The following is a 72,089-nucleotide window of genomic DNA, read 5'->3' on the forward strand; positions in this document are numbered from 1 at the left end:
GCTCGTTTTTGTTTTGAACCTCAGTGAGTAATTGACACTTGAAGGTCACGCATTGTTGATTGTGATATCCTGTGGAAAAAATGTCATCTCAACGCCGTAAAGCATTTCAGATAAAGGAGAAAGGTGCAATTATATGCAGATTAGAAAATGGAGAATCAAACTCCTCTCTCGCAAAGGAATTTGGTGTGGGTCATTCGACAATCTCAATGATTTTCAAAAACAAGAACCGGATTAAGCAATCGTTCAATTCAAACGTTTTGAAACCAAAGAGGCTTCGAAAATCGCGACAAGAAAATGTTAATCAAGCCATTAATTCAGTGGTTTAAAATCACGAGAAACAAGGAAATACCTTTCAGTGGCCCTATGCTACAGGAAAGGAAAATATTTTTGCCACGCGTTTTGGTACTCTCGACTTCAATTGTTCTGCAAGCTGGATCAGTCGTTTTAAAGTTTGACATAACATTGTGGCGGGAAAAATTGTCGGTGAATCTTCGTCTGTTGATCAAAATTCACCAACAAACTGGTTGGCGTCTGTGTGGCCGAATCTACGAAGAAAATTTTCTGATGATGAGATTTTTAATGCTGATGAAACTGGACTGTTTAACAAATTAATGCCGGACAAAACTTTGAAATTTAAAGTTGAGAATTGTAGTGGAGGCAAGTTGTCGAAAGACAGAATAGCTGTCATGGTAGCAGCAAATATGAGTGGCACAGAGAAAAAGAAATTGCTCGTTATTGGAAAGTCACAAAAACCAAGATGTTTTATTAGTGTCAAATCGTTACCTGTCGATTATCTAACAATCGTAGAGCTTGGATGACGTCAGAGCTTTTTGAAAAATGGCTTCGAAATTGGGATCGTGATTTGGTGAAGAAGAAGGAAAAGATGTTATTGCTGGTTGATAATTGCCCGGCGCATCTAAAAGATACTGATTTAGAGTCTATAACACTTGCTTTTCTTCCGCCGAATACATCAGTACTACAGCCAATGGATCAGGGAATAATACGATCACTCAAACCTAATTTTAGAAAAAACCTTGTGCACAAAATGATAAATTGTCTTGATGTTAATGAAAACAACTCTTCTACGAAAATAAGGGTGCTAGAAGCAATTCTGATGATTAATGATGCCTGCAATAAAATGTCATAAAGTACCATTCACAACTGTTTCAAACATGCTGGATTCATTGGAGAACACGATGCTTTACCTGTTCAAACAGCAAAATATGGATTTGATGAAGAAGATGACGTCCCTTTATCTTTGTGGTCACGAAACTTAAATTCAGCTTCTTTAGCAGCACCGTAAATGTGGGAAGATTATGTTGACATCGATAGTGCTCTTCTCACTTCCGAAGAACCCACCGATGAAAATATCGTACAGAACAGAAAAGGAAGAGGAAGACGAGGAAGCACTATTACCTACCGCAGAAGAGGCATTAAAGGCTGCAGAATTATTATTATTATTATCACGATCTGTTCATAGCAATATTGAAAATGATAGTAATTTGACCATGGCGATGTCTTCTATCCACAATAGTTTTAGAGACTGTTATTAAAATAAAATGAAAAAAACAAAAGCAGACAAAAATTACAGATTTCTTTAATTTAAAAATGAAAAATATGTACATATGTATATTTTTTGTAAACGTGTTTATATGCTAAGTTTTCCTATTAAAATACATATGTAAGTATTCACCTAAAAAGGTTTTTTTTCCCCACAAAACGCTTTGTATGACGTCCGCTTATTATGACGTGTTTGACAATTCCCGTCGATGTCATTATAAACGGATTCCACTGCATGTTAAATTTATTTCATTTTGTCCAAGATGAAGTCTGTGGAGACGGTGAATTGGACGGCGCGTGAGATCTGAGCGCTCACGTGTGTTCACCTGTAGCCGGACGCGGTGCCGGTTGTCTTCAAGACAACCCGTGAGGCTTCCACACCGCGCCGCTGCGGGACCTCGAGGAATACCGCGCGATCGTGGGCCACTGGAGGCGACCTTGGCTCGCACACCCTGGATGCTGGTGAGATGGTCGGCGCGTGAGATCTGAGCGCTCACGTGTGTTCACCTGTAGCCGGACACGGTGCCGGTTGTCTTCAAGACAACCCGTGAGGCTTCCACACCGCGCCGCTGCGGGACCTCGAGGAATACCGCGCGATCGTGGGCCACTGGAGGCGACCTTGGCTCGCACACCCTGGATGCTGGTGAGATGGTCGGCGCGTGAGATCTGAGCGCTCACGTGTGTTCACCTGTAGCCGGACGCGGTGCCGGTTGTCTTCAAGACAACCCGTGAGGCTTCCACACCGCGCCGCTGCGGGACCTCGAGGAATACCGCGCGATCGTGGGCCACTGGAGGCGACCTTGGCTCGCACACCCTGGATGCTGGTGAGATGGCCGGCGCGTGAGATCTGAGCGCTCACGTGTGTTCACCTGTAGCCGGACGCGGTGCCGGTTGTCTTCAAGACAACCCGTGAGGCTTCCACACCGCGCCGCTGCGGGACCTCGAGGAATACCGCGCGATCGTGGGCCACTGGAGGCGACCTTGGCTCGCACACCCTGGATGCTGGTGAGATGGTCGGCGCGTGAGATCTGAGCGCTCACGTGTGTTCACCTGTAGCCGGACGCGGTGCCGGTTGTCTTCAAGACAACCCGTGAGGCTTCCACACCGCGCCGCTGCGGGACCTCGAGGAATACCGCGCGATCGTGGGCCACTGGAGGCGACCTTGGCTCGCACACCCTGGATGCTGGTGAGATGGTCGGCGCGTGAGATCTGAGCGCTCACGTGTGTTCACCTGTAGCCGGACGCGGTGCCGGTTGTCTTCAAGACAACCCGTGAGGCTTCCACACCGCGCCGCTGCGGGACCTCGAGGAATACCGCGCGATCGTGGGCCACTGGAGGCGACCTTGGCTCGCACACCCTGGATGCTGGTGAGATGGTCGGCGCGTGAGATCTGAGCGCTCACGTGTGTTCACCTGTAGCCGGACGCGGTGCCGGCTGTCTTCGAGACAACCCGTGAGGCTTCCACACCGCGCCGCTGCGGGACCTCGAGGAATACCGCGCGATCGTGGGCCTCTGGAGGCGACCTTGGCTCGCACACCCTGGATGCTGGTGAGATGGTCGGCGCGTGAGATCTGAGCGCTCACGTGTGTTCACCTGTAGCCCGACGCGGTGCCGGTTGTCTTCAAGACAACCCGTGAGGCTTCCACACCGCGCCGCTGCGGGACCTCGAGGAATACCGCGCGATCGTGGGCCACTGTAGGCGACCTTGGCTCGCACACCCTGGATGCTGGTGAGATGGTCGGCGCGTGAGATCTGAGCGCTCACGTGTGTTCACCTGTAGCCGGACGCGGTGCCGGTTGTCTTCAAGACAACCCGTGAGGCTTCCACACCGCGCCGCTGCGGGACCTCGAGGAATACCGCGCGATCGTGGGCCACTGGAGGCGACCTTGGCTCGCACACCCTGGATGCTGGTGAGATGGTCGGCGCGTGAGATCTGAGCGCTCACGTGTGTTCACCTGTAGCCGGACGCGGTGCCGGCTGTCTTCGAGACAACCCGTGAGGCTTCCACACCGCGCCGCTGCGGGACCTCGAGGAATACCGCGCGATCGTGGGCCACTGGAGGCGACCTTGGCTCGCACACCCTGGATGCTGGTGAGATGGTCGGTGCGTGAGATCTGAGCGCTCACGTGTGTTCACCTGTAGCCGGACGCGGTGCCGGTTGTCTTCAAGACAACCCGTGAGGCTTCCACACCGCGCCGCTGCGGGACCTCGAGGAATACCGCGCGATCGTGGGCCACTGGAGGCGACCTTGGCTCGCACACCCTGGATGCTGGTGAGATGGTCGGCGCGTGAGATCTGAGCGCTCACGTGTGTTCACCTGTAGCCGGACGCGGTGCCGGTTGTCTTCAAGACAACCCGTGAGGCTTCCACACCGCGCCGCTGCGGGACCTCGAGGAATACCGCGCGATCGTGGGCCACTGGAGGCGACCTTGGCTCGCACACCCTGGATGCTGGTGAGATGGTCGGCGCGTGAGATCTGAGCGCTCACGTGTGTTCACCTGTAGCCGGACGCGGTGCCGGTTGTCTTCAAGACAACCCGTGAGGCTTCCACACCGCGCCGCTGCGGGACCTCGAGGAATACCGCGCGATCGTGGGCCACTGGAGGCGACCTTGGCTCGCACACCCTGGATGCTGGTGAGATGGTCGGCGCGTGAGATCTGAGCGCTCACGTGTGTTCACCTGTAGCCGGACGCGGTGCCGGCTGTCTTCGAGACAACCCGTGAGGCTTCCACACCGCGCCGCTGCGGGACCTCGAGGAATACCGCGCGATCGTGGGCCACTGGAGGCGACCTTGGCTCGCACACCCTGGATGCTGGTGAGATGGTCGGCGCGTGAGATCTGAGCGCTCACGTGTGTTCACCTGTAGCCGGACGCGGTGCCGGTTGTCTTCAAGACAACCCGTGAGGCTTCCACACCGCGCCGCTGCGGGACCTCGAGGAATACCGCGCGATCGTGGGCCACTGGAGGCGACCTTGGCTCGCACACCCTGGATGCTGGTGAGATGGTCGGCGCGTGAGATCTGAGCGCTCACGTGTGTTCACCTGTAGCCGGACGCGGTGCCGGTTGTCTTCAAGACAACCCGTGAGGCTTCCACACCGTGCCGCTGCGGGACCTCGAGGAATACCGCGCGATCGTGGGCCACTGGAGGCGACCTTGGCTCGCACACCCTGGATGCTGGTGAGATGGTCGGCGCGTGAGATCTGAGCGCTCACGTGTGTTCACCTGTAGCCGGACGCGGTGCCGGCTGTCTTCGAGACAACCCGTGAGGCTTCCACACCGCGCCGCTGCGGGACCTCGAGGAATACCGCGCGATCGTGGGCCACTGGAGGCGACCTTGGCTCGCACACCCTGGATGCTGGTGAGATGGTCGGCGCGTGAGATCTGAGCGCTCACGTGTGTTCACCTGTAGCCGGACGCGGTGCCGGCTGTCTTCGAGACAACCCGTGAGGCTTCCACACCGCGCCGCTGCGGGACCTCGAGGAATACCGCGCGATCGTGGGCCACTGGAGGCGACCTTGGCTCGCACACCCTGGATGCTGGTGAGATGGTCGGCGCGTGAGATCTGAGCGCTCACGTGTGTTCACCTGTAGCCGGACGCGGTGCCGGTTGTCTTCAAGACAACCCGTGAGGCTTCCACACCGCGCCGCTGCGGGAACTCGAGGAATACCGCGCGATCGTGGGCCACTGGAGGCGACCTTGGCTCGCACACCCTGGATGCTGGTGAGATGGTCGGCGCGTGAGATCTGAGCGCTCACGTGTGTTCACCTGTAGCCGGACGCGGTGCCGGTTGTCTTCAAGACAACCCGTGAGGCTTCCACACCGCGCCGCTGCGGGACCTCGAGGAATACCGCGCGATCGTGGGCCACTGGAGGCGACCTTGGCTCGCACACCCTGGATGCTGGTGAGATGGTCGGCGCGTGAGATCTGAGCGCTCACGTGTGTTCACCTGTAGCCGGACGCGGTGCCGGTTGTCTTCAAGACAACCCGTGAGGCTTCCACACCGCGCCGCTGCGGGACCTCGAGGAATACCGCGCGATCGTGGGCCACTGGAGGCGACCTTGGCTCGCACACCCTGGATGCTGGTGAGATGGTCGGCGCGTGAGATCTGAGCGCTCACGTGTGTTCACCTGTAGCCGGACGCGGTGCCGGTTGTCTTCAAGACAACCCGTGAGGCTTCCACACCGCGCCGCTGCGGAACCTCGACAAATACCGCGCGATCGTGGGCCACTGGAGGCGACCTTGGCTCGCACACCCTGGATGCTGCAGCTACATGCACCTGCTTGCAGCATTCCTAAAGGTTGTACGTGCTCCAAACACCAAAGAGGTACACAGTACAAAAAATGTATGTGGCAGCGAGTCTCCGCCCATGTTAGAGTAAATTTTACTTACACCGTAATAATGTGTGTAAATTTGCACATTTAGTGTAAGTGTATTTTCACAATTAGGTCATGTAATTTAAAAAAAACACTTCGTGTTTTTGCAATTTTACACAGTTATTTTGCAAAATTACTATAATATTGAGTAATTTTCCACCATATGTAAATTTCTCTTTTAAATTTTCAAAATTTGTGTAAAAAGACATCGTTCACTTGTAAACAAAAGATTAATTTGTTAGATTTATACCCACAATGTCCTTGTTAAAGTACACTAAAATTAAATAACATAACATATTGTGTTGTGATAATATTACTTCCACATGGTTTGTGTGATTTTACTCGGCGACTAGGAGAACACTCGGTGACTATATGAAGGCACGACGACTAGGGGAAGGCTCGGTGACTAGGGAAGGCTCGGTGACTAGGGAAAGGTTCGGTGACTATGTGAGGCTCGAGGAATAGTGAAGGCTCAGTGACTAGACACTAGAGGAAGGCTCACTGACTAGGGGAAGGCTTGGCGACTAGGGGAGGCTCGGCGACTAGGGGAATGCTCGGCGACTAGGGGAAGGCTTGGCGTAATAGGGAAGACTCGGTGACTAGGGGAGGCTTGTTGACTAGGAGAGGTTCAAGGACTAGGAGAAGGCTCAGCGACCAGGGGAAGGCTCGGCGACTAGCAGTGCAGTCGTGTGAGGCCGATAACTTGGGATTAGAATAAAACAGTCTAAATTTGAATACTTTCTCTGTTTTTTTTTCTAAATTAATAAAGTTTTCTTCCCTCCTTAACAGTTTGTTTCATAAGATGGTTTTTAAAGATTTAATGTAATATATTTTTATTTCTGCCGTGTAATTGGTGGACCCAAGAAGCGTGGCAGTGGCGTAACCGCGAAGAGGAACAAAGCTGAACTCAAGTAGTTTCAAAGTCACTCACTGTCTGATCACTTTACCTATATTGAAATATAAATGGTTTTAATATTTAACATAAATAATTAGTGTCACTGTAACAGCACTATGCATATTTCGCCCCACACTTGCATTACGTGTGGCACGAGAATGCTCTATCTGCAGCATTCTGTAACGAAGCACGGGCACACCAGCTGGTTGTGAATAAGAATTAATATTGAAATCAAATATTTTATACACTCTAAGTTTAAAATAACCTTAACTAAAAGTACCTACATCAATTCCAATTATGTAGTCTTCCAAAAAATCTGATGTATAACATGTAAATGTGAATGTATTGTAAAATTATTTTGTGAATATTATAAAGGTTTATATGTACACATAAAACGAAGTTCAATTAAAATTGGAAAATTTTTTAAATGCTTAAGTTTAGAAAATTATCTTGAGTTCCTATTACTACTCATTGTGAGCCGACCTCAGTAGTGGAGTTGGTTGCACGCTGGCTTAAGGTCGAGGGTTTGTGTGTCATAGTCTCCGGTAAGGTGAGGGTGTAAACTTGTTTGGCCTAAATTAGTCACAACACGTGTCACGCAGTCAGGAATTTTTATAGTTACGTGTAAATAATAAGCTATTAAAGAAAAAGAAATAAATAAATAGTGAAATTAATAGCATATTTTTCTTCGAAACTAACTTATCAAGGACCGGATCCAATACGCTACAGTGACAAACCTAATATTTCGATGGCTTAAAGCACAGTCATTGTATATCCATTTTCAGAAACTTGTGAGAAACTGAAAAAGAAGATTTCATATTGTTATCCCAACTACCGGTTACAAATTATACTATAACTATTATTTTTATTGAATGAGTAAATGTATATTGTACATGATGAACAAGTGTCAATGCTAACAAGTTACAACTTTAAATTTAATAAATTTTTATTGTGTGAATTCTGTAGACATACAATGTCTGTGCTTCAGAATAAATTGAAATATCGGACATACAACAGATGTGCACTTATTATCTCTTGTTAAGTTAATGACAGTAATAATACCATGCTAGTTTAATAAATTTTAAATATTCTATTAAAGAATTTTTAATTTCAATTGAAAGGAATCAAAAAAATGATCATCCACATTTTACCAAAAAACAATTTCTCATTAAACTTTGTGTAATTTTTAAGTTCAAAAAGTCACACAAAAACACCACATTTTCTTCATAAAAATTTAAAACAATAATATTGTATAATATGTATATATATTATATCAAGTTCTTTGAGTAGGTATTTAATTATAATATTCATTTAAGCAATCAACATCGTCATTCGCTTATTTTTAATCAAATGTTTTAATAAACTTTGTTCAAACATTCACCCTAAACACTATTACTATTTTCTTTAACATAGAATAGTATAAAGTGGTTTATTTTTGTAGTTCTTATTCATTTGAAGAAATCAACAACAAAACCATGAACTTATTATCAACACACATTTCTTTTTAAACATATAGGCCTGCACAATTATTTGTAAGTATACGAAGACAAAATTGCTACATATTTTCTGCGACATAGCATCACAGACAATTGTTAAGTTCTTTGGGTCTTCAACTACTCTTCTTCACTATCCTCCTGGTGTGGAACCAAGTCACGGACACCTTTTTTGCTGGGGATGCCTTCTATAAATGCTGCATAGTCACCAGGTATGGTATGACACCAGTTCTCAGCATATGAATGAGATCTTTTTTCTTTGCAAATGAAACTGCTATCTTTTCTTGGTATTTTTGAGTAAGTTCAATAGTATTCCAAACAATAGGCTTCCATTTCTTGTTTGTCCTAGAAGTGTTAAGTGCCAAGAAATTGGGATCACTTAACTCATACTTGAAATAGATTATTGACGGCTGCTCTTTGACAAATCTTAACCATTTTATTTTCAGCCACCGAACTGGGCTACCATCAGTACTTATTTTGGTGTTCACCATCTACAGCTACAATTAACTATGGGCTGAAAAACCTTCTCGTCTATTATTTTTCCTGTTCTACTTGTGTATGTCTTGCCACTCCTGCATTGTTTTTTTTTTTTTATATTTCTTTGCCATGAATCTGGATCAGCTTTACTTTTAATTACGATTTTGCTGCGCCTCCTGCTTATCTGTCTCTTCCTCCAAACCTTTGGCCAAATCTTTATTGTTGAGTATATTAGGTAGTTCATTGGATTCATTGAAGCATCTTGTGTAGTGTTAATTAGATTTTCCATATCGAAGGCTTCTGTATGTATTGAACTCTCTTGAGAAATATTTATGTTTCCATTGACATTGTCATTTGTTACTGGGACTAAATACTGAATGTACAAATTTGTTTCTAAACTGGGAATACTTGTGTACTCATTATCTAACAAATTTTGAAGTACCTGTTGTGAGAAATTATTGTCATCTTGAGTAACATGTATTCTTCAATTACCTCACATTGCGAGACGTTAATGGCATTCAAGGTTAGTATAGAGACAGGACTTTTGACGACACAGATATTGTTTGTCTGGATATAAAATATCTGTGCTCTTAAGGTCAGAAAAGACTGCTTTTTAAACTGGAGTATTACCAGCACAAGTATTGCATGTCCATGCTATGGTGGACATACAATGTTTATGCCTATTGGAAAATGGCTCAGTGTTAAAATATAGCTGAAAATGTTGACATACAACATGTGTGCATATAAATAATGATCAAGAATGGACATACAGTTTTTTTTCCAGTTCATTTTTTAATACTTTATTATTGTTTTCGACTTACAATATTTGTGCAGGAAGTAGCTATGAACTTGAACTTTCATATAAAAGCATAACCTCAATTTCCAAAAAAAGTGGACATACAATGACTGTGCTTTAAGCCATCGATTTATAAACTCAGTTTTTGCGTAATGCAGAGGCGAAAAGGCCTAGAGCCGTAACACTCAGAACATAGATTTTAATTTGCATTTCGAAACAATTTTTCCAAAATACAATGTTTTAAATTTAGTTTTCTTTTTTAAGTAGGCCTAATTTATATTTGATTCTCAATATTTCATGTGAATCTTTAAGTAGAGAAACACCTTTCAGGATATTTGCTGATTCATCGTCACCATGTTTGTTCCAATTGTAAATAAGTAATTACAATTTATTAACTTATGGAGTTTATACATATTTATATTTTGTCTGTTTTTCATTACATATCAGGATGTTTTCCTCTGCGTTAAACATGTTATTTTATTTCACGTGCCAGGTATTTTTTTTCTTTATATGGACATTAAAACCCCTTATAATTTTGAATTTTGAGGTAATTTTCTCAGACGTGTAAGGGAATTTTATCTCCAAAAATTTTTAACCAGATGTTATAAAGTTCCATATTCACCTAAAATAGTAAAACCTAACGTTAGATTATACTGTTTAACTATTATGATCTCTTGGGGTTTTTTCTGCCCACTGCTCAGGTCCGATTCTTGAGGGAAAAAAAGGCATGGCAATTGGAAATGGTTTTTAAGAACCAAAATCTAAAGAAATAAAGCTGACTAGAATTTATATCACCCACTGTATGTAGTAAAATTGTAGTTAACTTATTTGGTACCGGATAAAGACAGTTTTTTATGAATAAAAAAAAGTTTTCATAATAGAGAAACCCTAAAGCAAACATTAGTAACTTATATATTACGATTAAAAATAGGTTTATTTTAGGAGACAAGCTAACATTATATATTTTTAGGCTATCTCCCCCTTTCTTCTCCCCTTCCCAATCAATCCTTTTCCATTTATCTAAATCTCCCACCACTTTTAAAATTGGCACTGTATGGATGTAGATGTATCCAGGGCTCCCTTACATTTATTTCATAAGATCGGATAATTATGCACCTAAATATGTGATACTAAACTTAAATTGATAATACTTACTATTAAAATTTTACTTTACTGTGTTCTGCAGAATAGGAATAAATACATACTTGCGTTTGTATTCCCCTAAAGATGACACATACTTATGATGAATTTGAAGTATTTAAATTTTTTTTTGTTCTCGTTTGGTCGAATGTGAAAAGATTGTAAATTATTTGCACGTTAACTATTTTACCTTAACTATCATTATTGACGTACTTTTCGTCTTCCTTGTTTGTGATTTTTACGTATAAATGTGAATTTGTCTTATATTATGTAAAATTGTGTTAATCTCTGAAATTTGTTGGTTCTTTTCAAACTTGAAAATCATATTACTTTTTTAGTAGACTCATAGTATTAACTCTTCTATCACGATATTTTTCAAGATAAACATTATTTACTTTTACAAATAAACAAGCTACCCGAATCCCAAAGTTACCCGTTTTCTTACCCAGAACTCCTAAAACCGAAGTTACGCTCTACGTAACTGCACCACCAAGGTCGCCTCTAGCAGTTTATTGACATATCGTTACAAACTTTAACCAGTTAATAAATACCAATATTAGGAACGTAAAACGTTTAGGGATATTATATCATTTATTCCTCTTCGTGACAAAGGTTTAGCTAAATGATTCCAGTAAAAAAAAGGCTAAAATAGAATGATGCAAGATGAAGGTTGAGGGACGAGATGCCTTTCATCCAGTGTGTGGAATCTGTTAGCGCTGCCTGGCGGTGGACGATCCATCACTATCTCCCCACCACGGGCCCGATGCCCGAGACAAAGTGCGCTCGGAGAATAAAGCCGGGAGTACAAAAGGAAGTCGACTAGGAGTGGGCGTCAGGGTGATCTGACGGAGAAGGAGGCGAAGCAACGCGCGACTAGAGGTGTTAGGACAGGGGGAGGAGGCGGGAGTCAATTTTCGGCATGGCTTGTTAGCGAAAATGAGCGGAGAATAAGCGCCGAAGGCTTCAGCTTGGCTCATGTAAGAAAAAAAGAAGACGAAATACGTGTCTGTGTCGGCGACACGCATGATATTGACTTCGACAAAATATTTAACTGCTGTCGCTCAACGCTCCTATTCCAACATAAAAAAAAACAAACATTTTTTTCTGAATAAATTTCAACCCAATATTTTTTTGTGTAATAAAAAACAAATACTTTTTCTTTTCAATTTACCAGACTTTATACGTACCATGAACCAGGGCTCCGAATTGTGGTAATCCTACTTAATATTTACATGCACATAAAAAATACTTTTTAACAGTCACTCATTCACAGCACAAAAATTCAACGTGTTTTATCTGCCTTGTGCAAAAGGAAATTAATAAAAACGAGTGATATAAAAATATTATGACGTAAAAAATATTGAATCCATATTAAGTATTCGGACGTGTTTATGAACTTCGCAAGGAACGCAAGAGCGCAGGGACGTATAATGCAAATAATGCAAGAAAATATGCTCGTTCGTAAAAAGCTCGCAAGTCACAAGCCTTTATTAAACCAGCAGCTTGATATCGTTAAACTGTAGGAAAAAAATTCTTATTCTGGCTTTTTTGATAGGTGATAATGAAACGAAAATTTAATTTAGAAGTGTTATTTATTTTCACTGTGCGAAATTTTAACAAATAAAAATATTATGACATAGATAAGATAAATAAAATAATAAGAAGATAAGTAAAATCGTAGCTTTCTGTACACATAACGTCAGCATATTATGTTAAAATTTTCAATACATCCCGTTTAAGAATAGAAGACAGAAACACAAGCCTAAACACCAAAAGTTGAAAGGTTAGCAATGTTTGCGTTACGTGTTCTGCATTTGCGTAATCCACAAATGGGCATATTAAAATGTGGTTACTTTAACTCATTACCATGGCCATGTATTTTTCGCGAAAGTTTTTTTTTTCCAGACAAGAAAGAGTGTTAAAACTTCGTGGCTCTGTTTTGCGTTTCGTGGTTGGCTTGGTTCATTTCAGGTACTACGCGTCTACCGCCAGCTCACCAATCACGGCCATCCAGTGCGGAAACAAGCCCCAAAGTAGGGCGAACTCTCTTCTTGCAGATGGTCGCCGATTACGAGGGAGAAATCGCTAGTGCGGGGCATACCTCACCGCAGTCCAACGAGCGGTCAGATTATTTCGCGTAGATCCGATCCCCCTAGCAGTTGGCACACCTGGTGCAGCCCCGCTGGGCTGAGCACCCGGACCCGGGGGATGTTGTTGCGTCAAGGTCTCTGCGCGCAGCCAGTAACCGCCGGCCGCAACGCCTCTCGTCGCCTTCAGGCGCTGAGAACGACTGTTCAAGGGATTGCTTCCCTTTTTATTTGTTAACCCAGCCCTCTTAGCCGTTAGGCCCTAAAGGTCTGGGGCCTCCACGGGCGTGGACACGGAATACGCCGTATACGCGAAACAGGAGAGGTGTTATAGTTCCGGCTATGTCCAGAGGCTGAGGGTACCCATCCCAGCTTAGACACCGCCTTCACCCCATGCCTCACTCAGCTAACCAGACATTCGGCTACGTCCTAAGCTCTTAGACGTGATCAGCACTGCTGGTGCCTGCGCAGTTCTCGCACGTCTCACTGGGACCCAACAATCACCCAGTGAACCCGTGGTCCGGTGGAGGTACTATCCAAACCTCTCCTAGCTTTCCAGGCTGGTAACCGGAGCTGTGTCTTCGCTCGCCACGTCGACTCCGCAAGAGGAATTCTTACCTCCGAGGAACAATGGAGGTTCTCCTGGTGCGAGACCCCGCCAGCCGATAGCAATCCGCGGTATGCCCCTCCGCCCCGCCGGGCGCGCGCTCCTGCGGCGACTGCAGGCAACACTCGGCGAGAAGTATCGCCACCTCCATCACTCCCATCGGCCCGGCGCGCCAAAACCGCGATCAGCCGTTTAGATACTCGGTGCGGCATGGCCGCGGAGCCAGTACCTTTAGATCTCAGGACCCGGCTGAAGATTTCCGCACGTCCAAAAGAAAAAACAAAAAAAAAATTAAATTAAAACTGTTTTCAAAGATCTGCTCGCGGCTGGTTACAGATTAATAACTTGACTGAACGTAGTATTTTTAGCACTGGTTAGTTAAGTGCTTTTAAAATATTATTATAACTGAAACGAAAAATATATCATGTACAAGTGGTAATCTTACTTTTAAAATTATAAAAATATTTTGTCTTTCATTTTATGATAGGATATTGCAAAGCCACTATTATGATATGTTTTAGTGTTAATTCACTTTAATAGTATTTTCGCGAAAAAAATGGTTACACATAAATTATTTCTTAATAGAAAAATGAGTCAATAGTTAAATGCCAGATATCTGTAAGTTCACTGAGATAAAGAGAGTGAAAGTGCTACACAGAAATTACGGAATACAGTTAGTGTACATTTGGTTGAGATGAGAATGCTTGTGTGGCTTCAAAGGCACAACAACAATGACGAATTTTTTTTTTTAGCCTGTATAAAAATGATTCCAGTTTAAAAAAAATCATTAAGTTGAATTTTGGCACATGATTAATATCGTTCGTGTAGAAAAACTAAATAAATATACTTGGACACTTTACAATGTTTACGTCATTGAATTTACTCCCGTAAAACATTTAAGGCTACAAATATTTAGGTTTTAATATTTCTCGTTCTGTAATGCTATAGGAGTCCAGCTGTCCACCACCAATTTGACCAAAAAATATATTATTTCCACCCTTATGAAGTCATAGTGGTCATCTTGGATCTGCCATTTTGTTTTCGTCTGCTAGAGTATGACTAATCATCTTCGTTTTTCCACCCATAAGAATACAGTAGTAGGCTATATATGTATAACCTGATCATCAGCTGTCGTAGTATTCGTCATCTTGTCGGCCATAATGGCTGCCATCTTGAAAATCTGTAATCTAAAATCAAAAAATTAAAAACAAATTCTAAACAACATAAAAAACACCTATTTGTGTTTAGATTGATTCGATAAATTTACTTTCTTGATTAAATACTATCTAAATTATTTAAATACACGCCCCCGGTTTAGATACAATAACTAGACCACACATTTTCACAAATACTATTCTATTATGTAAGTTGTATTCTAGTACATGCATACATACTGAACATCAAAAGAACAAAATATAATTTACACTAGCTGCAATACCCGGCGTTGCCCGGGCTGAACACAGGGTGAAGGGGACCCTTTTATCAATCAGATGTAGTTCGTAAGTGTCTTTATAATTCAAATATCAAGTGTGCAAAATAATTTATATCACTTTCAGATCCTGACAGACGTTGTTCTGCCAGTGTATAGTTATTTACCTGTATATATCTAAAAACTGGTTGTTTGTATGTAATCTAGACTCTATAAAGCACTTTAGACATAAGCTGAAAAATAAGAGATTACTTATATGGAAAGATTCCATTATCTAGCTAATGCTCGGAATGCATTGCAATGCCTCATTCAGTTTTGTTTTATAATATGTTTGAAGTAATGACACACATATACAAATCATCCATCCATATCTCTAAATATTTATTTATCTCTATTTACACTTATATATATATACCTATATGTATCTCACTATCTCTATTTGTCTGTTTATATCTACACATATACATATATACCTCCCAGTATCTATATCTCTTCTATATATAAATCTCTATATAGTGCTATAGGGGAAGGTCGGGCAGTACCGGACACCTTAGGTTTTCTTTTAATAAAAATATAACTTACTGCAAAAAATGAAATGTACATATGTCTCTGGAATTGTACTTTAATTATTTATAATGCCTAATAAAGAAAATGGGCCAAAACATTTAGAAATATTAGTATTTTACATTTGAACAAACAGTGGTATTTGGAAGTTTCAGTAAACTGGAGGGTTATATCGGACAGTCATTTCCCCTTCAGATTTTTACAAAATACCGCCTGTAAATAACATTTAGGTTTTCTTACAAACATCACACTTATAAAATACAGCATCCCCTTCAAGGTCAGCACAGTTTTCATGTGCCCATCCTTTACATATGGTACATTGTATCCAATCCTCACTGAAATTTTCACCGCAAATGATACAGTCAGTAGTCTCTTCGTTTGTTGCACATGGAACTTTTGGTTGGGGTGTTCTATGCATTGATGTTTTTCTGAGATGTTTCCCTTTTAGTTTCTTAGTGGTTTGCGACTTTTGATTCACATTCAACTTGCATCTTTTTGCTTCAAGCTCATTTTTGTATGGGCTAGATGTTAGAACTTCACTTCTGTCTCCCCGTCGTTTTCGTGAGGCCAACTTGGCAACTGCACTGCTAGGAAGTGGAGAAATTTGTTCTACTACATTGAAGGCTGAAGTGTGCAGTACAGTGCTTTCAGAACCTTCCATTCTGGAGCATGATGGAGTTGACATTTGCTGTGTTGTTAGACCTACTGCTTGATCTGAAGTTGAAGGCTCTGGTGAACTCTGTCTTCGAACACACGGTGGAGATTCTTCTTGAACAGTGATTGGTAAGTCATTCAAACTAGTATGGAAATCCAAGTCTGTGAATATGCTACGGTTGAGTGGGTAAATTCCAGTGCACATGAATGCTGATTGAGCGAGTTCCATTCTGCAGACTTTTGCTAATGCATAGTTAACCAGTCCAGCTATGTCCTTGAGAGCAATTTTCAGCTTTGGATATTTTCGCATCCACAAAGAACATGCTTCATTGAAAGCATTCTTAAATGGCTTCATAACTACTCTGTCCAGTGGTTGCATTTTGTGAGTTGTATGAGGTGGTAAACTCAGGATATGGACGTGGTGGGAACGAGCAAACAGAATCACTTCTAAGTCCTTGTGACTTGAATGACCATCAACAATTAACAGTGTAGGGTTCTTTTCACTTGGCACAACTCGTTCAACAAATAATTTGAACCATTTTAGGAATCCATCTTTGGTTATCCAACCACTTTGTTGTCCGTCAAACACACTTCCAACAGGAGCATCTTTAGTGAGATCCTTATCGATGCGAACTCTGGGGAAAACAAAGAGTGGGGGAACAAACATGTCTCCAGAAGCATTGATGCATAAGAGAACAGTTACATTTCTTCCTCTTTCGCCTGATGTTAATTTCCCCACTTGTTTCTTTCCCTTTATTGTCATGACTTTCAGTTGATTGTTGTGAACACAGGATACCCCAGTTTCATCTGCATTAAAGATCCGCGATGGACTAAATGAATATTTGTCCATTAATTCAGTCAGCTTTTCATAAAACCGATCAACTTGTTCTTTATTAAACCCTGCAGCTCGCTGCAAACTTGTGGATTCTGCAGACCTTAGGCTCAAATCGGGGTGCCTCTTCATGAACTCATAATAGAAGTCTTTCCCAGCCCTCTCTTTTTGCTTATTGAAGCGATGATCAATATTTAGGTGTTCTGCCAAGTCAAAAGATAATTTAAGAAATTCATCTCGAGTTAATGGCATGAGTTGTCTATCTAAAGCTTTAACATGGTTGTATAACTGCTCCTCGTGTGCATCACTGAATGTATTACTGAAAGTACCCATGTATGGTTTCATAATTGCCTCATTTCCCGAACCAAGTTTAATGAGTCGATCACCTAGTGTACTCTTCGGAACAGAAAATTGTTCACTTGCTTCTCTAATGCTCATTTCTTTATTTATAACATGCTCTACTGCTAATTTCATATCTTCTTCTTTCCACCTTCCCCTTCTTTTCTCCATTTTCTGCAAATAGAAAGAATACTTGAATCAGAATAGACGGGAAATTACTCTACCATTGTGTCCGATACCACCCGCAACCGTCCGATATAACCCTCCAGCAGGTTGTCCGATATTACCCGACGGACATGCCATCGAAATTACGTCATAAAATATTTAGTATTTGTCGCACACAGATGTTACACTGTATGGTAATATATAAATGGTTAGTACACAAGTTACTATACTTAAACTTATAAATATCTTACTTGTTATGTTGTAACAACCCGGCAAAGTTATCTTCGTGCAGAAGATCTTGGCCTAAAATCAATAAAACGTAGCACTACTCAACAAGCAGACAACGCACGAACTCATAATGGCGACACTGCGTGTCCTTCACAGAGACCTACGAGACAAACGACCGACTGGTGCTGCCCCTAGCGCGCACCTCTGGAAACTGGTACTGTCCGGTATCACCCGCTGTCCGGTATTACCCGACCTTCCCCTACATCTATATATCTCTTTATCTAACCAATTTCATTTTCTATACCTCACTCTATATCAACTTATCTCAGTGTCTCTCTCAATCCCACTCTGTATATATATCACTCTATCTCTGTCTCTCTTTTATATTTAAATAAATTGTCTCATCGTGCGCACTTTGACAACATAAACAGACGAAGTGCCGCTATATAATATGAAATAAACACATTTTTTTTTAAACGATTCGTGCTCCAACTATTGCAAAATAGTTATACCGTCTCAGAAACCTTCATGGGCAAGCGCATAACAACACACCAAAATTTAATCGCAATCGGATGAATGGTATAGGAACGCATACGGCACAAACAAACGACAATTCAAGACATGACAAACGCATCAAACGATGGTGCGTTTAAAATTCAAGGCAACTCTATCTATTGACGAAGTTAAGAACAAAACTGTTATAAGCGCATTTATTTTGCTAGCCGCTGCGAGCTCCACTAAGCGGACTGGTCTCACCAAGGAGAAAAATATTAATTTGCCAGACCTTTCTATGTGTATGATATTGTGGCAGACATAGAGAAATGACACTCATTTACTATTTGTGTGTCTATGATCTCTGATTTTTTCTGTTATAAAATGAAATTATCACTTTTTCACTCCCTTAGGGATGGAACTTCATATTAATATGTGGTCTATGTGTTTATCCAAGTTATGAGCTCGCTGTAGGCCAAATTTCATACAGATGATGCGTTCAGCTGTTCAGGCGTGATTGAGTAACAAACATCCATCCATCCAATATTTCACATTTATAATATTATTTGGATTATCATTAGCATCAATTAATGGCCGTTGGCTTGCCGACTTCTTCGAAAGTACTCAAACAACAAAGATTTTCGTCGACACGAGAAAAGAAAATGTCTTAAGAATCCATCTTGAAAAAAGGATGAGATGTGAAAAAAGGCACAAGTTGTTTTCCAGGAATTAAATCTTAAAGAGGACACTTTTAGTCTAGTAAAGCTCGTGCTGAGCGGCAGAAAGTAAAAATATAACATCAACAGCGATGCATTAAACAGCTTTAGAATACACCAAGATTTAGTGCAATATTAGTAACATCAGCATCTGACTCGAGCCTGAAAAGTCTGTTTTTATCAAATAGACATTGTATTTAGCTACTGTGATATGACGTTCGCATTTGCCCCTAATAAATGAAGACACGAGAAGAGTAAATTAGTGAAGAATGCCTATCATAAGAAGTTTCCATGTGATAAGAGTCTTCAATGATTTTCTTGTATGGACTGTTTGAGAAGACGTGCAAATAACTGTAGCTGTGTTCTGTTTTGTCTACTATGGAACTGCCTGATGACATTTCAACTCCTCAATTTAGGTCGAATACTGTTATACGTACAAATCCTAGTAGTAAAGTAGAAGCGCTCAACCAATTGGTGTGATACCTGGACATGAATTTAAGCCTAAGACAGTTCTTGGTGCATTGCAAGTATATAATAATAGGTTCCACTAAACGAAATTTGCCTTCTGTGAAACACTGAAAGCCTACTATTATTTAAAAAGCTTGTTTGGATCAAAATACACTTGCAATTTTTTGGTGATGTCAAGCAGAATATAATAAATAAGATTATGGATGAAGTAGTATCCATTAAAGCTTTGAAATATAATTTATGGTTGAACTGCATAAACTGTACACTTGAGGCGCAAGAGAAACAAGTGAAGAAGGACCCTTGTAAAACAATGAATACTGTCATTTAAAATTCTGATAATGATAGCAGTGTGTAAAAAAAGTATCGAGAATCAACAGAAAAAAATACATAGGAAAAGAATCTCGCTGGTCGCTGACTTCTGTGAACAGAAGAGCTGAGAATGAGTAATTTCAATCCATTACAGAAGTAAATGTATGTTTTGTTTTGTCTTTTTTTACGTTTGGCATGTATGAATGTAGTAGAGTATAACTTTCATAGTAAAAAATATTTGTGAAAAGGGGGCTTGAACTATGAATTTTACCTTATTGGTTATTTAAACCAGTACGTAAATTTATCTAATCAAACTTTATTATAAGTACGTTTTTTTTCTTTAAGAATTTTGTTAAATATTTTAAGTAAAAAATACAGATTTTCAAGATGGCAGCTAAGATGGCTGACAATATCGTGAATGCTTGTTTGAAGATCAGGTAATAAATACTACTGCACTCTAGTGTATGGTGTGTTCTTCATACATTATTTTAATTTTAAAATGTTTTTAAACCTATTCGGTGATATGCACATTTATAATTCATTTAAATGACATGGTGGTTTTAACGGTATTTTAAAAAGGAGTGAATAATTTTAGAGTTCTTTCCGGAAAAAGACTGAAATATCTACCAAAGTTTTGGTGAAGTTGGTAACACATTCCACAAACTGTGAGAACTTTCGACCGGAAGTTAATTAAATGTTCGAATTGTTAGTATACATTTTCAAGTTATATTTTAGATAATATAATATGTAAAAAAGGCTACTTATTTACTATACGTAATTTTGTAAGTTTATAAAGTGTGAGGGAAGGTGTGGGCAGTATTCAGTACGCCACGAACACGTGCTTTTAGCGTGGTGCTCATGAGAAATGTGCCCGAACTGTTGGTCACGTTAGCGGGATGGTTTGCCAGGGCTGTCAACTAAGTGTGACGTGCTTTTATCCGCAAAACGTTTCCGCGATGATAACTAGTGGCCTGAAAAATTCGCGGGTTCATTACGTGCTATGCTAAAACCAATAATTATACCTTACTGCTGCTTCTGCCATTGGTCCACTGTTAATCTGGAGGACTGAGGTCCAATTAGTAGAAACATGCAAAATTTGCGGTTTCTATGGCCTTCAGGATAGACTGCACATACACCTGTACACTCGGTCAAATAATGCAAGTTCATTGGCTGCCGACTTGTAAGTCGTCTCAGCTGGTTTCTCTGTGATTCGATCCTTCTTTGGTTGAGGGTTTATAACTGGTTGAGATTCGTCCAGATGAACAGTAAGCCAATAGCAAAATTATCTAAGAGGTATATGTGTTTGAATTCTAGCCTATCACCGAATGAATCCGCGAATTTTGCAGGTCTATAACAATTAGAGACCCTCACTCATAGAAGTGTCGAATCACAGGCCACCCAGTCGTGACGACTCACAAGTCAGCAGCCATTGAACAGTTGGCATTTGCCCGAGTGTGTAAAGGATATTGGAGTCCATCCTAAAGGTCATTGAACCCGCGAATTTTTCCGGTCTCTAGTAATGACTGTGGTAACGAAGTCGAGGTGTCGCATGACTGTCGGGCTGTGGGACGCACGAGCAATCAATGGCAACTCTCGCGAGAACGAGCTGGCGCCTCGTGTTTACGAGGCTCACCACTCTGAGTTACTTCCATCGCCGAGGAGTGAACAAGTAAGTGACATTATCTTTGAAAGATTTGAGCAATGGGAGTGCATGTTTTGATGTAATCTTTTGGACATACCCCATTGCTAAGAAATTTTTCTGTAGAAGAAAACTAAAAAAATACCCAAAAGACAAAAAACACAAATTAATTTTTTTTTGTTCAATATTTTTGTGCTGTCATCATTTGTGTTTTTTTTTTTTTCGTTCTCTTCTGCTTGGGATAACTATTGTGTTTGTTTTGTCTTTTCGTTTTGTCGTGTTTTTGTCTCGTTTCAACTGTTTTGCTGAATTTTTTTGGGTTCAATATTTTTTGTGCTCTCATCATTTGTGTTTTTTTTTCGTTATCTTAGTCCATTTCTCTTTGTTTGTTGACCATTTTCCTGTTATGTAATATTATGTGGTGTTCATATCCGGTTGACAACAGCTTTTTTTGCTTAATTTGTGTTTTATGTCTTTTGGTTATGTTTTAGTTTTCTTCTACAGAAAAAGTGCTTAGCAATGGCGTATGTCCAAAAGATTACATCAAATCAAAGTAAATGACATCGGCCCAGTTCCTGAAGTTTACGCTCGTGTTAATAATAAAATATCGGGACTCACAGCTAATTGCGACGGCGAAGCAATAATTGGATTCATTACGAGATAGCAAAACCTGCAACGCAAGAGCCATCTATCAGCGGAATGTTAATGATCTTGGATTCGGGTGAATAACAGTTTAGTCGAATTCCAAAAGAACTCGAACCGACTAAATTTAACGACACGATACTGGGTTCATGTGTGCACGCGTAACGGTCTAAATGTGAGAACGCGAACTTTTATTTTCAAATTTAATGTTTTGAAGCCCGGGCTGTTGATAATTTAATATTTTTTGGAGGCCTTTTATAATTTCAAATATTATGGAAATCTGAAGGTTGTTGGTAAAATGAGCTCAATAATGTTTACACGGTATGGTAAAACTCATTGTATTTGAATTTTATATAAATTGTATTTTGCTGTAATTCTTTTTCTTTGTTATGTTTTATGCTGCATTAATATCAAAAAGGTTTTTAGCGCTGATGTTTTTTGTATGGTATTGTACGCTATAATTGTAATTTTATGAATCATTCATGTATTGAATTTGCTGCTAATGTTTTGAGATTTTTAATTGTTTCTGCTATCACTACTCCTTTAAATTTAGAAATTATTTATCCTGCACACTGGTTTTGTGGATGGTACGGCATTAGGGCCCTGGCACACGAGCGTCTCGGTCGCGCGACTGAGACGCGCGACTGCAGTCGAGCGTCCAAGCGACCGAGTAGAGCGACTCAGCCGCGCGACCGAGACGCTCGTGTGCCAGGTTCACGCGACACACTCTTCACTGTGAATATGGACACCGACGAAGAAACAGTTCTTGGCATTGTCCTAAGGCGTCGTTGCCGTCGGCGCCGGCGTCGTCGCAGGCAACGTGTACTATGGATGCACCCAATAACTGCAGACCGCTTAGCAAGGGGCCAGTTTTATACGATTATGAGTGAGCTAAAAGAAGACAATTCGAAATATTTTAACTATTTCAGAATGTCTCGGAGTACTTTCTCGGATCTTCTGGATGTACTGAAAATTCACATTGAAAAAGTTGACACAAGTATGAGAAGAAGTATCCCTGCTGAAGAGAGACTTGCAATTACATTAAGGTGGGTACACTTGTATAAGCAGACAAATAGTTCATTTCATAGTTGTACAAGGAACACAGGAGTGAAATGTGTTTGGCTACGGCTGAAATTATAATTTAATTAGACAGTTACATGTATTTTAAGGGTATAGTTGAAGCATTTATTATCATATTATTAAAAAAAAACATTTTCTGAACATACCCCAAATAAGTAACATTTATTATTACGTGACACGATATTGTCTCAAAGATCCAACACATAAATGTTTATCGTTTTGCACACGAAAATAAATTCTTTCATAAATTTAGAAGAAAATTGTTAGATAACATATTTATTTGTTATTCACTGAAACTGCTCTTTCCATGAAGGTCACATGTCTTATAATTTATTAGGTATCAGTTAAAATAGTCTTCACAAATACTTGACGTATCAGACTGGAGAGATACTGATGAGGAAGCTGCTGGTGACATTGGTGATAAGGCGTGGCATTGCAGCGGCTGCTGGGGTTGACTCATTAACTGCGATGTTTCTGAAGTTGAATGAGACCCGTAGTTGTAAGACTGACTGATGGTGGGTGTAAATTGTTGGTTGCGTACTCCAGAGGTACTTGTATTACTACTAGGGTATGGAAGCGAAACAAATGATGGGCCTGTGATCACTGATGGAGAAGAATGAGGGTAGACAGAAGTCTGAGAAGGACATCGATGACCAGAAATTGACACCTGATTGTACCTTCTTAAGGTGTTTAAAAAGTCGCTTTGAACTTCAAGTTTCATATCGTCTGGCAGACGTTTGAAGTACGGCAAAAGACTCAACAAGAAATGCCTGTCACTGTCTTCTTCTTCTCTACCTGCATGTCGTTTTTCCATATTTCTTCTAAGCGACTGAAGTAGCTCAAGTTCTTCTGTTTCTGGTGACGGTTTTTTTCTTTTAAGAGAAGTAGGTGCCGTAGATGTAGCTGCTGCGGGTGTGGCTTGCGTGTGCAAGTCTGGAGATTCTTCTGTTGTAGGTTTGGTGTCGCATACTGGCAATAGGAAAGTTAACTGCTGGAAATATATATATTGTTTCCTGCCATCTGCTGCAGAACCTGATTTACAATTCCTCTGTTTAGCCAGTTCTCTTCTGAAACAGTCACGTAGATTCTTCCATTTCCGTTGCAGATCTGCAGCTGAAAAAAAAAAAAACAATAATGTAAGGTGCATATTTTTAGTGTGTGTGTTTTTTTTTTTTTTTTTTGCAGGTACCTTGCTACAGGATGTTCGTTCACAGAATTGCATTACACATTCCGTTGTGGAATTTCCACATGTCGCAAGATTGTTATTGAAGTGTGTGAAACAATATGGCGGCTTTTACATGAAGCATGTTTCCCGCAGTTAATGCAAGAGGACTGGCTGAAGATTGCTGACGGTTTTGGAACACGTGCAAATTTCCCAAACTGTTTAGGAGCAATAGATGGCAAGCATGTAAGGCTTATTCAACCTGCTAAAAGTGGGTCAACCTATTTTTCCTACAAGAAATATTTTTCCATGGTGTTGTTAGCATTATGCGACTCTAATTATAGGTTTTTATTTGTTGATGTTGGTTCTTATGGAAAATCATCAGACTCAGCAATATATAAAAACAGTGAGCTGTTTCAGAAGATGAAGGATAATACGTTGAACATCCCAAGTGATAGGCCAATAGTTGAAAATGGAGAGCCACTTCCCTTTACCTTCGTAGGTGACGAAGCATTTGCTCTTTCAACTCACATGCAGAGGCCTTATGGTGGGAAAAATCTTACTCAAAAAAAGAAAATATTTAACTACAGGCTGTCACGAGCCAGACGTTACATCGAATGCACTTTCGGCATACTTACAAATAAGTGGCGTATCTTTCACAGGCCATTGGACGTGAAAATTGAAAACGCAGAAACTATAGTGAAAGCATGTTGTATTTTACACAATTTTGTTAGAGAAAGGGATGGTGTTGAATTTGACAGCACTCTGAACGTCGTGGGACTAGATGAAGGGGAGCCGCTTACACGACCAGGAAATACACGATCAGCTTTAACAATCCGAGAAAAGTTTTCCGATTACTTTTCTAGTGAACAAGGGTCAGTGCCATGGCAATATTTTTTGCTTTGAAGAGTGAACAATACTAGTGAAATTTAACTTTTATAGAGGTGTCACATTCAACAACGTAATAGTTATAACCGTATAACCGTTACATTGGACAGTAGCCATGGTGAATTTTGTGGCATAAACAAAATATAGAGAAAACAAAATTTCCGTATGCGAAAATGTGTTCACTTTGGAATTATGTTAGTTGTTACGCTACTTTTAATTATATTGTTACGTGCAAGCCCAGTCGCAGTGGGGACGGAGCGATGCTCTTCTCGGAAACAGATTAGCGCCGCGCGTGCCTTATCTTTATCTTGATGACACGCGGCCTGCCTGCCCCCCCTTCACCCTCGCCCTGCCTGCGCTAATGACCTGGCTGCACCTGGTCGGTCAATGGAACGGTTCTTGAATGTTCTCCGACATCGTCGCCGGCCCCAGCACGTAATCCTGGACGTCCCTAGTTGCGCAATGTCAAAGAGCATCTCGAAGGTTCTAAATGTAAGGCCGACCTCTATATCAGCAGGGGGCGGTTGCATCAGAGCAGATAATTGTGTGGCGCGTCTGGCGCAGTGTGGAGAGGCGAAGACCTGTGCGACGAGGCGGCGAAGACCGGGCGACTTCTGGGAAGAGAGTGTATAACATCGGCGAAGCCAGCAAGTGCCCTGTGTGACATCGGCGGACACTTTACGGCGATCTGTGGCTGCGGTAAGACTGTGACGGACTGAGAGAGACTTTCTTTATTTCGAGCCTATATCAAGCCAGGATAACTTGTAAATAAAACTGTAAATAGTAGCACCAATAAAAATAGTGATAATTAATTAAAAAAAGGGGCTATCCTTTCGAACCCTATCGTTCCCACGTTCGTAACAATATTATATCGTATTTTACTTGTATTTCTATGTTTATCGTAAACATTAGACATAAGCGTAAGTTACAATGAATTCCGCGTAGAAGCAAAATACTGCAATGTAATTTGAAAACAAACCCTTCCATTAATAGCTAATTTATTTACATTGGCAATGACTCACATGCACGCACAGTGGTTTTGTATTTTATGAGGGAAGAATAACACGAACTGTTAAAATTTCACACCTGTTTGTTGTTAAGAGATATATTAACTATACAATATTTCACATGTGTTGTAATTATTGCCAATATCAGGTGGTTCGTGGTAATATGAATACTTAAACGGACGTTTGAAGAGAACACCCGATACGAAAATGCAGCGGGCACATCCAAACAGTTTCGACAATAATGTAAATATTTTGAACAGTAATCTTCACGATTGTAAATCATTTAAAAACGTAGTAACGTTTCTATAAAGGAATAATGAAAAAAAATATTATATTCGTTTTATAAGTTTTATAAAATTATTGCAATACTCTGTCTAGTAAATAGGCTTCACGTAGAACAATTATGTTTATAATACATTTGAAACAAATAAAGTGAATGCAGGGCTGCACGAAATATTCAGATCACCACTAACCACTTATATTTATAAATTACACTTACCTGCTTTATTTTTATGGACGCTATCCATGGCTTTGAAGTTCTCAACGAACATATCGCACACCTCTTCCCATGCCTTTCCCTTTTTGCATTTGTTAGCATACTCATCACATCTGGAATCCCAAATAGCTGGCCTTGATTCTATTTCGATTATAAAACGGTCACAATCGAACGCCATCTTCCTCGCCAGCACATACAACCAGATACTGACCGACAGTCGCTCGGACGCGCGGCTAAAAGTCGCCCGTGTGCAAGGCTCCCGCACGACTGGTCGCCGCGATCTGTCGCGGGGATTCGCGTCTGCTGGCGACAGACGCGCGATGGAGACGCGCTCAGTCGCCCGTGTGCCAGGTTCTCACCCACGCCCATGCTATCTTATGGCAAGCGATTTCCCGGCGACCGAGTCGCGCGTCTCAGTCGCGCGACTCGGTCGCTCGTGTGTCAGGGCCCTTAACAATCAACGTAACTCTGATATCAGTTTTGTGTCATGCACTATAGATACAGCTCCTATAATGGTGCGGGAATAGTCGGTGATCTTCCTGACAAAGAGACAAGCCGACAAGTGGGTTAAAAAACATGACGACTGGTGCACACTCTAGCAGACGAAAACAAAGTGACGGATCCAATATGACTACATGACATCATACGGGTGGAAAAAATATATATTTTTTGATCAAAATGGTGTTGAACAGCTGCCTGGTGAATATTTCGGAAAATAGATGAAAATTTGTTTTTAGTTCTACTAGCCGGAAATTCAACCGAGAACTTAAAAAGATGACAGAAGTTAGGTTTATAAATAGGTATTTTAACAATTTATTTCCAATTTTGTTATATATTTTAAAAAATATTATAATAAACAACTCATGCCGGGATCGAACTAAGAACCTCATTTTGATTAAGTACGAAATACCTTTTTATTCAAGTATATATGAATTAAAATAATTATTTAATCAATATTATTTCGTGTTTTCAGTTTTGAAAAAGGAATCATCGTAGACTATTACACTAGAATTATCATATTTCAGTTGTCATGAGTGTCAAAGGTCACGATCCAGGCTTAGAGAATTTCATTTAATATTTTTAAGGAGTCTTCAGTCTATTTAATGACTTTTCAAGGCACCGACCATTTTTTTGTTAAAACTGGAAATTTTTCCTCAAAACAGAAATTTGTTCTCCGAAATGAATCTTTTTTTTTTTTGTCATTTAGTAGATTTGTTTTGACGTTTTCGAATAATATTTGGTAATATTTCCTTAAAAATTCAAGATGGCGGTCGGTCACTGACCCGCTGCCTGATTCCCAGCCTGAAGCCTGTCCCCGTCTTATCTGTAATACACTACTTCTGGCTCCAAAATGAACTCAACACACTTGCAGACACATTATGTACTATTTATTGTCCACTGGCTGCTGCCACTTTATACCTTTGCTTCAAGTTCATGTTGTTGGGTCAGAATTGTAATGTTTTTTTTTTTACTTCTTATCTGTCGGGTGTGTTGAAAACGCACGCACATTGCTTAAAAAAAAAAAGTAGTTCACGTCTATAATAATACTGCTCATTTTCCTGATCTTCATCGTTAAGCACTTGCACATTTTACGAGCCAAATTTTTTTGAAAAGGTCTTGTTTTGCAGGCTTATAGAAAGAAACAAAACATTCTTGGATAGTAGAAAATCAATCGTTCAGTTTTGTAATGTGTGTGCGTGTATTTATTTTGTGGAATAGCGTTGACAGTCATGAGTGCGGAGAATGTTATTACGTCAGGTTTTTGTTTGCGAAACGAACGCCGCCAGTTCGCAAGATGATATCAGGAGAGGAAACAGCGGCACGCAGACGCAGTTTAAGGAGTGTGCCCAGCTCTCACTACCCGAGGGAGAGTGAGGCAGGAGTGAGGCAGGGGTGAGGTAGGAGTAGGCAGGAGTGAAGCATGAGTGTGTTAGGGTTGAAGCAGCAGTGAGACAGGAGCGAGGCAGGTGTGAGGCAGGGGTGAGGCAGGGTTGAGGCAGGAGTGAGGCAGGAGTGAAGGAGGAGTGAGGCAGGGTTGAGGCAGGAGTGAGGCAGGAGTGAAGGAGGAGTGTGGCAGGAATGAGGCAGGAGTGAGACAGGAGCGAGGCAGGAGTGAGGCAGGAGTGAGGCAGGGGTGAGGCATGAGTGTGTTAGGGTTGAAGCAGGAGTGAGACAGGAGCGAGGCAGGAGTGAGGCAGGGGTGAGGCAGGAATGAGGCAGGTGTGAGGCAGGAGTGTGGCAGGAGTGAGGCAGGAGTGTGGCAGGAGTGAGGCAGGAGTGAGGCAGGAGTGAGGCAGGAGTGAGGCCGGAGTGAGGCAGGGTTGAGGCATGAGTGTGTTAGGGTTAAAGCAGGAGTGAGACAGGAGCGAGGCAGGAGTGAGGCAGGGGTGAGGCAGGAATGAGGCAGGTGTGAGGCAGGAGTGTGGCAGGAGTGAGGCAGGAGTGTGGCAGGAGTGAGGCAGGGGTGAGGCAGGGTTGAGGCAGGAGTGAGGCAGGAGTGAAGGAGGAGTGTGGCAGGAATGAGGCAGGAGTGAGACAGGAGCGAGGCAGGAGTGAGGCAGGAGTGAGGCAGGGTTGAGGCAGGAGTGAGGCAGGAGTGAAGGAGGAGTGTGGCAGGAATGAGGCAGGAGTGAGACAGGAGCGAGGCAGGAGTGAGGCAGGAGTGAGGCAGGGTTGAGGCATGAGTGTGTTAGGGTTGAAGCAGGAGTGAGACAGGAGCGAGGCAGGAGTGAGGCAGGGGTGAGGCAGGAATGAGGCAGGTGTGAGGCAGGAGTGTGGCAGGAGTGAGGCAGGAGTGAAACAGGAGTTAGGCAGGGGTGAGGCAGGAGTAAAGCAGGAGTGAGGCAGGAATGAAGCAGGGGTGAGACAGGAGCGAGGCAGGAGTCAGGCAGGAGCGAGGCAGCACTGAGACAGGGGTGAGTAAGGGCCGCGCCACGCTCGTAAAGCTGGGGGCACGGCGGGGTCTCTCTAAAGAGGACGGTGGTGGGACTATTTGTCACGTGACCTTGGCCCGCGGCTCCTCCGGTCTGACGTCACGGCCTTTCCGTGGTTCGTCGCGCTGGCGCGGAATAAATAATACCAGGGAAACAGAAACTGCGCGGCGGATGCTTTGATGCACGCGCTTGTTGGCTTTGGGACATGTCAAGCGTGGGTCAAATTTATTTTAGACTTTCGTTCGGGAGTTACATTCTCGAGAAGAAATGTCGACAACGATCCGTCGAGACTGAACTGTCGAACTCTCATCGACATGCTAAAGATGATGTCAATGGTTGACACCGAGGTACGGATATCGCATAACTTAACCTGCTGATATCTGATTGGCCACTTCACTTTGCGGATGATATCGCAATATCCGTTGACTTCGTCCCCACGTGATGATTGGCAGTGTGTTTTGGAGGTCATAATGGACGGCCAACGCGCTGAGGTGAGATGCATTGGTGGGAAGAACGAAGTGTCTTGATAAAAACCACGGTAACGTCCACCATGTTTCCCAATCGTGAAAAATTACATGGTTTTGAAGCGGTTTAACCTTGGTGAAATGTATATTTAGTTAATATTTTTAAAATTAATTAATAATAAATTTAATGTTATTTGTTTTATATTTTTATGTATTATTGTTTATTTGTAACAATCCGCAAGGTATAAATCGCTTTTACCACATTGTGGCCCCCAGGCCACATTTATGTTATTTCTTTCTTTTAGCTGTTATTGATTTTACAGATTATTTCCATTTTAAATGAATTCTTTTAAATTTCGTAAAATCTTAGTTAATGTATGTTTGGTTCATTATTTAATTATTGTGATTATTTCGTTTTATATTTATATTCTGGTTTGGTTTCGTTCTAGTTTTATTGTTATTCAATATATATATCGATTGTGTTTTCATGGCCGGCTACTGGGAGCGCGGGTTCGATTCACCGATGACGTCATGAGCTCCCGAGAGCCGGCGGGCCCGGACTGAACTGTGCGCCGAGGGCTGTTGGTTTTTGGAGTCGCCGCGACCGGACGTGTGTCGCGAGGCAAGGAAGACGGCTTTTCGACTCTGCACCGGCCAGTCCTCGCCGGGGCCTGCTGAGATGGGGCTTTGCCTTACCCGGAGGCGTCTCCAGCAGCGAGATACTCGAAATTTACGCTAAGGTAAAGAGGCGACACATAGCTTTGGCAGTAGCGGGTTGTGGATGGAGAATATATTAGAAAAAAGAAGCATAGCTTTGCAAGTTGAACATATTTACGAACCATGTATTACAATGCAAGCTTACTGATTAGACCCTCCCGTTTGTTAAAATGGGTCAATGCTATTTTGCTTGACTTTTGATTAATGTGGAGTGCATCAAACGTTTTGTAGGAAATCACGTCATTAACTCAAGAGATTTATAATTTAAATTATGTTTACATGCTTGTTTTGCCCTCGGAACTAAAACATTTTTAGTGAAGCCTCCTCGCCCAGACTAAGTGATATTTTCCAATGGCACATTTGACTGAACTACATAAATTCATTTTCTGAAGGTCACGGTTAACAGCTGTTCGATTCTAAGAAGCAAGACGTGCAGATATTGATGGACGTGCGCGTGTATAAATCCGGCTCCCAGTAGGACTCTTTTTGGAACTTTCATAATTATACTTTTTTATTTATATAGTATTTTAATGGTATTTGTATATCTAATTTTTTTTAGGATAGTCATGTTTATATCCTATTTGGTTCAGGTAATTGCTATGTATAAGTGTTTAATATTTTTTGTTTATAAACCCTACGAAAGATGTTACCGATATTAAATTTTTGGATAGTCTTAATCTGTTTGGTGTATTTAATGAGCCAAAGTCTTGCTGTGTTCGTTCGTAATTATTCTCCCTTTCATAGCTCGACCGCCCGGGTGCAACTTTTGGAGCGAAATACCTATTTCAGGTTTTGCCTTTTTTTTTGTAACGATAGTTACCCAGGGTGAGTCGGGGACGGGACCTCCCTTCCAATTTGATCAGAAGGCGGGTTTCAACATGGTGGGACATGATGGAACATGGTGGGACTTAGATACAGTGGAAGGTGGTGGAACATATTGGGAATAAATGTGACACGACTGGATATGGTGAAGTATGGTGGAACTCAGTAAAACTTGGTGGGACATGGCGAGACTAAGTGGGACATGACGGGTTATGATGAGATATGATGGTATTTTTTTTGGACATGATGGGATACAGTGTGTCAGGGTGGGACATGGTGGGACGTGGTGTGCATTGGTGGAACTTGGTGATCTGAGTACTGAAATACCACGGTGAGCGGGGCCTTCCCGCTTCTGTTCGCGTGCGTGTTCTGTGCCACGTGCTACTTCTACGGGGACTCAGCACCACCCGTCGAGACTCGCCGCTGGAATATTCAAGAGGACACTCTGCCTCTGCGCCGCGACTCAAAGCAGTGCTGAGGTAGTGGAGTGGAGGGGAGGGGAAGGATGGACGAGGGTACTGTCGGCAGTTACGATCCGTCTCGTTGGAAATGTGAAGGAGCGCAGCGCTCGAGACATTGCGAGGGAAAATGTTGCGTTGAAGAGCAGTGCGTCAGGTGGGTTGGCATCATGGGTAGCGACATCGCCGACATTTCTGGAACCGACCTCTGGCAGACATTCCTTCCAAAAGCTGCATGGCGTTGCGTTAAAACAGGTTAACACACAAACATTTAGACCAGAGTTAACTGAGCCTGAATTTCAGCAGTGGGTTGAATTTTTGGCGGTGGGATGTGTTTTTGTCTTTTGGGTATTTTTTTAGTTTTCTTCTACAGAAAAAGTGCTTAGCAATGGCTTATGTCCAAAAGCTTACATCAAGTAGATGGCATAGTTACATATAATGTCGGTTAAATAATATTAGCTTAGTATAGTGTCAGTATTTTTTTTACTCTTGTTGGTCAACTCAATAAATCGGCACAGCACCATCCAACTTAAAAATAGCCTGGTAGAAACTATCTAATATAATAATACGTTAGGAGGAGTATACATTACAATGACCGCCTATGAATTAGGCACAATCAAGGTTTCTGCACCCACTGAGCAGACTCATCCTTATTGGACATGCCTTCGTCCCCATACAAGCACCTATCAAAGCCAAGAGGTAAATTTCCCTATATAAGTCTGCCACAACACCAGGCCCTCAGTTGTTAATTTACCTTGAAGATGCCGAAACGTTGAGCATTTTTTCATTCCCATGGACTTTCCCTCAAAAGTAGTTATGAAGTAGTTTAAAGAAAACACTTATAACATATATGCATTTAAAAGTGTTCAGATAAACTGTAATGTACCCTAGCTCATTTTTACAGCTGGCACCTTGAAACCCCGAGACAAGAAGCCACACGGAAGTGAACTGGCATGGCGTGGACTTCTCTGTGGGCGTACACTCTGTACCTGAGAACGTGACTGAAATCAGGAAAATGATAGTAAAAGGAATGAGAGTTGGATAACAGGAGTTCACTTTGAATATGTGATTTAGTTTGTAAAAGAACTTTAAAAATACCAATGGAAATCACTAACCAATCTGAGCTTTATTAGCTGTGCTCGGTGTATTAGGTCAAGTCATATTAGAAATCTAGATTCAAATGCGGTCAATGAGTAACTTGTCACAAATCAACTTTGTATCATTTGAGTTCCTTTTGCACCACGGTTTTATTCCATATTGGTGATGAAAATATATATTTTTTAATTTTAAAATAAGTTTTTTTTTTATTTACGAAAAAATTATTTTATGCAGATTTACCACTATAATAATGTATTCTTAAAAATTATGTGTTGAGTATTGCTAGTCAACTTTTGTCATTAAACACAAGTATAGAAATTTTTTACTCCAATTAGCAATACTTGTAGCGTAACGGTCTCGTTAAATCGGTGTAAGGCTTTAGGTCCGGCCTCAAATCCTCTGTCTTCTGCACAACGCACATTCTTTAACTGGCGTCCCAGCTGAAAATGACAGGCTCTGAATAGACCGTCTTTTGTGAACAACATCGTCTAATAAACAATTAATTTAATGGACAACTGCATTGAAATAACGTTAGCTCGCCCATTCATCCCTTGCGGCATTCATCGGGTATAAGTCTGATTTTGTCGTTTTCTGTGAAACTCCCGTCACAAACAAATCAGAAGGAGGGTGCTAGCCCCTGCGATAAGGAAAACCAAGCTTTACGAAAACCTCGATGTAACAAAAATCTTTGTAATTTATTTATGTATTTTATTAATATAAACACAATCGCTTAAAATGAATATTAACTTATAGGTTACAGCACTCTGCAGGCGACAAATCAGGGTGAGACCGTTCTGCCCCACTAGCCCATTCTGCCCCGGCTTTCCCTATATAAAATTGTTAAAGCATAACATTTGATATTAGTAAATTTATGCGCATTATGCAAAATTGTATCAAAAAACTCCTTTCAGCACAGCTTACAGGCGTAGGTAGATTTCGAAGTACCTTTTTCTTCTGGAAATATTATGGAAACTTTTATAAAGTTCTGAATCATTTTAAGAACTTACAAAAATAATTATGTTCCTAATATTATAAAACGATTAATAAAATATTTGCCCATTTTTCATTCAGCGAAAATATTACTAGATACTATTTTTAACTCAATTCGTAAGACGAATTTCATATTATAGTCAAATAAAATAATTATTTAAAAAGATAATACTTTATTGCCTTAACTGCTTATTACATTATAATATAATTATATACTATTATTATGAGAGACCTAGAAATCTGCGGAAAATGAAGGTCTACATTTCTACTGAAGTGTTCAATCCATCAAAATGGGTTAGATCAAATTATCCAAAACCTAATTTTTTTTTTTTTAAATTTAGAGTCAACCATTGGGTCTACATGCTTCATTCTGTGCTTGGATTAAAGTTAAATAGATAAACTACAACTTTACTACTAACAATTTTACTCTTAGAATCAATATGGTTCCCAATATTTGACTCAAAATTTAACCCAAAACTTATAATGTCTTGTTTTGAAAAAATTATGACCCCTATGAAGTGCTGTATCTCGAGAACTGTGAGACGTACAGAGCTACAGTTGAGCTCAAATTTTTGCACATTTAGTTTTTATTTAAAGAGAGCAGGAGCGAAATTTTCGTTACCACATATTCTGTTGAAATTATAACCATAAAACAAAACAAAAAAATCGAAAATGGCTTTTTTTGTTGTTGTTGGGAATAACTCAAAAAACACCGGTAAATTTTGTTGGTTGACTCCATATTCGGATTCAAAACCCCTAAATACATAGGGAACGATAATAAAACCGACTACTCGAGTTTTTGCAACGAGAGGCCCTTTTTTGACACCTTTTTTTCTGGGTTATTGAGCAAAGCCATGCATCGTTAATCTCATTTTTTTGTCCTTTCTTTGAAAATGCATCTGATCTCATAAAATGGGATCACCTTAATAAAATTTCAGAAATTTAAAATTACATTCGTTACTCCAGTTCTAAATTTATCGTAAGGGAGATAATTGGAAGTCACTTCTGAAAATTAACGTGGAATAGATACGTGGAGACGCATGAGCACCTGAGAACAGTCGAGAGTGAATTGTGGACATTAGTTTCATCTTTCCATTTACGGCTGGGTCGGGTATTTTTAACTGGCGATGAAGTTTTCTTTCCGGTTTCAGGACTGGGCATTGAGTCTTACTGTCGCTCCATCTCCGTATTGCGACAGGTAGGTAATGTCAACTTATCTCAAAATTCCCCATTCTAGTCAGCCCTGCACTGTTAAAAATGTTCTAACTTAAATCAACATAAAACTCTTGTTACATGATCTTCGTGAATTTACAAATTTATTCGGGAAAAATTTATAATTATTTTATGTATGAACACGCACTAAATATCTTGGTATATATGATAAGACCTTCAAATCTTGTCTTGTCTGCACAATAAACACTCTTGTGCCTCCAGCATCCATAGTAAATTTGTTCATAAATTGTAAGTTGGAATCAAGAGTTATTTCTTGGAGTGTCCAGTTAACAGGAACTACTGAGAACTGTGAGATTATTTTAGGTGCACTATTCATTGAAAAGTCACGAATTTTCGGTATATTTTTAAAGTGTAAGGACGCAAATTTCCAATGGCAACGGATTGCAATTCAAGGCGCACTGAACAATCATATTTAGTGTCACTCACCACATGTTTTGATTATAACGCCTACTAATTGACAACTTAATATTGCATTCACTAACTAGCAAATTCGTTAAACATAGGTATAACATTATTTTTGTGAATAAAAATATTGTCTTGGTTAGCAAAAATATTTTGTATTTGTCACAATTAGTTGTTTTGACGTGATAACGTCTTATAAATAGATGAACGCCTGCTGCAAGCACGAAAAAGCATGACTCATTGTCACGCTCCGCCTGAGCCGAGCTTGCAAGAACCGGCCAACCACCATTCGAGAAAATCATCTATAATATCAAACAGGTTAAGGCGGGCTTTTTAAAAGCAGCAATTAAAACAATTTGATATATTTTTCCAATTTCGTCATTTCAAATTAAAAATTTATTGACAGATTTGATTTCAGTTTATTTCTATAACGTATTGTTCGTGATTATATTTAAACGAATTATTCAAATTAAATTTGCAAAAACTGTAAAATATATTTTAAAATTAAAAAGTATGAAATTTTTCATCAATGTTTTCTTATGACGTTATCACATAAAGTTATCGTCCGTAAACCGACTTTACAGACAACCCCCTTTTTTTCTTTGCAAATTTGGGGTGTTTAGGCATACCGGCAGTATCCTTACAGACAAGCAGGACACAAAATCATTTCGTGTGAATAAACATTATACATTTAACAGGAATTGGCTTTCTCAAATAAGAGAGATAAATAAATGAAACGCCGTTGAGATCTGTGGCTGTAGCGCTACGACGTTTCTATCGCGCTCTGGTTTTACGAGCCACTCAGCGCGCTGTCCGGTCTGGTCCGAGCGTGACAAGGCGCTTCCAAGCCAGTCCGTCCGGAGTTTCCAGACCTGTCTGTGTCGTCGAGCCTGTAATTTGTGTTCGCTGCGGCGGCCAAGAGGCACTGCCGCCATTAAAAATAATGGCGCCGGGACAGTCGTCACTGTTGCACACGATCAGCGGACTGCGCGCGCCATTTAGGGCAAGGTATCCGCTTGCCCGGGGGAACGTTTCCCCACCACAGAACCACTGAACACGGACGTAAACAAACTCCGGCGCGTCAAGGGTGTTTTGTATCACCAAGAAAGGTAAGTAAGAATAATCAGCTGTGTATGTTGCGTGGCGATGATAGAGTTCAGACTGGTTTCGGCGCCATCGTGCAAACTACACGTGAGAAGTAAACACTTCAAACACTTGGTGGAATATTTAAAAATATCTTATTTATATTCAAAATCATTTAACACAGACCAAAAAAACTCCTCAAATTAGTTTAAATATTACTTTAATATAATCATAGGTAACTATTTAACTTCAAAGTAATTTTCTTTAATTTATTTCTAAGATATATAATTCTAGCGAGCTAAGTGGGCAGTGCCTTATAACCCCAGTATTCCTAGGTACCCTTTTCCACGGAGGTGGTGCCTACTTAAAACCAAGACAATATTGCTTGAATGAAAGCTATGTTAACTTACTAACCCACCAAGGCTAGCTTTTTAAAGATAGATTATACAAACAAAAATCATATAAAAATATGATTACTCTTATTTGCATATTATTTTATGACCAAAAATTCTGAACGGAAGTATTATGCATAAGCGTAGGCGGTAATATATAACAGTCTACATTGTGATAGTTTAACCTCACATACATTCAGGCTTAAACAAGCAAATACCTACCCCCCTGCTCAGTTGCGTGCTTATTAACGTTAAGTAATTAAATCCAAAACATTAATGTTATTAGGTTTATATATTAATACGACCGTTTTTTAATACCTAAAAGGATTTTCCTGCCAAAGTATCATAATCGTTTATTGGCCTTGTAAACGTCTTCGTTATTGTGCTCGTAAGCCTGGATTGGTGCCCAGAACCTTTAGAGCTCAACCGTTTGATATTGTAAGTGCTTTGATAAACATACATACATTTTAATATACATTCATTAAATTTAATAATGGCCTACTTCAGAGTACCAACCGAACGTGAATACAAAGGTTTTGGAACCAACCAAAAGTTTATCAAAAAAATTTTAACGTCCATTTTGAAAAATGTTCTCAATTTCAACCATTTCATGTATATTGTTAATATTTACTTTAAGAATTAACACTAATTAAATTAAAATTGTGATTTTTATTAATAACATCTCTCCTTATACGTCGTTAATTATCACATGGCATATGACAACAACATTGTGTTGTGAATAACACATCCATTGGCACACTAGTCAGTTCACTTCATTATCGCCGTAGTAAATAGGTTCAATTTACTTTGTAACACTTTTGGATCAAATTATCTTTCTTTTAAGTTATGGTGAAAGAACATTCCTTTGATTCTTTATTAAATTAATTAATATAATATTGGCCTTCGCCGGTGCAATTTAAATGATAATGCTAATAATTTACCATTTTAAGAAAAAATCCAAACAATATATTTATAACTTACATTGTATGAAATTAAACTTTTGCCAAACGTAACATATACCGATTTTTATGGCTTCAATATTTTTTCTTTCTTAAACAATTTTGACACCTGTTGTCACTTTATAGGTTTTGTTTCGGAAATCTCAGTATGAAATAAGGTGTTTTCGAATGTTTATTGTTATTAGCAATAAATTAAATTCAGTTAATTAATTTAGAATATGATTTTTTAAAGTTAAATCATGTATGTACCCTAAAATAAAAAATCGTAGAATTTTTTACAGTAAAACTAAACCTCCACAATTTTTTACCTATTTTGTATTGGAATTTAGAAAAAATTATGAAAACACAATATTTATGTTTTTGTGTAAGTTGTTCGCGCTTGGTTTGTTACATCCTAATTGCTTCAGACCTTTATTATTTTAAAACTTAACATGCTCATTTTTACTCCCTTTGTGGTAGAATTAAAAAAAAATGGTAAATCACAACCTATGTAATTTAAATTTTATATTATTCTTGCTTTGCTTCTTAAGTTTAGCTTTATTTTTTTCAGATACATTATTTTTACTATAAAACCTTTTTTTCCATAATTTTACCTTTTTAACAAACGAATTTCAAAAAAATCAAATAATACAATACAACTTTATATATGCACGTTGCTCATTTTTAGTTTCGAATATTCAGTTGAATTTGATTTTGAAGCATGCATTTTATTTTGTTAAAACCAAACTAAGACTGTTATACCTCTTAGAGATTTAATTTTACAAAATGTTTAAAAAAATCTGTTAGAAGATATTGTATGTTTATTATTAATACTTAATTTCGTTTATTATGATTTATTAGGGTAAGACCGCCTTAATTGGACCACCGCTTAAATTGGAACACGTCTGTAGCGAGGAGACAAATGAAGTGATCTTCCATCTGTCAGCCTACGCGTGAAGCTAGTGTGCCGTGGAAGTAGGAGAGACAAAGGAAATTGTCCACGCATTGTGTTTGTAGTCGTGGTCCGTGAGTGTTTAGATTTCAGGAAGTTGATGTTATTTTCATTGTAATTGCGTAGCAAAGTGTGAAGTGCAATACAGCAAGCACGGTGAGTTTCTGCCCATATGTTTTAAGTGTTGTTTATGTGTATAGTTTTAGTGTATTGCACAGAAGGTTGGATGAAAACGTGTTTGAGAACCACAACAGAGTTCAAAATATGGCTGATATGCTTAAATTGGACCAACAGTATGTTCCTATATTGGACCAGTGGTCCATTTTAAGCATATTGCACAATCGTTTCGTCCAACTATCGTGCCACAGATTATCCTACACTGTGCAGGTTTATGTTTGATAAATCACTTCTCGACTGTCCCAAAAGGAACTAAGGAACGAATATTCAATATGAGTGAGAGGAAATTTATGCAATATTTTAAAACTCAATAATTCTGTAATTTATCACATAGTTGGCTGCAGTTTCCGATATTTTTTTGATACATTCAAGAGTCTTGTTTTATGGAGAGAGATTACTTGTTATACCACACCTGTCGTTATGCGAAATTACTTTTTGCAAGAATAGTTTTTTTTTTTTTTCAAATTCTCTAACTGTTCATTATGGCATGTCAGTAGTTAGGGACATGTAAATTTCGCGATTTTTTAAGGACAAGTTAAATTTGCAAAACATGTACATTTGTTGAAGGGACATAACCGTTGAGTCATTTGAAACCTTTTTCCGACGCATCCTGGTTTTGTGGAATTTGTGCTACAGTTGCAGAACGTGAAATGATTCAGTGCATGCGTTCCAAATAGTGGGCTCATGTGGACTGTGCTTAAGTCAAGCCACGTGCTAAAAAGTAATTTTGTCATAACTGTCCATAAGACCATTCACTTTTGTTTCTTAATATGCAACAAATAAGGTGCATACGTTTTGGTCCAATATAAGAATACTATAGTCAAATTTAGGACAAGCTATTCATAAATCGGAACAAACACATTTTGAGAAACTTGATTTTTTTTATAGATAATTATTGTTAAAACATCATGTTTTTACTATCTACATGTTGCTAACACATTAGGGATCAACATATTTTTTTTGTGCGGTATGGTATTTGTTTTTGTATTGTGTAGCCTTAATCAAATTAAACTGGTCCAATATAGGCGGTCTTACCCTATATATGGAGATTTAAATTATTTTTTAAAGAAGGGTTTCCCAATTTTCAACAGTTTAGATTAGAACTCTAATTGCATGCCTCTGTAAAGTCTTTTGTTAAGGTTAGTCAAATTCCTCTCTTACATAAAAGTTTAATCAAAAGTCCTTTAGTAATTTTTTAAATGCCGAAACAAACATACGAATAGACTTTATTTAAAAAAAATATATTATTGAGCTCTAAATAATGTTAGTAGTTATTTACACAATTCTTTCTTGTAATTTTAACTAATGTAATAATGTTTTTTTACTTTGAACAATGTTTTCATTACTAATGATTCCAATATTCTGAAAAAAACGAATGTGAATATTACTTGTGGTTTAATCTGTTTGTGTTGAAGCTCTGGTTGGTATAAAATTTGTAACATTACAGTCAAATTTTCGGCAAACGACATGCCAAGCGAGGTAGCCAACTGGTAAAACACATGCAAAGCTAGGTGGCCAATTGGTATATGTAAGACTCGAATCCAGAATGACTTGGGTATGGATCCCTAGCAGGTATCCCAGTTTCCTTTTTCCCATACTTTCCCGAAATCATTCCAAGCAAATGCTATGATGTTTTCTTACCAAGTACACAGTGTTTGTCCATATGTAATGACCTCGTTGTTGACAATATATAATAAATAATATAATCTTTACTAAATATAAAACTGTTTCAGGTAAAAACTTGTTTATTAGATGAAAAAAAATATTTAAAAAGTTTGAAATGAATACTAATTTTAATAAATAAAAATATTAAATGTTAAATGTTTGTCTGTTTGTCTGTTAGTGTTTTTTGAATGTTTTTTTGTTAATCCGTTTGTTTCAGCATTAATCGAAAACTTCTTCGCAGATTTGGATATATTTAATAGTTAATTATATATTTGGCTAACTTAAGCACTAAGGTATAAGGTAGGCTAATATAAACCTAACTGTAGAATAAAACTCTAAGAGTATGAATTTATATTAAATTCATATTTAAGAAAATATTTGAAATTTATTTATATGACGTAGCCTTGTAATCTTAAAAAAAGATTTTCATTTTCAGTTTTTGTTTTGTCGACAGAATAGTAAATAAATAATGCACAAGCTTGCCCAAAAAAAAAAAATAGATGAATTGCTCTAAAATTAATACGAAATAAAATCAATGGATTTTATAAATGCTGCCCATTAAACGTTTACATTATATCTTGCAATAAAATTTATATTTACCCACTCATTACATCATTCGTGTATGCCTGTTATGTAGACAATTTGTAGTTTTATAAGGGGTTAAATCGTTTTGAACTAGAAGAAGCAGTTAATATTTTCTTTAACAACATCCGAAATAATTATATGTCAGTTATTTTATGAACTATATAAAATATCAGTAATAAATACTTACATTGTCACCTGTCGAAGAAAATATTCAGTATAATTATAGCGTTATTTATTTAGCTGAGAAGGTAATAAAGTTTAAAACAATGACGATATCCCACACTTGTTCCTTAACACCAATTAAGAAAGTGCTATCCAGAAGACAATGACCAGAAAAGTTTACGATGTAAGAGTGTAGACTGAGCACTTGTTAGACTTGGGCCATGGGAACCTAGTCTCCCATCTCCCACACAACCCTGGATTATGCTAATGACTAGTTGCTTGGTTTCTTGGGATGGTGTGGCAGTGGCGTGAATTTAATTAACGTGACGTAATCGTTACTGTCAAGGCTGTTGTAGTTTATTTTTTTATCGCCAGCCTCTCTTTCTGTATTTTATTTTCCTTGCCACTTCCTTTTAGTCTATTAGGGTAGCCTGAGATGAAGCAACTAGCAACACCTTCAAAAACTGCGAGATAAATAACACATCAAATACTAGTTAATTAAGTTTCGGGCATTTCTTAACCATATGTAAATTTGTTTAAGAAGTATTGTAAGTATTGTATCGCTGGAGTTTGATGCATAATTTGATTTTACAATACTGGTACGACTACAGTTTACTGAGATAGATTTTTGTGATGTATAAATCGATTAAGTTGTATATCATGTACTAACTTATTTTAAATTTTAACGGTATCATACAGAGGGATTCTTATAAAACATAAAATGTGCAGCATGAAACTTATTAAATTTCTTTGTCTGTTTAGCCAAAGTATAAGTTATAGAGTGCAGTTATTTATTATTCTGTAACACTAACATTTGACTTTCTATCCTAAGTTTGGGTGGATAGATGATACATTTTAAATTAGTATTTGGAAAAATAATAATTTAGTGCATAGTTTCTTCAAACAGCATTACAAAATATCAGAACCATAAATTAAAATATTTCAACTATTTATTAAATTCAAGAAAATTACTTTTAATAATGAAAACCTGACAGACTGACCAGAAACACAGAGTTATCCTAGTGTTTTTTTTCCAATAAATTTCAAAATGTTCCAGACCAAACACTTAAAGGATATTTATTATCTTTATTTTTTTTCCTTTCACTAACATTGAAGCTCTATTAGAGGATTATGACTATTTGGTTATTAACTCTAGTGACAGCTTGAGATGTCGATAGTGCTGTGAGACTGAAAAGCAAAAAGGGTTCGTTAAATAGTTCATGCAATGGGGAATTTTGATTTATGCAGTTTTTTGTATATACTTACGACATTCCGTATCAGAAATGTGTGTCAAGTTCCCTGCGAATGTGGCTGCATGTACAAAGGATAAACTGACATGGTCCTTTCAACACGCATCAAAGTAGCACAAAATTCACATAAAGAAGGTTGAAACTCAAAAATCTGTGCTTATCGAACGTGCCAATTTAAAGGAAACTTAAGGAATCAGCATTTATTGTCATCAATAGCAATATTATCAATCAACAAAGCATTTAATTAAAAATATATATAAATACCTTCAATTTCAAAAGAAACTAATTTACTACACAATTCAGTTGCAAATCAACAACCCTCACAACAATACATCAAGCAATAATATCATCCCTTTTGTGCGCGGCCAATGAGGACAGCCCTCGCCTGCCATTGGCTGTGCAAGGAGAGGAGCTCTAACATATATTTACCCATGGTTTTCCTGGGTCCAAATACACTACACGCCACACCCAAGTTTAACTAGGTCACTTGAAATTACAGCACACAGACAAGCCTCTAATGCACACCAACATGACATTACATCACGCCAGTTAGCCGATCTAAATGGTGGGGAGCTTCTCTCCCCCGCCGAATTAGGTACACGTAGTTTTTCTAGCATTACACAACCTACCAGCGCACACACAGGCCCGTGTGCCAAACTTATCCAACAAGACACGCGCCCCACCCGTTGATCCAAGTGATTTTAAAAAGTGTGGGGTGCACCTCATTTACAATGCACTAAGCGAGTTATAGAAACTTCGGTTTCTGGTCTCGCACACACTAACTGCCCCGGATGGCAGTATGATGGATCGGCAGCTGGGTCCAATATCAGTCTGTTTGTGCCTGATGATGGGAACAGATGTCAGTTCCCGAAATTTCGCAACTGTTCTCATTGGAATTTCTCTGTGTTCGTCAGTGCTATCGTCGTTGTGTTATTCATAGTACTTGTTTATCTTCATGGCTCTGTTTATATGTTTGATGCGTTGGCCAGGTTTTTCCATCTTTCTTCCATTTAATCTGTCTCATTGCATTGTTGTTAGCACATTGTGTTTGTCTGTGTTGTTATATTACTTTTGTCATGACTACGTTCCTTCAACGGAATTCTTGTGCTGTATGATATTTACGTATATGGTGAACTTTTTGTTTGTGGTGTGGATGTTATGTTATCCATAATACTTGTTTATTTTCATAGATGGTTCCGTTTTCCCGATATCAGCTGATTCATTCTTGTTTTCGGTGAATTTATTTATCTTGATATTTTTTTATTTATTTATTAATCTTAGGAATTTTTCCATAGTAAACAGCGCAAAACTGCAATGGCGTATGTTCAAAAAACTGCAGTAAATCAACCGCATAGGGGTTTTTATCTTTTAAAGATGCTTTTACCTGCAGAGGCCAACTTCCTAATTTCGATTTTTTTTAATGCTTAAAAGAAATATCTTTCATGAAGAGTGAATGCTGATTCACAAGTGGATAAGACTTTTGCCAAGGATGTATTAACACACAACGGGCAGACAACATTCAAAATGTTCTACATTACTTAATCTATTTAAATCATAGTGTTTTTTGGTAACATTAGTTACTTATTCAAAAATATCATGATTTTTACCTACTTTACAGTAAATTCTTTCCAAATACTAAATGAATAGGAGAAAACCCATGTTTAGTAAGTTACAGTTAATTGGATTTTTTTTTAATTAAAGTATTTTCATAGCTATATGATGCCGCTGAATAATTACGATTCGACTAAATTGCACTTTAACACAGGAAAATAAAGATATAAATAGTTTTTGATAATTGCATACAATTTAAATTACAGAATCTCTTAAATATAGAGACAAATAAATGTTACCCGAAGAAAGTTATTTCAACATCATAATTTAGAGAACAATTTATATTGACATATGTTTCAAACAAAACTATTCTTACAAACCAAAAAACACAGCGTAGACAAAGATAGTATGGCGGAAAAAAAGAATGAAATTTAGGTAATTTAAATCTGTTTTCGTTGTCAAGCAAGTTCATGTACACTGATAATAATGTTTATCTTATACTAACAATGAATAAACAATATTTACTAAATAAGCATGGATCTGCGTGAATTTACGGTGTCCTCGTAGATTACCTAATGCTTGGTTTGCTTGATTTGAACACGAACTTAATAACAAAGTAATGAAAATTATGTTATATATGCAACAAAATAATGTTCTTCATTAATTTATAAAGTTTAGCTTGTTTACAATGCAGCACAGAACTCACGAGTCAACATCTAACGTAGTTTTTATTATTATCCGTTTGTATGGAGAAACTAAGATCTCTTAGTTTATTACGCGTGGATAATTCAATGGTAGGTCTCTTATTTGCTGCCATTAAATCCAGTAGTATCTACGCAAATACGTAAAATAATCAGACAAATAGCCGTTTTAAGTTAAAATTCAAAGAAATACTACCTTTTGTAGCCGTTATAATGGTGCAACTTTTGAAATTTTTTATATAGTTTTTCATTTGATGGTCAAAATACACCAAAACCATTGTCAACTAAAAAAGTGTCTGTATATATATATATATATATAACTTTTTTGTGAACACGATAACTGTCGCATTTTTTCACAAATCACTTCCAAAATTATACATTAAATCTAATAGTGAAAAATCTCATTCAAGTTCGTTAATGGAAAATATCCGATAAAAGGGGTAGAAATAGGAAATGTTTTTTTTATGAAAACAGAAAAATCTCTGTAACTCTTATAATATGGAAAATATCGCATCTTTTTAAACACACTATAACTCGTAGGAGTAATACAAATAATTTTTGGCTGAATAAGTTTTTGATACGACCAACTGTTACTACAAGTGGTTGAAAAAAACATGGGTTGGAGGATCAAAAGTCATTACTCCCTTCATAGGAAAACATAGAATTCGTGAAAATTTTGTATTAATAATATAATTTTCATCTAAAACTTTTATGGGAAACCATTTTTGATTAGACGAACCATTATGGAAAGGGGTTGAAAAAATAAAGTGTAATAAATTAAAAAAATATTCATAAATTACTTACGATGCATGCTGTTGAATCCATACAGTTTAATTGTTAAATCTTAAATTATTATCTACTACTTTTGGATGAAAGTTACAAGTTCAATTTGAAATTATCATTGTATTTTGATGAACGGTTTCTGTACACATGCTAACGATAAATTTTGTGCTTCAGAAAATATCAAAAAATCGATTTTAATATAAAGTAGACATAAAATATTTGGTTCACTAGGCTCTCGAAAAGTCCGTATGTAGACGAACAACGATTATTACGAATATTCAGTAAGCAGCAAAAATCACTTGAAGGACATGTTCATCTCCTTCACTTTGATGATTGGACTACAAGCCCTGATGACCCTGATTCACCCTGACCCACCCATTCACGTGTGCCTTTGTTGTCGAGCAATGAGCTTTCTAAACAGTCCTGTTATATAGGTATAAGCGAGTACAGTCTAGCCTGGTGAAGTAATCGTGACTATGTAAAGGGCTGGTTATGTTTACAATCACAGCCGCGGTTTGCCCTAATAATATTTAAAAAAAAACCTTTGCGATATTTGTAGTAGCTTGGCTTCTGGGTTGTAGCCGCGTCCTTGGCGAATAATTCACCGACGTTTCGGTCGACATTGCAGTCGCTATCATCAGGGAGCAAGATACCCGTAACTGCTCCCTGATGATGGCGACTGCAATGTCGATCGGAACGTGGGAGAATTATTCACCAAGGACGCTGCTACAACTACATCGTGAAAACCGGCGAACATTTTTTTCTGCGATATTATTTTCGACGTAACACACGATGACTGTGTGTGATTTTATTTTGTAATCCACGGATATGAGTCCAGCTCCAAAGCACGCGTGCGACGTAGATCACAGCCAAGTTACGATCATGGCTAGTCGGAGAGACTGTGAAGACTTGCAGGCGCAGGCAAAGCACGAGGCACTCGCTCAAGCGGAGTCGGCACCGCGGGACGAGAACTCCTCTGCCGCCGTCTCAGGCCCCGAGATCCCCAGCGGCTGATGTGTTTCAATTCTCGTGCTCCTTCCCTCTGTCAGTGTCTCTCTCTCTCTCTCTCTCTCTCTCGGCGGCTTCCCCCACCAAGGCATCTCCCCAGAGGGTCGTAGCGACACTTATCTCGGCCGCGGGCCGCAGAACTACTCTGCATAACGACCGCAGCCACATCCTCCACGGCCCAACCTCTTCCTCCTCAGCTCGTGGCTGCTCCCACTGCCCGGGAAACACCTAAAAGTATTTCTTTAAAACGTCTTAAAAGGACGTAATTTACCGCATTCGCGGGTGAATTTGTCCCATTTGTTCTCGCCTCGTTCCCTCGGAACGCAAACAAGATAAGGCCGTGAGCGAACTTCTGCCATGACGCCACTTCGTGTCGAAGACAAACTGCGAGCTGCTGGGCCTTTTCTTGGGGCGACTGAAATGCTGCCCCTTGGAAGGGCAGCCCTTCAGGATTTTTCTGGCAGTGGTTTGTTTGTACAGCGACTGGAAGGGCAGCCCATTCAATTTCTGAAAACATGTTTCTTTAAGTGTTTAAATTATCCTGAAAACTTGCCCCTTGGAAGGGCAGCCCATCAAGATTTTTCTGACAGTGGTTACTTTGTAAAGCGACTGGAAGGGCAGCCTTTCCAGTATCTTAAAATGTGTCTAATTTCGTAAATTATATTATCCTAAATTTCTGCCTCTTGAAAGGGCAGCCCATCAGGATATCTTTAACAGTAGTGTTTTTGAAATGTTGTCTAAATTGTTGCCCCTTGGAAGGGTAGTCCTTCAGGATTTTTCTGACAGTAGTGTTTTTGAAAGGTTGTCTGAATTGTTGCCCCTTGGATGGGCAGCCCTTCAGGATTTTTCTGATAGTGGTTAGTTTGTAAAGTGACCTAACCTAACATAACCTAACCTAACCTAAACTAACCACTATCAGAAAAATCCTGAAGGGCTGCCCATCCAAGGGGCAACAATTTAGCTCCCCCCTTTTCTTGGCCGTCGCGAGTTCAGCCGTTCTTTTGATTGTCTCTCGGCCAATGCGTGTCTGTGTCTCTGTTACCAATATAATTTTTTTCATTAGCAAGAAATTCATATAATTGACGATGCAGAAGTTTAGTAAACACATTTTTAAAAAATGAAAAAAAAATCGTGTTTATGCACGTATTTGGATAGTGATAAACTAGGTTCGTTAAGAGGTCTCACTGGCAACAAGTTTAATTCCTTGCCATGCCTCAAGGACCCGAGATAAATTTTGTAATTGTTTCGTGAAATAATAGAGCGGGTAATAATATCAATTTAACCCTATCCTACCTAACCTCCTCACAAGCGCAACATATCTCCATTCCCAACACTCACAGATAGCATTCAGACAACACAGGTGCGGACATCTGGACTCATCATACAATTTCCCGGCCAAACACAGGAACACACTGGTTGGACTAACTATGGGTCTAGTGTGTCTGTTTCTTTCCAATTTCTACACACCAAACCAAACCTTGTGTAGAATAATAAAACTACAAAAGCAATTGTATGTTACGTATAACTTAAAACATATATTATACATATTCTAGCTTAAGGAACCATAACATGTTTAATTAATACTAATAAATATGTAAAACGTTAAATTAATTTATCATGTGCTGCAAATACTGAAACTGGTCAAAACTAAGAAGACAGCATGACTTGGTGATAAGAGCTGGCATGCTTGCTGCAAGGAATCTCATTTAGTAGTCGGAAATTTTGTGAAATATGCGTGAATTGTATTTACACTGTCTATTATTCTGAAATGGTAAACGACTAAACAACGTTGAAGTTCATTTGTAAAATATCAGATTATTCTATAAGTTCAATAACATTTTATAAGCCCGTAAAAAGTTCACAGCTACAACTGATAAAGTTTAATAGAAAATATTCCTAGTTTTCCCCAACATATTAAACACACGTTGGTATGTTTTGTGTTTATACTAAAAACCATCACGCAATAAAATTACTGCCTCAAGTTTAAGGTTTTTTTAAAATTAGTTTTCACACTTTAATTTTTCAATTGTTTCCCATACGAACAATACGAGAGCTAGAAAAGAAAATTGAGAATTTCGTAAAGACTTAGGCCTGCAAACACACGATAAGAGACTTCACTTTTCAGTTTTGAGATTAGTACTAGCAACTTACGATACGTCTTGCTTTAAATAATGATATAGCGTGATTTTCTTACTCCACTTAGTATACATTGTATTCAGTACTTATTAATAAGTACAGCTCCAATGCATAAATGAAAGGAGTAAAACTGTATATGGAATATTTATAGAGACCGGAATAATTCGCGGATTCATTCCACGATATGATAGAATCTAAACAACTGTCCCTTTATATTGCTTCTCTGATTGGCTCACAGTTTATCTGAAGGACTTTGAGCCAATGAAAAACCTTAAACCAAAAAAGTATCGAATCGCAAGCGTTCCAGTTGACAGGTGACACGAGTCAGTAGCCAATGAGCAGGTGGCATTTGTCTGAGTGTGTAGGGGATGGTGGAGTCCATCCTAGAGGTCATCCAAAGCGCGAATTTTTCCAGTCTCTACATATTTATAGAGGCAAGAAAAATTCACGATTTCAATTACCTATAAGATGGACTTTATGATCCTCTCTACACAAAGGGCAAGTTACATCTGCTCATTGGCTACTGACTCGTGACACATGTTAACTGGGATGCTCGTGCTTTGATACTTCTTTTGTTGCAGGTTTTTCATTTGCTCAGAGTCATTCATATAATCTGTGGCCCAATGACTGAAGCAGCAAAAAGGCAAAAGTATTTTACTTCTAGCCTATCGTGTAGTTAAGCCACGAATTTTTCTTGTCCCTAATTAATTAAGATTATATTTTTATGGTGTGCTTCAGTTGTCATCTCCTTGAAGATTAACGCATTTACCGAAAAGTATAAACCAAATTTGTGTTATTGCGCTGGTCAGGATGGCGCAAGGCAGCCAGCTACCATGCGCGCTCCAAACGGTAAAATAAGAGAACTACAGCAGCTGGCGCATAAAGAATGGCAGAGAAAAGCGTTAGGTGTGCCTCATCTTCTTCCCGAAAAAAAAAAAAAAAAACATTTCTCGTTCCGTCCGCGGAGAGATAAGAGAGAAATAAAGTAATTCCTCGAGTTAATGGACGGCCACAATTCTTTGGAAAATGTGCGAGGCGCAGGGTCTTTTTTTTTTTTTTTTTTTTTCCCCAAAGTGTTGGTTGAAAGTTTCGCTAATCTTTACGAGCGGCGGTGGCGCGTGGTTTACGAGCACGCTCCCACGCGCCCCATTGTCTCGCCTTGTGGAGGGGGTATCCTGCCGGAACAGCCAACCCGTGCGTAGGGGCGGAAAAGTATGAAAGCCTCATGGTACAGCAACAAAGTATAACCCGCACCAGCGGTTTATTCCTTGTGATTGGCGGGGCCGTTCGCGAGAGAAGACGTTACCTCATTTGACCGAGCAACACAGGACGCGTTTGCTTCCGTACTGAATTACTGTGAATGGTGTTGCAACAATCAACATGAACCTGAAAGACACTCGCCCAATCACGAACAACAGACGATGGTACAGTGTTTTAACTTTAATCTAGTCACGGACTCTTTTCGCGGAATATGCATGCCTCTTGGTGGAGACCTGTAAAATTCGCTGTTTCGATGGCTTTCAGGATAGACTGCACATACCCCTGTACACTCGGGCAAATAACGCAAGTTCATTGGCTGACGACTTGTAAGTCGTCTCAGCTGGTTTGTCTGTGATTCGATCCTTCTTTGGTTGAGGGTTTATAACTGGTTGAGATTCTTCCAGATGAACAGTAAGCCAATATCAAAATTATTTAAGAGGTATATGTGTTTACATTCTAGCCTACCACCGAATGAATCTATGAATTTTGCAGGTCTCTACCTTTTGGTTGCGGCAAGTATTTTCCCCGGAAAATTCTGATTGCCTATTAGACTTCAAGAACGTATACCGGTGCCAGCGTCTTCTTCCCTGTACTTGGTGAGAAGCCTTTGCCTTGAGTAATCAGGTTATTCAGGACGTGTTTCCTTTCGCACTGAATGGCTGTGATTCGTGTACCAACAGTAAACTTATACCTGAAAGAACCCCAGCCAACCAAGAAACACAGACGATGCTACAGAGTTTTAACTTTCAGTAAGTCACGAAATCTTTTCCCGAAAAATAAATGCTTACTCCTATAGGGCATATAGAAATACCCATGATCTAATAACACGTTGTTTAAATTTTTTATCCAAAATGGCTCCCAAATAAACAGCAAATATTGTAGGTCTTTACCGATTTTGCTTAGCGTTAGTTCACGCTTTAGTCAAACAGTCAGATTATGACACCGAAATTTTGACACCAAAAATCACTACCTTTAATATGTTTTGTTGAAATATTTTTTTTTTATTTATTTGTCTGCGAGGTAGTTAACGACAGCAGCACAAAATTCTACGTTTCAAGGATTTTAAGGTATAAATCGGCCGTGGCCAATATGTAACTAGTTATGGATGGAGCTACGATTATTTCGCAGATTCATTGGGTAACAAAGTACACTCGAAGCACATATACATTAGCTTCACGTTGATGATTGGACTACGGTGTTCTTGAAATGCTCTGAGCCAGTTAACCAGTCTCTTGTAGTCTGCCATTGATATGTGACATTTTTATCGACCAATGAGGGTACTTAAAGTGTTGAATATATTCATTTAAGACTTACCTGAAGTGAAATCTAACTTTCTGTATTTAAGGGCCTATTATTTGAACATTAATGGAATATTTGTAATTCAAAAGTAATACCAAAAACGTGATTCCGAGGAAAATGTTTCTTGAATATTACAAGGCATGGTAATTAAGGATGGAACTGCAATTTACCGACAATGTTTTTTGGCATAAGCTCTTTTTTCAAGACCACTAGGCATCACACAGATGATATTTTAAAGGAATAATTGTGAACATTTGGGTTTTCAAAAATAAGAACTGTGTTTGTATTTCATGTCTTCTATTACAAATTACCACAGGACATATACGCAAAGAAGAGTGAAGCGATGCGAGATGTTGGTTGGTGTTGTGAACGTGCAGGGCGCTCTCAGCACGGATGTGGTGACCGAATGCGCGTGTGTGTGGCTGACGAGGACCTCCTCCTCTTGGCGGGGTCAGCTGTTGAGTGCAGGCCCGCCCACCCCCGGGGCCAGGTCTGCTGAGCCGTCAGCTGCTGAGGCGTCAGCTGCTCAGGAGGCGAGGGCGGTGCAGGAGAGACGCCTTTACGACTTCTCTACTACCTCGTCAGTTCCCTCCCCACTCTGGTGTGGGGCTGTGGGAGGCTGTGATCCCAGCCCTGGTCGTCTCCAAAAGCTCTAATACCCTCCCAATCAATAGAGACAGGAAAAATTCGCGAATTCATTTCACGATAGGCTAAAATACAAATAATTATACCTTAGTGCTGCCTCTGCTATTGACTCACAACTCACCTGGATGACTCTGGGCCAATGAGAAACACCCAACCATGGCTTTATCGAATCACAGGCTGCTAAGTTGGGACGTCTCACAATACAGCAGCCAATGAGTGGGTGACATTTGACCGAGTGTACGTATGTAGAATTATGAAGTTTATCCTGCAGGTCATTGAACCCGCGAATTTTTTCGGTCCCTACCAATCAATAATAACAAGTGATCCCTAACAGTTCTTTATTATGAAAGCTCTGGAATGTCTTAAAATATAGGTAACTGGTACGATACTCCCACACTACCCTTCAAGGGCGCATGTTGGTAGGGTAACGTTGAGAAATGCCGGCCGCAAGGTCGGAATATATCTGTGGAGGGGCTGTGAGGGGAAGTTAAAGTAAAACGGCGGGCACTAAAATGGTCAAGCAAGCGGGAAAAGTTAAAGAAAAAAAATAGGATAATTATAAATAGCGCATTTTCGAGAAGTTCCTTTGCGAAGGCAGCCAAAAGTCAAAGGGAGGTAGTAAACACGAGCTCTTCGCTCCATGACCTTTCTATTTTTTTCTCTGCCCAAGAAGGGAAACGCCGAAATTCTACACGTATACTACCGGGTGCTAAGAAACTGCATAGACGTATACTGCCTGATCTTGCCTACCAGGGCATATCGAGACAACTGAACTGTGCGCTCACCAGGCGGGTTACGCCGTCCGACAGGCGCCATGTCAGGGCCCGGCGTCGACCTGTTTAATTTTCATTTTCCTCGTTTCTCAAGTTTACTGTGAAAAGTAATGGAAATTAATGAGAGAAAAAAACAATTCGATTACAACTAAGTAGTTTAAAGTGATTAACACATCAACTGGATTTTCGTGATTGCGTATTAGAAAAAAAAAACTTGAAAATATTTTACTACCTCACTTAATGACGCAATTTCAACAGAGTTTGATCGGTAGTATTTTTGAAAGCTAACCGAGTATAATTTATTAGGAAAGAATATTTAAATTCCTGAGGACAAAATAGCCACACTGTTATATAATTTTAAGTTCCAGCTTGGCTTAAGAATGTTTTTTTTTCTTAACAGTTTAGTTTTAAAATTTTCCAGGATGAAGCCCTCGAATGACTTCTTTTCGGGAGACTACTCGTCCCTCCTCCCAGTCACCGATTAGACCCTTCAAAAGCAAATGGCCCAGGGCAGCAACTGCCGTCCAACCAGCCGCCACAGCCAGGGAATGGATCAATAGTTACAGGTTTGGTTGGCCCACAAGATGGACTGCACTGTCCTATGTGTACACGGGCTGACGTAAAGAGTTCGTTAAAACGGCGACGAGCAGGCCGCGTATTTTTCGGGGAATAATTTCCAGACCAGATGTGTCCTAATACTGTGTAACATAGTCTGTGTTTAATGGTTTTCTGAGTGCATTTGAGGTACGTGTCTACTGTCAGCACACCAAACTAAACCAAACGTAAAGAACTTAAACACTAAAATAAAAATATTAAAATCAAACAAATTTAACCAAATAAATATTACTATAATGAATATTGCATTAAAATCACAATGCTCTCCAGCGTCTTGAGGTCATAGCTCTTCACACGCCTCACTACGATACTACGAGGCTACAAGGGTACACGACTATGAAGCAACAATACTGCGAGACTACGAGGCAACGAGGGTACATGACTATGAAGCAACAATTCGGCGAGACTACGAGGCTACGAGGGTACAGGACTATGAAAAAACAATACTGTGATATTACGAGTCCACAAGGGTACAGGACTATGAAGCAACAATACTGTAATACTACGAGGCTATGAAGGTACAGAAACTAAGAAGCAATAATACTGCGAGGCTACGAGGGTACAGGGCTATGAAGCAACAATACTGCGAAACAACGAGGCAACGAGGGTACAGGACTATAAAGCAACAATACTGTGATTATACGAGTCTACGAAGGTACAGGACTATGAAGCAGCAATACTGCGATACTACGAGGCTACGATGATACAGGACTATGAAACAACAAAGCTGTGATACTACGAGGCTACAAGGGTACAGGACTATGAAGCCACTTTACTGTGTTACTATGAGGCTACGAGAGTACAAGACTATGAAGCAACAATAAAGTGATACTAAGAGGCTACGAGAGTACAGGACTATAAAGCAATAATACTGTGATACTACGAGGCTACGAGGATACAGGACTATGAAGCAACAATACTGTGATACTACGAGGCTACGAGGGTACAGGACTATGAAGCAACAATACTGTGAGACTACGAGGGTACAGGGCTATGAAATGACAATACTGCGAGACAACGAGGCAACGAGGGTACAGGACTATAAAGCAACAATACCGTGATTCTACGAGTCTACGAAGGTACAGTGCTATAAAGCAGCAATACTGCGATACTACGAGGCTACGAGGGTACAGGTCTATGAAGCAACAATACTGCGAGACTACGAGTATACGATGGTACAGGACTATGAAACAAATATACGGCGAGACTACGAGGCTACGAGGGTACAGGACTATGAAGCAACAATACTGTGATACTACGAGGCTACTAGGGTACAAAACTATGAAGCAACAATACTGCTATACTACGAGGCTATGTGGGTACAGGACTATGAAGCAACAATTCTGCGCGGCTACGCGGCTACGAGGATACAGAACTATGAAGCAATAATACTGCGAGACTACGAGGCTACAAGGGTACAGTACTATGAAGCAACAATACTGTGATACTGCGAGGCTACGAGGGTACAGGTCTATTAAGCAACAATACTGCGATACAACGAGACTACGAGGATACAGGACTATGAAACAACAAAACTGTGATACTACGAGGCTACAAAGGTTCAATACTATGAAGCTACAATACTGTGATACTGCGAGGCTACGAGGGTACAGGACTATGAAGCAACAATACTGCGATACTACGAGGCTACGAGGATACAACACTATGAAACAACAAAACTGTGATACTACGAGGCTACGAGGGTACAGGGCTATGAAGCAACAATACTGCGAGACAACGAGGCAACGAAATTACAGGACTATGAAGCTACAATACTGTGATTCTACGAGTCTACGAAGGTACAGGACTATGAAGCAGCAATACTGTGATATTACGAGGCTACGAGGATACAGGACTATGAAGCAACAATACTGTGATACTACGAGGCTACGAGGGTACAGGACAATGAAGCAGCAATACTGTGAGACTACGAGGGTACAGGGCTATGAAGCAACAATACTGCGAGACAACGAGGCAACGAGGGTACAGGACTATGAAGCAACAATAGCGTGATTCTACGAGTCTCGAGGATACAGGATTTTAAAGCAGCAATACTGCGATACTACGAGTATGCGATGGTACAGGGCTATGAAGCAAAAATACGGCGAGACTACGAGGCTACGAGGGTACAGGATTATGAAGCAACAATACTGTGATACTACGAGGCTACTAGGGTACATAACTATGAAGCAACAATACTGCTATACTACGAGGCTATGTGGCTACAGGACTATGAAGCAACGATACTGCGCGACTACGAGGCTAAGAGGTTACAGGACTATGAAGAAACAAAACTGTGATACTACGAGTCTACGACAGTACAGGACTATGAAGCAACAACACTGTGATACTACGATGCTACGAGGTTACAGGACTATTAAGCAACAATACTGTGATACTACGAGGCTTCGAGAGTACAGGACTATGAAGCTACAATACTGTGAGTCTACGAGGGTACAGGGCTATAAAGCTACAATACTGCGAGACTACGAGGCTACGAGGGTACAGGAATATGTAGCAACAATACTGTGATACTACGAGTCTACGTGGGTACATGACTATGAAGCAATAATACTGTGATACTACAAGGCTACGATGGTACAGGACTATGAGGCAACAATACTGCGAGACTACGAGGCAACGAATGTACAGGACTATAAAACAATAATACTGCGAGACTACGAGGCTACGATGGTACATGACTATGAAGCAACAATTCGGCGAGACTACGAGGCTACGAGGGTACAGGACTATGAAAAAACAATACTGTGATACTACGAGTCTACGAGGGTACAGGACTATTAAGCTACAATACTGTGATACTACAAGGCTATGAGGGTACAGGACTAAGAAGCAATAATACTGCGAGGCTACGAGGCTACGAGGGTACAGGACTGTGAAGCAACAATTCTATGATACAAGGAGGCTACGAAGGTACAGGACTATGAAGCAACAATACTGCCTGACTAAGAGTATACGATGGTACAGGACTATTAAGCAAAAATATGGCGAGACTACGAGGCTACGAGGGTACAGGACTATGAAGTAACAATACTGTGATACTACGAGGCTACTAGGGTACATAACTATGAAGCATCAATACTGCTATACGACGAGGCTATGTGGGTACAGGACTATGAAGCAACAATACTGCGCGGCTACGTGGCTACGAGGATACAGGACTATGAAGCAACAATACTGCGAGACTAAGAGGTTACGACGGTACAGAACTATGAAGCAATAATACTGCGAGACTACGAGTTTACGAGGGTACAGGACTATGAAGCAACAATACTGTGATACTGCGAGGCTACGAGGGTACAGGACTATTTAGCAACAATACTGCGTTACTACGAGACTACGAGGATACAGGACTATGAAACCACAATACTGTGATACGGCGAGGCTACGAGGGTACAGGACTATGAAGCAACAATACTGCGATACTACGAGGCTACGAGGATACAGGACTATGAAACAACAAAACTGTGATCCTACGAGGCTACAAGGGTACGGGGCTATGAAGCAACAATACTGCGAGACAACGAGGCAACGAACTTACAGGACTATAAAGCAACAATACTGTGATTCTACGAGTCTACGAAGGTACAGGACTATGAAGCAGCAATACTGTGATACTACGAGGCTACGAGGATACAGGACTATGAAGCAACAATACTGTGATACTACGAGGCTACGAGAGTAAAGGATTTTGAAGCAGCAATACTGCGATACTATGAGTATACGATGGTACAGGACTATGAAGCAAAAATACGGCGATACGAGGCAACGAGGGTACTGGACTATGAAGCAACAATACTGTGATTCTACGAGTCTACGAGGGTACACGATTTTGAAGCAGCAATACTGCGATACTACGAGTATACGATGGTACAGTACTATGAAGCAAAAATACGGCGAGACTAAAAGGCTACGAGGGTACAGGATTATGAAGCAACAATACTGTGATACTACGAGGCTACTAGGGTACATAAATATGAAGCAACAATACTGCTATACTACGATGCAATGTGGCTACAGGACTATGAAGCAACAATACTGCGCGACTACGAGGCTACGAGGGTACAGGACTATGAAGAAACAAAACTGCAATACTACGAGGCTACGAGGGTACAGGTCTATGAAGCAACAAAACTGCGAGATTACGAGTCTATAAGGATACAGGACTATGAAGCAACAATACTGCGAGACTACGAGGCTACGAGGGTACAGGACTATGAAACAACAATACTGCAATATTACGAAGCTACGAGGGTACAGGTCTATGAAGCAACAAAACTGCGAGATTACGAGTCTATGAGGATACAGGACTATGAAGCAACAATACTGCGAGTCTACGAGTCTACGAGGATACAGGACTATGAAACAAAAATACTCTGAGACTACTAGTCTACGAGGGTACAGGATTTAGAAGCAACAATACTGCGAGACTACGAGGATACATGACTATGGAGCAACAATACTGCGAGACGAGTCTTCTTGGATACATGACTATGAAGCAACAATACTGCGAGACTACGAGGCTACGAGGGTACAGGACTATGAAGTAACAATACTGCGAGACTACTTGGCTATGAGACAATATCTTTTAAATAATAATTGTAATATTATCCCTTTTTTTTAATTTTTTGTATATATATATATATGTCCTAATACCTGGAAATTTGCGCCAATTTTGGGAGAATTTTTGTTAAATTTTTAACAATTTGGGAGGTTTTTTTTTGCAAATGTGGGCAAATATTGTAGGTCAAGGTCAAAGGTCAAAGTTTATGTCATCCAAGATGCCCGCTATGACATTACAATCCAAGATGTCGGTCGACACCAATGCCACAACGCCCCGCACGGATGCCCTATTATAAACTACTAGAGTAGAAAGTGTTAAAACTGTTTTTCATAGAAACCTTGCCTCTTTACATTGGCTCCTATATTTAAGATTATCACAACATATTTTTGTCGGTATCCGGCATTTATATATTAGTGGCAAGTTTGTATTGGACACAATTTATCTGCGTGATTTGTTGGCCAATCGAAGATCAGCGTTTAAATTTTTCCCGTGTAAATGCTTTAATTATTTTATGATGTTGTTTGGAGTTGAGGATGCAGTGTGTGTGTAATTTTTATAGGGCACAGTTTTGAAACCAGGTTCCTGGTGTCAATAAACCTCATATACTGGGTTAAGAGCCAGACCAATTATATAATATTTTTACCTTCAATTGTAAAAGAAAAACTATGCTCTAGTATATTTTAATGAATTATCTTCACATCATTATTTGGTCTATTGTCATGTTATGTTCAAGATTATCCTGTGTATACGATTATTAGGTAGATTTAGAAGATAGTCTACTTATTGCAATCGTTACCATGGATCATCATCCAGAAAACTTGTACATAATTTTTGTTTCACAGTCTATTAACACCCAAATCTGTAATAAAATTAAAAAAATATATTAATGAACTAAAAAATTTTATCAAAAATTTTGTAAATTTTCATTAATTTACGTTCAGACTTATACATAATCAAAAAGATATAAAAATATTGATTGAATTTATTAATGACCAAAATCAGAATAAGGGTATATATATAAATTTTTTTATACAGGAAAATCTCTATTACTCCAATCACTCTGTATATATATTTTTTAAATGGGTTCGTAAATTTATGCACGTGCGTAGTAAGAAACCAATTTCGATTTTTCATGCCAATTAATTAAAATAAAATTATAAAATGACTGGAGTTTTACTATAAAACAGGTAAAGTATAAATCCATAAATTAAAAATAAATAAATAAATTCTTAGTATTAAATAGTAATATAAACACGTAAATAAAATTATTTTATTTAGTGAAATATGGAGCTAAATTTTATGTTATAATGAAAATATATAAATAATCAAAATGTTGGGTTCAAGGACAAAGAAAATTCATCACCCACTTGTTATGAGCCACCAATTACTAGACGTCTTACCTTTGATAAAAAAAAAACCTTCCTTTGTAAGACATTTAGCGTAATATTAGGTACCTACGCGTTGTACTTTCCGTCATTTTCGAGTGTAACCAGATATTATTATCGTTCAAGTTACGCGCCTTAAATATGTCTAAGCAGGTAATTGAAAAGTTCACAAAATGTTTAAATGGTTACTGGCTTACGTTTAATTTTATTTTTCGGCTTGCCCGGGTTTAAGTAGGTTCGGGCGTGGCAAATAACTGGAGGCTTTACGTATTCCTGGCAGTCTAGGGCAGAAGGTGACCGACAGATGATTGCTGTTGTACCCATGATTACACCATGGTGTACCCACGTCAGTGATTACCTGGAACGCCATGACTTCAAACAAAGAAAGGAGGGAGGGTGAGTAGCGCCAGGGTTATCCACCGGGCGGTCGACGCAGCTAATGCGAGGCAAACAAGGGATTAACTTGTCGCACGCAAGAGCTCGCATTGTGGGAGTTTTAAGCTGGCAAGCGTTGGCTTCCCAAACATAGCGGCATAAAGGGAAAAAAAAAAGATAAAATATCAATGCTGATGAATAACGATGCGGGGAAGAACAAAGAGGGTTGTTTCGTGTGCAAGTGAAAATGAACACGGGCGAACAGCGTTAGAGGACTGGGGCGATAAAGCTTTTGAAATGAGGGGGAAATAGACAAATATTGAAAAGAAAGAACAGGTTTTTTTTAAGGATTGTATGAATCCGCTTCTGGAAAGGGAAAGAGAAGACTTAGATGAGTGCGTTGTTTGCCCCCCCCCCCCCCCCCCATGTATGAAAATTAAATATTTTATAATTCGGATCGTTTGATCATCATTTGATCACATTTGATCACATTATATTATCATTTGGTCAACTTAATTAACATAGCGACAGCACATCGAAAAAAAAAACGAAGTTAGCCCCCCCCCCCCCCCCCCTACACACACACACATTTGAAAATGACAAATGTTAAGTTTGATCAACCAAACGTACAATTTGATCAATCATAGTTTATTAAATATATCGATTTAAAAAAACAAAAAAAAGTGCGTAGTTAGCCCCCCCCCCCCCCCCCCACATTTGAAAATGGCAAATGTTAATATTGCATATGATGCAGAATCATTGGATCAAGTTTGATCAACCAAAAGTACAATAAGACAGCCCTTTACGGCCAAAACAATCTGTCGTCATCTGTCGTGGGAATCTAGGATTACGAAACATGCCACGGACACTTAGGTAGAGTACTTCGCTTACCTAAAGAAACAAAAAAAATTGTCATCGTAATAACGAGATACAAAATTTATATTCAAGACACCTCGACTAGGAGTCTCGAGACCATTTAACGAACCACGAGCATGAAAAGCAACCCAGATATTGCTCTAATTTGTGATTGGGATATTTCCCTGCATTTCCCTTTTCTTGACTCGCAGTTTAAGCACTATGTATTTTATATGTATTGGTTTTCACTCTAAGTTTATAGCTACTTACATTGCATAAATACAGACAATGTTTCTTCCTACTACTTTAACCTAGATTGGAACTTTAGGAATAAGTAGTAGGAAAATACCGCTTCTGGGACAGGCGCAGGATCCAGGATCCGGCGGCCATCTTGGATGACGTCATCTAATCCGTATGCTAATCCATGCTAATCCGCATGCTAATCTATGCTAATCTATGCTAATCCTTGCCAATCTATGCTAATCCATGCCAATCTATGCCAATTCGTATGCCAATCTATGCTAATTCGTATGCCCATCTATGCTAATCCATATGCCAATCTATGCTAATCCATATGTTAATTCATGCTAATCCATGCTAATCCATCCGCCATTTTGTATTTCTAGAAATTTCCACCAACTTCGAATCGTGATGTCACCGTTGCACTTTTCGTCACGGCCGCCATCTTGGATTCGAATTTTTTTTTTTCGAACTTCAACTTTTCGAAATTCGATGTAATCATCAGCCGCCATCTTGTTTCGTCTGCTGGTGGCCGCCATCTTGTTTTCGTCTGCTGGTGGCCGCCATCTTGTTTTCGTCTGCTGGAGGCAGCCATCTTGTGACGTCATATAGTTCTGTTGGTCGCCACCAGATAGCAGCAGGGATTATTTTATTTTTTTCTTTAACTAAAATATTTTCAGTGCCGAGGCTGGGATTCGATCCATGGGACGTGAAAACGTCCAGGATGTCGTGGTTACGAGGCGGACGCCTTGACCACTAGACCACGAGACCAATTGGGATATGGTGGAATAAATAATCTATATATGCTACGTACTGACGGCAAGTTTATGATAAATGGGGGGAGGGTGTTTTTGCCTTCCTTAATGCATACCTAAGGCGCCACATTTGAAATTAAAATTATTATACAGCCGCCATTTTTAATTCCAGCACAGACTACCAGATGGCGCTAAATTCAAAAAATTAGTTGCCAGAGGCGCCGCCATCTTGGTTCTCAAGTTGGCTGGTAGATGACGCTAGTATCGCGCGCCAAATTCAAAAATTAGTTGCCAGAGGCGCCGCCATCTTGGTTCTCAAGTTGGCTGGTAGATGTCGCTAGTATCGCGCGCCAAATTCAAAAATTAGTTGCCAGAGACGCCGTCATCTTGGTTCTCAAGTTGGCTGGTAGATGTCGCTAGTATCGCGCGCCAAATTCAAAAATTAGTTGCCAGAGGCACCGCCATCTTGGTTCTCAAGTTGACTGGTAGATGGCGCCACCGTCGCCATATTTTAGTTCATACAATCGATACCAGATGACGCCACCATCGCCATCTTTAGTTCCTAGTGTTGCTACCAGAGTGTGCCACCATCGCCATCTTTAGTTCCTAGTGTTGCTACCAGAGTGTGCCACCATCGCCATCTTTAATTCTTAAAGTTACCGCCGGAGCGCGCCACCGTCGCCATCTTTAATTCTTAAAGTTACTGCCGGATGGCGCCAAGTGTTATGTAGTCAGTCTAGACAAGTCGGGATAAGTTTGGAACCTGTAGCCATATTATTATTAATTAATAATGTATGTTTATTAAATATGATAGAGTATTTATAAAATATTGGTGTTGTGTAGAGACTCTCTCTCTTCTTCTCGTAGTGGCGGAAGACATCTCGAAGGTAGTGTTAGAATTTATGTATTAAAGCAATCACTCTAGCTGAGGAGGTTAATAACTTATAGTTACAATTCAATAATAGCGGCAATTAAATGTTTTGAAATTAAAGCAAACAACGTAAATGTTAAACACATATTTATTTAAATCTTATTACAAACAGCAAGGGGTAAGAACAATTGATGATTTAAAAGAAGTAAATAACGAGTAATAAAATCACATAATATTCACACACTACACATCATAGTGACAAAGGCAACATTAACTCGAGACCCAATACCTAAATATTAAGCATAACTACAAGTTACATAGAGTATAATAAACTCTGAAATACATATTAAAGAGAAAATTGATATAAATAACATTATACTTTGCTCAATAGTTCCAGAAGTAATGAACGTACAGCTACACGGGCAATCTCAACAGTTCTTTCATCACTAGTGTTTTCTGTGGAACATACTTGAGTGGTGTCTTCACTGATCGGACCTAGATGACTGAGATCTCGGGTTCGACTCTTGCGAGATGTAGGAAGGCGAAGCTGACGCCGGCGTTTAGGCTGGACTGCTACTGATGTAGTAGGTGCTGGCGATGTAGCACCCATCTGGGTACAGGCAGTTGATGTCTGTACTGGCGAAGTCGGGCCACATGCAGATGCTGGTGGTGACCGAATAGCTGGTAGGTTGAATGCATGTGCGAAAACCTCTTCAGGTGTTGCAGGGAGAACTGTATCGTCTCTCATCATATTCACACTACAATGTCCATAGCCCAGGCAGTTGATAACTTCTAGAGGTGTATCTTGAGGTCCTGGGTTTAAAACCTGTTTCACGTGAAACACAGCGTCACAACTCTCCGAAAAATGTTTTAAAACACCGTCGATCCACTCACTATAATCAACAGTGCCTAGCCCAGGCGTTACACTGGAGTATATCCTGTTCGGTTGAAAGTTAGACATCTTGGTTAACTACTTCTGCTGTAGGTCCTTACACCACCACAGTTTCAGCTCGACTGCCATCGCACGAGGCGAGGGTCGTATCACTTGGATACAACATTCCAACACGGTGATCAACCATCCAAGCCCTAAGCATGCTCGCATTGTGTCTTGAGATCGAACCTGGACATGTATTATTGCACGTGTACAATTTATTTAATTCTTTCAATGATGGACAGTCATATTCTGCTTGTACATCTAATATTAGCACATGATGCTTACAATAGTTAGTTAGCCACCGTTTCTGCTCTATTCCTACAACCAATACAGAGCCGGTGAAATGACTTGCCAATATGTTGGGTATTGAAGCATATGGAAAGAGTCCGTGTTCCCAATGTAAACCATGAAAATTTCTAGTGAGCCAAGCATTTGTTTTTTGATGCTTCCTGGTGAGATATCGCCATTCAAATGGAGGTTGAAAGTTACGTGTTATTACATTTCCTTCTTCATCTGCAATGCTAAGTTCCTTGATAATAAACCCATACTGACTAGAGAAGCCTTGGAGGTTTACACATTTCGTCATGGAGGTCGAGACGAGACTAAGCCGGTAATGTTCTGTCAGGTCTTAGATAATGGACGACACAATCTACCTTGTTGCAGGATGTCTCGATTATGTCCGGAGCCTCCTCGTCACAATCACTGGCCCAGTGATGACCGAAGTTGCAGACCTCTAGTTGAAGTAACCATCCTCGGTGACGTAGTGCACACGGCAGAATCCTGGAGTTACTTCCGCGTACTTTGCAGTTGGATCGAACAGCATTTGCTTGAATTTGTAGCAGCAGCTCTATACCCACACGACTATGTGTTGACTGCTGTGTCTAGGGTGTTGACCTCAATTTATACCGCTAGGACCCCCCTCCAGTCCAGTCACGTGTACCGTTGCTTCCGTTGTTGTCCCCCCGCCTTGCTGGCGGCCTCCAACATTCGAACGAGGTGATCAACCATCCAAGCCCTAAGCATGCTCGCATTGTGTCTTGAGATCGGGCCTGGACATCCAAGTTACATAGAGTATAATATACTCTGAAATACATAATAAAGAGAAAATTGATATAAATAACATTATACTTTGCTTAATAGTTCCAGAAGTAATGAACGCACTGCTTGATCAGTGACAGGTGTAACTAAATATTAAATATATTTAATATGTTATTTTCCATTACCTTTCGTGGAATTTATTAATCATTCACTCTACGAAAAACAACTCAAGACAATATACCTGACCAACGAATTAAATACAGTACCGCTATGCCTTACATGAAAGTCTAATTATTCGATAATCTGAATAACCTATAAATCGTTCATGTACAAAGCCACACATACAGGCCAATTGTCTATGGACCATGAGACCGAGTCATGACAATATCAGACGTATAGGCTAGTCATTTCAGAACCGCAGGACCTTCTTCGTCTTTAGATAATTACAGTCATTTAGACCATCATGAAATTTTTATACATACTAAAGGACCAAGCGACCTTGAAAAATATTTTAGTAACACCAAGAGGTATTGAACTAGTAAATATTCAGTCACTACATATTTTACTACGCGCAATCAACAAAACGGAAGCACCATCAACGAAAAGGCAGCACATTTGGAAGCACAGACTACGAAAAGGCAGCACATTTGGAAGCACAGACTACGAAAAGGCAGCACATTTGGAAGCACCGACTACGAAAATGCAGCACATTTGGCAGCACCGACAACGAAAAGGCAGCACATTTGTAAACACCATCAACAAAAAGGAAGCACAATCGGAAGCACATTCATAGAAAAGGAAGCACAATCGGAAGCACAATCACAAAAAGGAAGCACATTTGGAAGCACAATCACAAAAAGGAAGCACATTTGGAAGCACAATCCACAAAAAGGAAGCACATTTGGAAGCACAATCACAAAAAGGAAGCACATTTGGAAGCACAATCCACAAAAAGGAAGCACATTTGGAAGCACAATCACAAAAAGGAAGCACATTTGGAAGCACAATCCACAAAAAGGAAGCACATTTGGAAGCACATTCAACGAAAAAGGAAGCACATTTGGAAGCACATTCAACGAAAAAGGAAGCACAATCATAGAAACAACGCACAATCGGAAGCACAATCAACAAAAAGGAAGCACATTTTGGAAGCACAATCAAAAAAGGAAGCACATTTTGGAAGCACCATAAAAAAGGCAGCACATTTGGGAAGCACAATCAAAAAAGGAAGCACATTTGGTAACACAAGTTACGAGAACTAAGTCTTAGTTAGAAATCAGAATGCAAGAAATAAAAACATTTAATTTTTACTTTTAATATTTAATTTATTTCTTAAGATTATACAAATAGAAGTAAAATAAGTCATTATTGTATGTAGCCAGCTTTCCTCAGTTCTTCGAGTATGAAGGACATTTCTTTTATGCACGAATAGTTTCCTGCACAAAGCGAGCCATGTAGAAGTCTTAGCCGGTCAACCAATAAGTTTGGATCTTTCCACGATGTGTAATCAATCTCTTCTACTACCATCTCACTTGCTTGTTTATTATAAATACTTTTAATATCATAATCGTCCCAGTGATCATAATAAGCGTTATCAGATTTATTTATTATAACACGTCGTTTCCATCGTTTCGGTCTCAGGACATCGTTACATTCTTCTATCTTGTCAGCTTTAGGTGCTTCATCACAGTCTATGCTTTTGTTAACAGCCTCAGAGTCACTGTAACAATCACTGTAGAAGGCATCCTCTTCACCCAGATTACCATATGAATTCGATATCGATGATGTCGAAGTGCCATTATCGTCTTCATGCTTCCTTTTTAGGAGTCCATCATCATTTTTACAAAGTAAGAAAGATCTACTTGAATTCGGCTGGAATGTATTCTCACTTTTCACGTTAAGGATTCTTCCATTGTCTTCATTCTTCCATAAATCATCATCGACCTTCAATTTAAGTTTTTCGTCGAGATCGGAAGAGCCACGAACATAATCTCTCTCAAGACAAGGAAAATTATTGTCGTAATGCAGATCACTATTCCTTAGTCTAGTAGCATCGTTGTACTCTGGCTTGTAAGCAGGCTTAACGTTACAAGTTCTGTCATGTCTTTTTAAGCTCTCTCTCCGCGTAAACGACTTGCTACATCGAACGCAACTTATCATATTGCGTAGTGGATTTTTAACACAGTCATTCTTCTGGTGTTGTCTTCCATTCTTATTTAAGATAAATTCTTTGCTGCAAAACTTACACCTGTGTCCTTTCGATACAGCGACAGACACCGAATCAGGATTCATATTAGTTACTGTGACTAATGTTAGATACAAACAGACAGTTTTCCAATTGGAACCATTACTTAAATATAATTTTTTAAATATTTCTTAAGCGAGAGTTATCTCATGCAAAGGTACTTGTTGTAAGTAGTTCTGCTTTTCAACAACAGATGACACCACGTATTGCTTGCAGGTAAATATTATTTATTTCTTTCATGCGGGATGCAGGATTCTCACTAACGATCGCAATACAGGGATGGCATCGCTAGACTCCAAGGAGAAGGTAGTTTGTTCATCCAGTAAGTGTTTCTCAAATTTCTCAGGGTATATATTATTATTTGACTTAATAATGATTTTTTTTAAAATTCCACCTAATAAAAATAAAATAGAAGCACTCAGAGAAAACCATCAGGAATGATGTCGTTTATAAACATCATAAATTACCATTTTTTTTTTAAATATTCCAAATTTAATCCTGCTTAAGCAAAGAGTTCACAAGCGGGCTTGTGCTAGAACTCTCATGTTGCTTAAGCAAAGAGTTTGAAGCGCCCGCCGCGCTTCTGTGACGTCATCTCCGTGCCGCAGCCTTCCTTTCCTTCTCCCCTCTTAACCCCTCTCCGCCTCAAGGTGCCAATTTCCCCTTCCCTTTCTTTCCCCCTAGCCTCTCCTCAATTGTAGCGACTGCAACGCCATCTAGCGAATAGTATAAATGAGCGCGTATAACTCTTAATTGTCCATTTTTCGTGGGTCTCTCTTGGTGGAAGCAGGTCGTCTCTGGCCCGGTCGAGGGGCAGCTCGTCTAGGTAAAATTCTTCAGGAGACGGAGTTAGTGTGTGCACACGATGGCCGTGCGAGTAACGTAAATATTAAATATGCTTGCCAGCCTTGATTTTCATGTAGCCATCCCTTTTGACTTTGACCTTCACTTAATTTATTTTCTGTGTAATATTTTCTTTTGTTTCTTCTTTCTGCTGGAAGCATTTGCTTACTCCCTCCTGCATGTGGTTTTGATTTTAGTTGCTGCGCGACTTGCATTGTCGGCAGTGGACTCTTAACTTATTTCAACGGCATCCAGACCACGCTTTGATTGCTTTTGGTTTAGAAGTAAGCACGTTAAGTGCCCGATGCCGCCCTTGTATTTTTTTTTTCATAAGAGCTTTCAGCTCCGTATGACGTAATTTTACGCATCGTTTTGCCTCGATTTTGCCCTCTTTCTTTTCCTCCCAGCTGTACCCCCGACCGGAGCCATTTGGTTAAGGCATACCCCCCGTGATCTAGCATATTTTGTTTGAGAACTTCTCTGTATTACGCTTACCTAGGCTTGGCAGTGAATGTCATCATGACGAGACCCACTGAAAATTGTAGCTGTAACAAACCATGTAACCGATCCCTCGCTTCTCTCTTGGGCTTGCATTTCTGTCCGCGGGACTACGCTCTCTATGAGTAATAGATATTTAATATGTTTTTTTCGAGGAGTGCACAATTAACGTTATATTAGGTGTTGGTTTATTTTGTAGTACATAATTCCTTGCCCCTACACGTGTTTGGACCGCTCGTATAGTCTGTATGTATATTGAGTCAGTTCCTAAAGTTGTTAACAGCAACGTACGTCTTGTGAATCACGTGTGTAATGACATAATGTTCACTATGATTTTGGTCTTCGCTCGCCTCCGGGCCGTAACGTAACGCGTACGCACGTATACTTGAATATTGGTTTCTCTCCTCTCTTATAGTGTGTGGTAACTGAGTCATAATTTCGCACAGAAATTGAGCAAGTGTCTATCCCCATTGTCAGAGGCGACTGTTTTATACTGCATGATCCAGGGCATGCCTAGGAAATTCAACTTGTAACGGAGAGAGAGAAAGAATATTAACTTGTTGCTTGTTGCTTGTTGTTTCGTACGACTGTAAGAGATACGCAGTAGTAGTTTGTTTGTTGAATCAGAGTACATTGGGCACAAGGTTCACCCTAGTTTTTTCCATAAGTAAGGACTCAGTAAAGACATAAGGAGTGAAAATCATTGTGAAGGGAATAAACTTCAGTAAATGTATGCTAATTTGTATTTGCTACGCACATGCCTCTAGCTGGCATCGAATCCGTTGACAGTGTATGTATATGTGTTAAGTTTGCGAAATTATAACGTTGTTGAGTGCGACTCATGTTCTTTATTTGTATTTATGATTTATCACTTTCTGCTTAACTGTCTTTTCTAGCAAAGACCCCACACACGATTTTCTTGTGCCCCCATACACTTCGCTTGCATGAGTAGGATAATCAGTAGGAGTGTTTGGTGGCGCATGGATGCACCCTGGTGGTATGCTTAACTGGATACCCCCACGCTGCAAAACTGCGCTACTCTGCTCTTTAGGCAGATTATAGTGATAAATCCGTTTGTATTGTTTGTTTCGGTGCACCATGGCCGTCTCCGTGAGCTGGGTTTACCAGTTGCACAAGACCGATTTGGCGCTGCATCTCGAGGAAAATGGTCTGCCCTTGGCGGACACCGATACCGTCGCCGAGATGAGGGCGCGTTTGGTTGACTACCTGCGTAAATCCGCAGGAGCCGCATCTGAAGTCACGGCCAGGCAGCCCCCAGCTGATGTGAGTCCTTCCTCGTCCTCATTTAACGTAAAACTTTTTTTTGCCGCCCTTAAAACCATCCCGTTCCTGGGTGGAAGTGATCCCAGGCAGATCTTAGATTTTGTGATTAAGGCTGAGAGCCTGCATAAATTAAATTTAGTTCCACTTGAGGCTTTTCTGAAAGCACTCTTAAGTAAAGTTACGGACATCCATGTACCTCTGTTAAATGAGGCCATTGCTCAGGGTACGAGCTTTGATAAGTTTAAAAAATCACTGGTATGTTCAGTGTGTCCGCCTAGGGTTCTAGATGCCTGTAAGAGGGAGCTAGTGTGGCGCTTCCAAAACCCAGATGAAACCATTATGGAATATGTCACGTCGGTTACCGCGTACGCGGGAGCCTTAGAGCTGGGTACCCCGGAAGAGGAGTTTGTCCAACTTATTTTGGGTAATTTGGCCCCCGTGGCACCTTAAGCAAGTCTTGGCACGTCTGAGAAACGCGCATCTTACTGTTAATCCACATAAAATTTCCTTGGCACAAGACTCAGTAAAATATTTAGGCTATGTAATTTCAGAAGGGAAACTTCACATGGATCCGGATAAGGTCGCCCCCGTGGCTACTTTTCCGCGTCCAAAGACTTTGAAGGGAATTCAAAAATTTCTCGGCATGCTGGGGTATTATGCGCGTTTTATCCCAGATTTTGCCACGATTTGCGCGCCGTTGAATCGGTTGCGAAAGAAAAACGCTGCTTTTGTTTGGGGTGAGGAACAGGAAACGGCCTTTCAATCTCTAAGAAAATGTTTGTGTTCCGCCCCCGTGTTAATTCTCCCCGACTTCAATAAACGTTTTGCCCTGCAGGTTGATGCTTCCTCAGTAGCCCTTGGAGCCGTCCTCGGACACATGGAGAACGGAAAATTGAGACCAATTGCTTTCGCAAGTCGAACCCTCTCAGAGTCAGAGCGCCGGTTGGGCACCTATGAGAAGGAGGCCCTTGCGTGCCTTTTCGGACTCGAAAAATTCGAGTGTTACTTGGATTGTAGAGAGTTCGACCTGTATACAGACAACCAGGCCTTAAGTTGGCTGTGCAATCATCCCTCGCAGCTCGGGAAGCTTGGGCGTTGGATACTGCGGTTGTCAAAATTCCGATTTGTAATCCATCACCTAAGAGGTGCGGAGAACGTTGTGGCCGACAGTTTATCTAGAATGTTCAACCCGGATGATTTTGAAATTGATAACCCTTCCCCCCCGGATGCGGTTGAGTTTATTTCGGTGTGCAAAATCTTCCCCGAATCCTTCATAAACCTGAAAGCCTGCCAGCAGGATGATCCTGCATGTATTCGAATCCGGAACGATTTGCAATGTGGAATGGCCTTACCCTTTGCCGAGAAGGATGGGTTGTTAGTGTATGCTGGCCCGTCAGGACGAGCTCAGAAAGTTGTCGTCCCTGAAAAACTTAAGGGTATGATTATCACATATTTCCATGCCTCACTTGTGGGTGGGCACATGGGAATAGATAAAACGTATCGTAAAATTGCCCAACATTTTTTCTGGCCTGAAATGCGTCAAGACGTGCGCGATTTTGTACGCGCCTGTATTGACTGTCAGCTATCAAAGCCCCCACACAATGCTAAAGTAGGGCTTTACTGTGCCGACGCTCCCGTCGCCCCTTGGCAGGTTCTGCATATTGATATTTTCGGACCGCTGACGCGATCAAAAAAGGGCAACGTATGCTTATTAGTAATTCTAGATATTTTTACTAAATTTGTTGTTTTAACCCCCCTTAAAAACATGAAGGCGTCGTCCATAGTAAAAGTTCTTAAGGAACAGGTGTTTAAAATCTTAGGCCCACCGTGTATTGTAGTATCAGACAACGCTAAATACTTTCAGTCGAACTTATACAAAAATTTCTTGTTTGAATTTTCTGTAAAGCCGGTGTACAGTTCACCGTATTTTCCACAGGGAAATATGAGTGAGAGAACCAACAAGGTTCTCAAGGGAATTTTCACTTCGTTCTACCGCGCCGACCAGACTCTCTGGGACGCCGATCTTGAACTTTTAAATATTGGTTTGAACGCAGCTCATCACAGTTCTACAGGGCATCCCCCCTCCGTGCCTTTCCTGGGGAGGGAACTTACCTTACCCTTGCTCAACCAGTGGGGGTTGCCACCTGTCGACTCTAGTTTGTCAAGTGTAGAGTTAGATCGTGTCTTGGAAGACGTTACTAAGAATTTAGCTAAGGCTAGGGAAAACGTGGCACGAAATTATGATGCAAAAAGGGCAGCCCATTCATTCGCTGTTGGCGACGTTGTGCTCTGCCGCTCTTACGTATTGCCCTCATTAGCGGCTAGCCTAAACGTCAAACTTTTGCCGCCCTATGACGGGCCGTTTTTGATTACTAAGTTTTTAGCAGCTAACACTGTTCAGTTACAGCTAATGAGCAATAAACGTAAGTGGCGTAAGGCACACGTAACACAGCTAAAGCGTTTCATTCAGTGATTTAATGCAACGTTTTGGCGGTTAGTGGAAACCTTCAGATACTTAAGTTTTTTTTTTTTTTTTTTTTTTTTTGGTGTG

The 72,089-nt window shown here is 40.1% G+C and overlaps 1 protein-coding gene across 1 annotated transcript; it reads right to left on the reverse strand.

The window, feature by feature from the left end:
• Positions 1 to 22,577: 22,577 nt before the first annotated feature.
• On the reverse strand, positions 22,578 to 26,979 carry LOC134537876 (uncharacterized). Its single transcript, XM_063378771.1, has 2 exons — positions 26,542 to 26,979; positions 22,578 to 24,098 (listed from the first exon to the last, which is right to left on the reverse strand). The coding sequence occupies exons 1-2, from the start codon at positions 26,714 to 26,716 to the stop codon at positions 23,326 to 23,328; spliced, it is 948 nt and encodes a 315-aa protein (XP_063234841.1). The 5' UTR covers positions 26,717 to 26,979; the 3' UTR covers positions 22,578 to 23,325.
• Between the last annotated feature and the right edge of the window lie 45,110 nt (positions 26,980 to 72,089).

Source organism: Bacillus rossius, chromosome 12 (assembly GCF_032445375.1).
Source record: "Bacillus rossius redtenbacheri isolate Brsri chromosome 12, Brsri_v3, whole genome shotgun sequence".
NCBI classification, from domain to species: domain Eukaryota; kingdom Metazoa; phylum Arthropoda; class Insecta; order Phasmatodea; family Bacillidae; genus Bacillus; species Bacillus rossius.

What these genes read in the sequence shown, in the direction of transcription:
- LOC134537876 (XM_063378771.1), bottom strand. Translation starts at nt 26,716, where the DNA reads ATGGCGTTCGATTGTGACCGTTTTATAATCGAAATAGAATCAAGGCCA. An exon ending in CGTCCATAAAAATAAAGCAG is followed by an intron (nt 24,099 to 26,541) that starts GTAAGTGTAATT and finishes TTTTTTTTTCAG; the next exon opens with CTGCAGATCTGCAACGGAAA.